We start from the raw sequence: 72,089 nt of genomic DNA, 5'->3' as shown, positions 1-72,089 counted from the left end.
TGCCGCAAATGTAAGAAAGAGGGTCCCTGGCTGGTACACATGAATAAATTCGTTCAAAATATAACATGTACTTTGTTCTTTGCAGTGCGCCGTTGACAGACATCATGAAGGTGCATGCATACATAGTGCGCGCAGGAACACGCCGGTGGCCCGTTGCATGCGGCGAGTACACCCTGGCTGTGTAGCAACTGTTGGCTACAACTACATGAAGGTACGTTGATAAGTAGGCCTACACAGTGATGTCAGTAACGCGTTACTTAGTAACGCGTTACTCTAATCTTACCACTTTTTTCGGTAACGAGTAATATAACGCGCTACTATTTCCAGTCCAGTAATCAGATTAAAGTTACTTATCCAAATAACTGTGCGTTACTATTTATATTTTCCCTAGTAAAAATATATATTTTTGCTTTCTTCTTGGCTCAGTTCTACTTTTGCGTCTGACCGTAGCGCTCGACTCCGCATGCTGCGCGCGACCCTGTGAGAGCGCGAGCGCGTTTTACAAGTCATTCTTTGAGTCCTCCCGAAACGATATGTGGTAGTATAAAGAAACACCCCTCAAAAACAGGGGAAGGAACATTTACCTGATGAATTTTAATGTTGCTTTGTGTTCCACGTTTGAAAAGTGCTGGAATTTTGACTAACGTCGCCTACTTTAAAATGCTTGAAATTGTAATGGTATTTCGTTTCACAAGCTGTCTGACTGAACTGGGGTGGGTTTCCCGAAACGTTCGTAGCTTCATACGAGGTTACGAAGTACTTGGCGCTTCGGGAAACCCACCCCAGTTCGCTTGTATTACGTTTACAAATAAATTTACAAATAATACCGCGCAGCTACACAAACGTAATGTCAGGAGATACTGTAGCGACTCCTACTCCTCACGGCGAGTCTTGCCCTTTAAGTGACACTGGGGGGCGGAGCCTGCTCGCACCAGGGTTGCGTTATCAATAAAGTTTCCCTCCTCGGGATTTTTGGATTAAGCAGTTTCTGCCTTGGTTACCGAACCTGCTTCAATACATTGTTACTGTTAAAAATGCACTTCCAATAAAGTGAGTATTGGAAAAATTTATGTTGCTGCTGAATGTAACTACTAAAGTAACTTGTAATCTAACGTAGTTACTTTTAAAATCAAGTAATATGTAACGTAACTAAGTTACTTTTAAAAGGAGTAATCAGTAATCAGTAATCGGATTACTTTCTCAAGGTAACTTAGCCATCACTGGGCCTACATACGTAACACCACATATGTTACGTATTTTTGTCTTCTGAAAGATTTTATTCAAAATGTAAGGTGTACCTTGAATTGTTCTCCACAGCATCAACGCGTGTGTTGCATGCGGCAAGTGCATCTGGCGAGTACACCCTCAACTTCAAGACACCCTCAACTTTCTTGACATTCCACTTCAAGAAACCCGGAATAGACATCCATGTTTGATCAAAATAAAGTTGTTTTACAGCACATGAATTTGTTCTTCCTGTCTTTTCCACTCCTTTTCCAGTCTGCTGTTTAGATCACAACATTTATCAGCCATATATATAATTGCGCCATATAATTTCTTAGCTTTTCAAACGCGAATTCAAACGCGGAAACAGAAAGTGTAACAAATATTATATAGTGTAGTAAATATACAAAGAGCTTCAAACAATATACAAAGAGGTTCAAACAATTTTATTTATTTTTATTGTTTGACGGGACTCATTTGAGAAACTGTCGTCTCTAAGTGCGCTTGAATTGTACCTTTTGAAACACGAGTCTACAAAATTTCCGCTGTTTGTTGTAGGATCGGTAACATATACAGTCTGCTTGTTTGTAACCAAGTTTTTCGTGAAGTATCACGTTTGGTGCTTTGTATGAGCTTGGAGGTGAGCCGCTTGTGCTTTGGCAGGCGTATGAGCTGGGGGTGAGACGCTTCCACCGCATTACCAAGACAATGGGCGTTAATCTCTTCACAGCAGGGGAGTGGGCTACATGGACCTTACTAAGCCTTGCGAAAATTTTCGCGGCCGTCGGGTTCCTAGTGTTAACTTGTCACTGATCACCTAGTGTTTCTCGCACAGCTCACACACACACACACGCAGGTACGTCCACGGAATTAACACAAACATAGCGCTTTCAAAATAAAAGCGTCAGTTGTATTGCATGCACAACATAGATATTTGTTTCATTTATGATTGGCCTCTCGCGGGCCGGACAGGGACACACAACGGGCCAGATGTGGCCCGCGGGCCGTTGTTTGCCCAGGTCTGCCCTAAAGTTTAAACACAAATGTGCACACATTTGGGGACGCTGAGGGGCCAAAATTTGACATAGAGGCCCCAAAATCGGTGGAGGTCGTCTCTGTCATGGCCCGATACAGGATCCCGAGTGGGAAGTCCATAGCTCAAAGCATTGGCGAATGGCAGCCGTCAACGTGTTGCTGTGTAGGCCCTTTTTTAATAGGAGCAACACAGACAAACTTGTGGCCCCTGAGAGTCTAAACCTGAGAGTCCCCTGACAATGAACTGATGAACATATTGCATGCACAGACCTCTAGGTCATACGGTTTGGGCGTGGCTATCTTTTGAATTTGCACTTTTAGGCAGAAACTCTTCTAACACTTAAAGCACAAGACCATGTGTGCGGGGCCCCTGACAGACCAAACCTGCACGTATCCACACGTGCTTCCAGAGTGTTATTATACCCAACGAACTGATGAACATACTGCATGCACAGACCCATAGGTCATACGGTTTGGGCGTGGCTAACTTTTGAAAGTGTTTTTTTTCTAAAACAGAGAGGTCACAAGCATACATTTGGGGACACTGAGGGGCCAAAATTTGACATAGGGGTCCCAAAATCGGTCGAGGTCATTTCTGTGATGGCCCGATGGAGTATACCGAGTTACAGGTCTGTAGCTCGAAGCGTTGGCGTATGGCAGCCATTGAGCTATTGCACTGTAGTCGTAGGCCTAAAGGTCAAACACAAATGTGCATACATTTGGGGAAGCTGAGGGCCCAAATTTTGACATAGAGGTCCCAAAATCGGTAGAGGTCATCTCTGTGATGGCCCGATACAGGATCCTGAGTTACAGGTCCGTAGCTCAAAGCGTTGGCGTTTGGTAGCAGTCAACGTGTTGCTGTGTAGGCTTAGGCCTAAAGTTTAAACACAAATGTGCATACATTTGGGGATGCTGAGGGCCTAAATTTTGACATAGAGGTCCCAAAATTGGTAGAGGTCGTCTCTGTGATGGCCCGATACAGGATCCTGAGTTACAGGTCCGTAGCTCAAAGCGTTGGCGTTTGGCAGCAGTCAATGTTTTGCTGTGTAGGCTTAGGCCTAAAGTTTAAACACAAATGTTCATACATTTGGGGACCACTTGTCCTTCCTTATTCCTTTCTTTAACATCTACCCAACACCTCCTCATCCCCACTATTCCCTCCACCAACATGGGATACATTAGTAATAAAAATAAATATATTGCTGTAGCCCATAGTGTGGTGCAAATGAAAGAGTTTGAGAGTCTGATGGCAGTGGGAAAAAGAGTTCTTTAACACTAGAAGTCCCAGAGAAGGGTCTTTCAACACTTCTACCATCGGAACCCGGAGAAGGGTCGAGAGAACTGAAGGATTTTAGCTAACACCCTATTATCAGCTGTAAGCAGGCACTTTTGTCCTGTAAATAAGGCCATTACTGGCGCACCACAGGAGGGGGCATGCTTCAGCTCACAACTAATTGTTGTTTTCCATTGAGTTTAGCCATTTAGTTTCTAGTTAGTTCTATTTAGTTTATTGTATTTTATAATATAAAGGTTATATATTGTATTTAGTTTAGTTTTATTTGAGCAACAAAGCACAAACAATAAATTATTTTTTTATATTTTAAATAGAAAATTAGAAATTTTATAGCCAGGTACATGTGAGCAATGACCAGAAGCATTTGTGTCTAAGTCAGGAGGACTGAAATTTCAGCATGAGAAACATACAAAAGAACAACTGTTATGTTTCCATGCTTTTTTATGTTCCATGCTTTTTATTATTGCCATAAAATTATACAAAAAATACAAGGAATAAAACAATTCCACACATGTTTACAATAGGCTGCAGTGCAGGGCTGTGTGTGTGTGTGTGTGTGTGTGTGTGTGTGTGTGTGTGTGTGTGTGTGTGTGTGTGTGTGTGGCATGTCCTTCTTGTGTGACTAGCACTTCAGCAGTCACTCAGCAGTCTGTCAGAACATGCCTGGCACTGCCAGGGTATCTCCCTGGTACATTTGCCACACGTGTATCTGTAGCAGTCGACACATCTCACATTTGCACAATTGTTCATGAGTGTTCTCATCAGAGCATTCACATACAACTATCTACCCAGTTTGCCAGTCCCTCATTTGGGGAGAAAGCTACAGTACTGTGGCTATTCCCACTTTAGTGACCCCATTTTGTTTCTCTTTCACTCAGACAATAAAATACTCCAATACAGTGAGGACATGCACCTAAGACGAAAATTTCAGACCCCTCCATGATTAAAAATTGTCTAAATTGTCTAAAGTGGGGAATAGCCACAATAGTGTAGCTTTCTCCCCAAATGAGGGAGTGGCAGACTGAGTGGATAATTGTATGTGAGTGCTCTGTTGAGAACATTTCAACTTTATTGTATATATTTCTAAACTTACATCATGTCCTCTGTAGCTGCTGCTCTCAGCCAGGCCCTCTGACTGCCTCTCTCACCTTATGCATGTCCCCTGCACAACAATGCAGCTGGGGGATGGGCAGACACACTCAGGACCAGCTTACAGACTTTTGCATGACCTTTTTTGAGGTGGATCATCACAATTAATTTGGTCATTTTTTTCAAAAATTGTTATTTTGAACCCACTTATCTTTTTTAGAAGAAAAACATTACTAACATTACTACATTTCTACCTGAGCCTGCCAAAGCCAGTGCTGAGGTATTTTGCATCCCATGAGGCCATCCTTTGTCATGCAGCCATTTCTAGGTAGACGGGGGGATGGGTGATAGTGTGAGCTATGTTGATCCATTGACTCAGATGGAGAAGAAAATACCCTTTCAGAGAAATCTGAACTTTAGCTATTTTGACCAATAATCATGTCACCTTTTGCAGTGAGAAAAAAATACAAAATTAGTACAAAGGAGGTAGACTTGATATGTTTTGGAATTATAGTTCAAATAATGTCTGTCAGTTTTATAATAAAGAGAAAGATGACTGTAGCCACCTACATGTGGATGAAAATCCATGTCACCACACATTTCACTTACTCTGTTGACTGAGAAGCAAGGATAGCAAAGGTTTCCAGTACACAGCAGGCTTTGGACATGATCCTGGAGGGGCCGTGGGCGGGTGGGGTTCCCTGGTCTTTCTCTGCCTGCCTCTGGCCTCTGGGGCCTTGCTAATAAGTACATTATGTACATTTATCCTATGTTGCACTTACATAAACACACACACTCACACACACATACATCAGTCATTTGTGCTGTATGTCTTATTTTCTGCTCTTCATTTAGTAGCAGCAGTTGGTGAATCATTGCAGTGGTCATTTGAGCTGTTTTTTCTGCTCTTCTGTCTTTTCCCTTTTTACTTTCTCTCCCCTTGTTTTCTCTCCTCCTGTTTTCTCTCCTGTCCTGTATGGTTCACCTAACCCCAATTGTTTTTATCACTATTGTACTGTATTATACAGAATTGTTTTCTTTTAATCCTTACATGAAAACAAAGTTGTCCTCCAAAGGTGAAAGGTTGGAGGTGGGCCAAAAAAAAAGTTTGAAAAGCCCATATGAAGCAATTTTCAAGCCTAGGGTCACAAACGTCACACACAACACATTGTTAGTTTTCAGAGAGTAGTGAAAATCTGTAGTAGTGAAATCTCTTTTGGTAAGATTTTTTGGTAAGATTTCCTAAAGATTTCCAAAACACACTGCAAAATCTTGATCTTGATAAGTTAAAATTGCTCAATAATATTATTCTATTTTAAGTAGCTGAGGGTTTTTTGTATACATTTATGTAAAAACATTTATACCTATTAGCAGTTTTTCAAAAGACAAAACTACTTAAAATAAGGTTAAAAATATCAGAGCCATTTTGACTAATCAATATGCCACTTATATGCCATTATAATTAAAATATTATGTTTGTGCCAATTTCACATTATTTCAACCTTTCACAAATCAAATCTCAAACATATGGTTCTGTAGATGAGGAGACTTCTTGCAAGAGATCTTGCACAGTCTCATATGGCAGCCAAGGAGGTGCAAGCTTTCAGCAGCAACCACCCATACCTGACACACGCCTCATTTACATAACACTGGAGGCAAGTTCAGCTCTTCTCCCCCCTGCTGATTCCTCAGGCAGTGGACACTTTTGCAAATGAATGGATGTTAATTGGAGCCACCAGAGGTGTCAGTTTGGACTAAGGTTCTTTGGACCCTCTTTAGGGACTTCAGGGGGGTGGTTGAAATTTCAGGGACTTCTAGTGTTAATCTGCTGGTTCTGCACTTCACCACTTCTGTAACAATTAGTTGATGCTTATATGGGAGATCCCTTTGGATTTAGATAACTGCTTATGTTACATGAGAAATCGCCTATGAGTTAGCTTTTTTTTTTTTTTTTTACAGCAATGGCGGATCGTGGAGCCTGTCAATAGTTCCCGGAAGTTAGCAGCAAATACGAGCAGTGCAGTCAAACTGGAGCAGTGGACCATCTGTGATACACTTTTACAGGTTAGTACGCTTAAAAAATCAAATTGTGTATTATAAGGACATCAGAATCAAATTAACATGTGCATTAAAATGTGAATTAAAGCATATCCACCTCTTAATAAGCAGATTTAGGGAGCTAAATCTATGCTAAGACGACGTGAATACGATTAGCGAGATTTCACATTAACGACCGACAGCCTATTAATTGTAAATTCCACTCTTAATCCCATTTCACCTAAACGTGATGTTTTTGCGGGGTAGCTAAGTATTGGTTAAATATAACATTTGAGTGTGATTGTAGAGTGTGTTGGGTCGAGGAGGTGAAATGAGGATATCCATTTTGGAGTACCAGCTAACGTTTTATTTCCTTTTATTTTATTTATTCATCCTTTTATTTATTTTATTTTCCTTTTTATTTCATTTTATTTATTTTATTTTATTAACGTATTTCCTCAGTTTTTGAAACTGCTGGATATAAAAGACGTATACTATTTAGTGTGATTAAGTTTTAAATATTCTATCACTTAAAGCAGTGGTTCTCAAACTGTGGTACGCGTACCACTGGTGGTACGCAGAGCACCCCGCGGTGGTACGCCAGATGAACTCGGAAAATAAAAGATGCTTTGAGGTTTTTTTTTTTTTTTTTTTACACAACACATTTTTTTTTAATTAAAACAGAATTATGACAAGTCCTGAAATTCAGAAACTAAAAGGGATTACTCGTATTATGTGTGGAGAAAATGTCGCTAAACAGCTCGACCTGGTGCATCTTTCAAATGACACGGTCACTCGTAGAATTGATGAAATGGCGGACAACATCAGACAAACATTGAGAGAATTAAAATGAGTAAATGCTTCTCACTGCAGTTAGATGATCCATAGATGTCGCAGATTTAGCCAACTTGCTCGTTTACGTGCGATATGAGTATGAGGGCATGTAGCACGAAGACTTTTTGTGCTGTAAACCAACCACTACCAACACGAACTATAGGAGAACTACATTATAACATGTGTGTGTAATAAGAAGGGTTGCCAAATGCGTGAGACACACGCATTTGACCGTCTTCACACGCCACACATCTGATTTCTCACGTCGACAAAAAAAATCTAGTTTATTTACCTCTGATCCACATCTATGATTCAATGAGTTACTAGTTCGCTCTGGCGCCAACCATCGTGATATAATACTTAATTCGTGTCCATCTTACATCCTCCCGGTAACAATTTACGTTCGCTAACCCCCCCCGTCAACAGCTTAAACTTGCCAAACAGCTTTCTTTTTTTTTGGGGGGGGGGGGGTGGTACGTGGAGGTTTTTCGTTTGACAGTTGGTGATACTTTGTCTAAAAAGTTTGAGAACCACTGACTTAAAGAAATAATATAATTGTTAGGAGTTCATACTTATTATACCTGTGTCAACACTATAGCTGTGATCAGCAGCTATGGACCCAGTCTTTACAGGTCCAGTGATGCATCGTAGTGCAGGGGGCTTCCTCTTTCTGAGTGCGGGGCGATGCACAAAAATGGTGGGAACAGCATCTGCTCTCAGCCTAGTCTTGCCCTGTTTGGTTCTGATGAACTTGTCTGCCTCAAAATGTGCCCGCAGAGTGATGCATGTTTACTCCTCACACATGACAACTCAGTTTTGTCTACCCATATACATATCCCATAGTGGGTGAACACAGTATTAGAGAACACTTACTGGATACGTATGGAAATATGTCTTATTTCCAAGAAGTTGACATGGTAACACTACTTGATGTGATTTCATCACTAAAATCCTCTACTTGTGAACTGGACCCTTTACCAACAAGCTTTTTCAAGCAGGTTCTGAGCTCATTAGCTAATGAAGTTCTAATGATTGTTAATCAGTCTCTGCAATTGGGTGAATTCCCTAAAATTTTTAAAACTGCAATGGTTAAACCACTATTAAAGAACAGAAATCTTGATCCCACAATTCTTAATAATTATCGACCTATATCTAACCTTTCCTTTCTTAGCAAAATCATTGAAAAAGTAGTGTCAATCCAGTTGAATGACTATGTCAAAGTAAATCAAATAAATGACACTTTTCAATCTGGTTTCAGAGCTCTCCACAGCACTGAAACAGCCCTAGTTAAGGTAGTAAATGACTTGAGATTGAATAAGGATGCAGGCAAACTCTCAGTCCTTTTTCTGCTAGATTTAAGCGCCGCTTTTGACACCGTTGATCATGAAATACTTCTTGATCGACTACAGAGCTGGGTAGGCCTTAGTGGCTTAGTCTTAGACTGGTTTAGATCGTACCTAACTGGGCGTGATTACTATGTAGCATTAGGTACCTCTTCCTCCACACGTCAAAAAATAACTTGTGGCGTCCCCCAAGGATCAATTCTTGGGCCGTTACTATTCAACCTATATATGCTTCCGTTACCACACATCATTAATAAACATGGTATTAGTTATCATCAATATGCAGATGACACTCAACTTTATATTTCGCTAGAACCTAAAGCCCTAAAATCAATTTGCTCACTGTTTGACTGCATAGATGATATACAGACATGGATGTCTGACAATTTTCTGCAGTTAAATAAACAGAAGACAGAGGTTCTTGTTCTTGGCAGTGATTCACAAAGGAATGATGTCCAGACTTATTTAAATCAAATGAATCTGAAAGCCAGACAATGTGTTAAGAACCTGGGCGTCACCTTTGATAATGAGCTCAGCTTCAAATCACACATCATGACTACATGCAAGACAGCTTACTTTCATCTTCGAAACATCGCTAAGGTCCGAGATATGCTCTCTCCTGCTGACAGTGAAAAACTTGTCCATGCATTTATCACATCAAGGCTAGATTATTGTAACGCTGTTCTATCTGCTCTTCCAAAGAGCTCTATTTCGCACCTACAGCGAGTTCAGAACGCGGCTGCAAGGGTTCTGACCCGCAGGAGAAAGAGAGATCATATTACACCTGCACTCCACTCACTGCACTGGTTACCTGTCAGCTTTAGAATAGATTTTAAGGTTCTAGTCATGGTTTTTAAATGTCTTCATGGTCTTGCCCCTCTTTACCTAAGTGAAATGATGGTTAGATATGTTCCAGTCAGGTCTCTCAGGTCTTCAAACAGTAATCTACTGGTGATTCCTAAAAGCAGATTAAAGATTGGCGAGGGTGCTTTTAGCCACTATGGCCCAAAGCTCTGGAATTCTCTTCCTGAAGAGCTCAGAGGCATTTCATCCCTGCATAGTTTTAAGAGCAGTCTCAAAACATTCCTGTTTAGATCCGCTTTTAGTTAAAACTATTAAGATAGAGTTTCTTATCTTATTTACTTTACTTTTTATTATCTTACTTACTTCACTTTTTACTTTTTGTTATTTTAATATTTTTATCTTTAATTTCTTTTAACATTTTCTTTTTGTCTTTGTCTTATCTCCTTTTAATGTTTCTTTTATTTATACTGTAAAGCACTTTGAGTTACATGTATGTATGAAAGGTGCTATACAAATAAAGATTATTATTATTATTATTATTATACACTCATTACACGTATAAAAAACAACCAAGGATGTGCAACAAGTTCAAATTCATATCACATCAATACTCATAATAATTTTCTCCTGTCTTTTTCTCCTCTCTCTCTTTAAGCCAAAGAACCATAGGGGATTCAATGGAGCCTGCAACTAGATAGCACCCTCACCCTGCACCCGAGTCTGTCTGGAGTCTTTGATTTTTTTTGTTCACTATTCTGTATTTTAATAAATGATGCATTAAGCTTTCCAATAGTGTGTTTGATGATTACCTCACATATATATTTGCTGTTGTAATCTTTAGTGAGGGTAAGATTGCTACTGCTAAGTTGAAACAACCATTTTTTTTCTCCTCTCAGTATCAGTGGGAAAACCATACATTTTTGCTCGATTGGAGCATCCCCATGCAACACAGCAAACCATGGTGGACACTACACAAACAACACGGAGGAAAAGACACAGAAAAACTGCTTGACATGATGTTCATATTTGAGATTATTAGAGATTTATTTAATGAATTAATTGCTGTAAATAAGTGTGTATTAAAAAGACAAGATATATATATAATTTATCAATGTATTTTAATGTCATATACTGTCTGGATGTAAATGTAATGTGTTTTAATGTACCCTTTTAAAGCATATTTCTGCACAATGAAGTCAAAGAAAATTTTCCTTCTGTCAGAAAATGTACATTAGTCATTTAGATTACTTAGGTCCCCAATACCATGGGATTACAGAAATCACCATGATTTAAAGATATGTTAATGTTAGAAAATTATTCTAATCTGAATTTCTCACCCCTTCCTGTCCCTCTAAATATATAAATGAACGTAATATATAACAATTATAAAACAATCAAAGCGGTAAACAGCAATATGCTCTAAAATTAGCCTAAAGTTGGTCGCCATATGTTCACAATAATCCTCAAATCGTAGTTCTGTCTGTGTGTTTATACGCTCAAATTGAACTTCCTGGAACTATCTGAAGCCTCAGTGAATCACGTGACCATCAAGCGTTTTGAACTTCCGTTGTCGCGACTCTCTCTCTATACGGCTCTGGCTTGCATAAACCAGACATGGGGAACATGAATAAATGGTTTTTGAAGTGTTTCAGTCATTTATTTTAAATAAAATACTTAGAAGTCAATCTATGTGAATGTAACCCGTTGTGTCCTGCGCTTAACCACCACGCACTCAGTCCGCCTTGAGTTTCCCGCTGGCTCTGCGTTGTGTATTTTTTTTGGTTGTCGTAGGGGAAAAGAAGGGAGACTGGACACCAGAAGTATTCTTTTCAATCGCCGTGCAGTCGCAGCGGTTTTATTACCCGACGATCTCTCTCTTCATACAGCAATAATACAGCATCACTTCTCTCTGGCACCTTCACACAGTACAACACAAGATTCCTTTTACTACAGAATTCTCACTAGATGCATATCGTCACCGACTGCTCACTAACCACAAGAATACTGCACAGAACTACAAATTTTCAATATAAAACCATACAGCAATGTTTTAACCCTGGAACATGAATAACGAATGCGAATTAGCACCGTGGCTGTACGTGACGACTCTTGGCGCTACACTTTATATGTAATGCACTAAAACATACCATACAAAACGTCTTCAAATCAACAATATGATCTTTTATATCGAACCAAAACAGCTTTAGAACATAATAATAAAGATGTCTGAAGACGGATGGTTTATTTAAACCATTACATTTAGTTGGATGTTTCTCTTCACATCTTACCTTCACACAGTACAACACAAGACTGAGGCTCTACATTCCGGTTAGCCATTTACTACTGGCTGCTTCCTGCCGACGCTGCTTCCTGCCGACGCTGTTGCGGAGCAAATTTTGATTGTTTCTCTAAAGTGTGATAATCTGTTTACGTACTAATCTTTACTTTTTGCCAGAGGTGGGACCAAGTCAGTGTTTTGCAAGTCTCAAGTAAGTCCAAGTCTTTATACCTCAAGTCCCGAGTCAAGTCTCAAGCAAAGACACTCAAGTCAAGTCAAGTCTCGAGTCAAGACAGGCAACAGTCAAGTCAAGTCCCAAGTCTGAAAGTTGGAATTTCAAGTCCTTTCGAGTCTTTTTTTTTTACCAATGTTGCAGGTATATTTTAAATGTAAATAAATTTAAATTGTAAATTCTTTTTTAAATCCGTATTCTCCTCAAATCTTGATAAAACATGTGCAACTGAAAACACGAAGTATAAAAAAAAATTAAAATTACACCTCTTTATTGCACAGTTCAATTTGTTAAACTTAGCTGCAAAAATATTCATACTTTAAACTACAATTTTCCAGAAATAAATATTCTGTGAAAAAGTCATAAGTAGAACTCCATGTTCAAATAAAAAGTGCTGATATTTTCACAGTACAATACAAAGAACCATAACAGCATTTTCCCTCTTTTCTCTTATCTGGTTTCTTGGAGAACATGTGTGAGTGACACAAGACAAACAAATATAAGAACTGAACAATTAACAGGAATCTGCAACTTTAGACATTTCAGTAAACTATTCTGCATTGCATTTGCTGGCCAAAAGTCTGTATGTCATTTGTGCACGATGAATGATGTCCCCATAGCTGAAAACTCGCTCCACTTTTGTCAATATATTTTTTTCTCGACGTAGATGTCTTCAAATACACAATCCATGCTGAGATAGAACTGGATATTATGATGGTGACAGAGAGAGGCTCTCTTCCCTGAGTTCAGATACAGAACCCAGGGTTGCCAACCCTCACGCATTGAGCGTGAGACACACACGCTTCACACGCTCTCACGCCACACATCCGATTTCTCACGCCGGAAAAAAATCTAGTTTATTTACCTCTGATCCACATCTATGATTCAATGAGTTACTAGTTCGCTCTGGCACCAACCACTGGCGATCGATCGATCGCGATATAATACTTAATTTGTGTCCATTATACACCCCGCCCGGTAAAAATTTACGTTCGCCAACCCCCCATTTGATTGGTTGTGCTGCAGCTCATGCACACACACACGTACCGAGTGTGGAAAAGCAGAGGACCGGTCTGCGTCAGAAGGACGGAAATGAAATTAATGGGGCGCACTTTATAAATATTAATATGCGTTTTAAAATTTAGATTTGGGGTAAAAAAAATCAAGTCTTTGCAAGTAAACAGGTTCAAGTCCAATTCAAGTCCTGTTGGAAAAAAGAAAATTAAAGGCTAATAACTTGATGTGTCAATTTAGTGTTTTTCAGGAAGACTGTGGGAAAGCAGGAGTAAGGAGGCCTCAGTGGCCTTGAGGAGAACAGAAGGGGCCTATTCAGTGCAGGATGTGTAGCAAGCAGTTTTTAGATAACCAGGCACACAGGCTGGGAGAAGAGGAGTAGGTGATTTTCCATGGAGAGCAGCCAGGATTGGGGAGTTATCGAAACTTAACAATTCGAAACTTATGGACAGAGAGTATGAAAGAAAGGACATCGCCCAGCACGACAGGCTTTTCGCTTGGACACTGCTGAGATCCACTTGGGTTAGGTAGATTCCTAGGCAACTAGCACCAGTGCACTGAAGAGTTTGTACCACGAATACTTCTATTATATTGCATTCATTAATATTCTATATAAATCATTTTAAAAGAACTTTTGTTGTCAAGACTTTGCTTGGACCACTCAGTCAAAAACCAGTCGGTTCATCGGGGCGGTGTTGGGGCCCGTCTGGGTCGGAGAAGAAAATTCCCAACAAATTGGTAGCAGAGGATGGTTTTTGGCTGGAGTCGAATTCTGCAATTAGGACAAGAGAGGAGGTCAATCCGTCCGTGAGGTGACTGAACTAAACCGCGCGGTCTGAAAAAAGGTAAGGAGCCATTCTCTCCTATTGGCTGATGTTACTACGTCATAGGCTAAATTAAAGTTCAGTCACTAAATGGTCGAGGCGAAATACTCTCTGTAAATTTAGTATTGAAATTGTATACGTGTTACAAACTCGATATATAGACAGGAGGATTGCCCTACGACTCATAAAGTCGGGAGGAGGACGCCCTGTAAACTGCAGTAAACGGTTGAAGAGTAGGCAGCCCACGTTCTTAAAAAGAACTTTGGTTCTAAAAAAAAGAACGGTGGAGGACGCGCTCAGGTGACGAGTAGGTAGCCCACGTTCAAAAAAAAGGGGGAACTATTGTTCTAAAAAAAAAAAAAAAAGAGAACGGTGGAGGACGCGCTCGGTCACGGTTAAATGAATGAGTAGAATGAGTAGGTAGCCTGGGATTCCAAGAATAATATATATTCAAAGAAATTCCGGAGGACGCGCTCAGCCGGTTTTGGGGGGCCCCCGTGTGTTTTGTTGAAATTGCGTGCGTGATTGGTGAAATTACAGCTGTATCTGTGTATGCGTGTTTGCAAAATTGCAGTGTTGGGTTGGTTTTCATGTACCGTGTGGTTTTATGTTGAATAAAGACCTGTATAAATTGTTTGAGCATACGTGCTATAATAAAACTTGAGAGCCTTTCATTGGGGGACTTACAAACCCACGCCCATAAATCCATGAGCCTCTTATGAGAGGACATTTGAACCCCTGAGTAAATTGCATGAGCCCCCAAGAAAGACGTTCATCATTGTGTACACAAGCACAAGAGAAACATTTCATAAGAGGTTAAAGTGTAAAACAAAAATTATTATATATTTTTTTCATGCATGAAATTATAATTTGGTTTATGACGCTCCGTAAACGTACGATTTAAGTGCTGGAAGTGAAACTCGCGCGAGCTGTGTTGAGCTGGAGTTGTTTGGAGTGTGGAGATAATAACTTGTGTCTGTCTGCCCTTGGGGTGCGCGCTGGCGAGTTAAAGCGCTTGCGAACACGACGATAAAGTGATAAAGTTTACTGAATTAATTTGGGGGTATTAAAGTGCTAGTGAGTACAACGAAAAAGTTTTAAAATTTACTGAATCGAAGCAAAAGTAATTTGGAAGTAGTTTAAAAATCAGAGTTATATCATGGATAATATTAAGGGTTTGGAGGATTATTTGGTTGATACTATGGAGAAACGTGCTGTGCCGAAAATGAGGTCGGACACAGTGATGTATGTGAAAAAATGTTTTGAAAAGATGCGATCCGAAGGGTTGTGGCCAGACCCGGACGACCGTGGTGTGTATCAGGTTGATTGGGAGCACATCGAGAAGCATTGGGTCACACAGGTTAATAAAGAGAAAAAAAGATTAGAGGCTAGCGGAGCCCTAACTAAGCAAAAGCGTAAAATCCAGCTGGAAGAAGCTGAAACTTATTTGTCGTATGTGAGAACATTTCGGAAAATTTGTCAGAAGATTAATGATAAAGAACGAGTTGAAACCAAAAAGACAGAACTCCCTGTGCCCCCTCCCTATGCAGAAAAAGCGTGTGAACCCAGTGTTCCTCAATGTCCGCGTGCAGCGCTGATGGCGCCTGTGTCTGTGAGTGAAATGAGTGACGTTGATGTGGACGGGGCTTCTGCACGTCCAAAATCAGTGAGAGAGCGTGAATGTGATGAGGGGAGACAAGTGGTAATGGAGGTTGTCAGTGATGTGGCTATGGACAAAATAGAGAGTAGACTAGCGAGGCTCGAAGACTGTGCGCGCGAGAAAGCTGGAGAAACAGAGATAAATAATGCATTGCAAAGAATTGAACAGCGAATGGATGAGAGTTTGAGTCTGAGTGCCCCCACCCGGTTCGAACAGACGTTGAACAGAGCAGAGAAAGTGGTCTGTGACGTGGAGAAAGCCATCAGGCAGGAAGAGGCTAAGTTGGAAAAAGAGCGTGCGAGACAGCAAAAGAAATGCGCTGCGGATGATAAAAGGAGAAATAGAGGCGCACCTGACTGTAGAGATACATTGATTGTGACTGGTGAAAATTTAGAATGGGAAGCGGAGAATGACGAGGGTGGGGCGAACAGACGAGTGAAAACTCCCTCTTCAGAGGAGAGCGAGGTGGGAGATGAATGTATTATTAACCTGACTGAATCCGAGCAATGGGTGAGAGTGCCCGCCTACTATGACAGGCACGGTGTAGTCACGCGATCAAAAACCAAGAACACGTCGACCCCTGGTGGTCATTATCCGATAATGGCAGTACCAGGGAGCAGTTACGCACACACATACGCTCCGTGGACACACAGAGATTTGCACACTATGATAGATAAATTACCCAATCCTAAAAAGGGCATTCAGTATTTCTTGTCTAACAGTGCCCAATTAATTTGTTAGGTAGAGATTTGTTGTGTCAATTTTCAGCTATTATTGAATGCTATTATTGAATTTTAGTGAAGGTAAATTAGCTGTCTCTGTCACCAACCACGATGAGCGCCTCAGAATACTTAATCAACAAGCAGCAGACGGCCCAGCTCACATTTACTGGGCCACATTACAACATCCTGAGGAACAAGCAACTGCAAAAAATTTGCTTTACACGTTTAATTTATGGAAACCATGGTTCCTGTCACTTCAGAGTATGACCCCACCAATAGACAGCACACACTGCACTTTTAATTACATCAGAGGGGAGGATGGGGTTTACGGACAGCTGTGGAATAACATTGAAGGTCAATTACAAAATATAATTTGTGAATCAATGATTGTTGGACCTGAAGGTGTGGCTGCACTAGTTGTGTTAACAGGAGAACAGATGACGTACTGGAGAAACCCGGACCAGCAGGATTCACTACCACATGTCTCGCTGTTGGTCTCGGCTGGACACGAACCTCGTGAGCTGGGCCCCATGCTGGCCACTGCCATGAAGGAACAGTTTCGCCCAACCTGTCTGCCAGGGGTAGAGGGTACGTCGGATGGTAAGTACTGGAGAGTCGCATGTGACACCAGTGACTTGGCGTACTTCTGTAACCAGCCCCTGACAGCCACACACGGCAGAGCACTGTTGGATCACCCCCAGGCCAAAGAACAACTAGAGACGGTCCCAGCCAACTTGTGGACCACGACAAAGGTAGATGTAGGATGTGCATCACACCACATGGCTCCTATTAGGTTAAAGCCAGGAGAAACAGTCGTTCATCAGCCACAGTACCGAATCAAGCCAGAAGCCATGGCAGGTATTACAGACACCATTGCAGATTTAATCAAAGTTGGAGTTCTGAAACCCACGACGTCACCGTGGAACACGCCCATACTACCTGTTAAAAAACCTGGAAAAGATGAGTATCGTATGGTGCATGATTTGAGGCGCATTAATGATGTCACTGTAACTGAGAACATACCAGTACCTGACCCCTATCGATCTTTGCAGAACCTAACGACTGAACACTGCAGCTTTTCATGCATAGATTTAGCTAATGCTTTCTTTTCTATACCAATTGATGAGAATGTGAAAGACATTTTTGCGTTTACCTTTAAAGGTCAACAGTACACATACAACAGGCTACCTCAAGGCTACAAAGACTCACCAGGCATCTTCAATCAATGTCTGTTGAAAGATCTGTCTAGATTAACTGACAATGATTTGATTGACTCTAACACCGTACTAATACAGTTCGTGGACGATTTGTTAATAGCTAGTACTTCACCCGATAAGTGCCTTAGAGACACCATAACCATTCTAACCTTGTTAGCTGAATTAGGTTACAAAGTGAACAAGTCAAAACTCCAGGTGGCCAGGCCGATGGTCACCTTTCTGGGGAGAAACATCTCACACAAAGGTCACACCCTGACTCCAAATCAGAGACAGTCAATACTGTCATTTCCAAAGCCCACTACAGTGTCCCAAATGATGTCATTTTTAGGCCTGACAGGCTACTGCCGCAACTACATACCTAACTACAGTGATTTAGCTCACAGCCTCAGAAAACTCGCAGTGTCAAAAGGTCTGAGTAACGGGAAGGTGGAGCTTGACTGGACGGTTGAGGCAGAGAGGGATTTTATAACTCTGAAACAAGCACTTGCTAGCGCTACTGAATTAGCAGCACCAGACTACACACAACCTTTTCATTTAAATGTTTCTGTAAGAGACAATCATGTTCATGCTTGTCTTTCAGAAGGGGGAGAGTGAAGGAAGGAACATTTTATTTTTTCACAGTTCCAAATTAGATCAACCAGTGATAGGAACAGGACCATGCACAACATACATGGCAGGACTCACCACAGCGATAGAGAAGACAGCACACTTGGTAATGTGTCACCCACTAATAGTCAGCACCAATCACGGAGTAATGGCGTTCATAAACTCACAAGCCTTTTCTTTGTCAAGAGCACGACAGAACAAGATAAAAGCCATACTCACACAGCCACACATCACGTACAACACTGCGTCAAAACTTGTGAATCTGACTGATAACATTGAAGTAGCCGAAGATGCGACACCACATGACTGCGCTGACGCCACAGAAAGATACATTCAGCTCAGACCAGAACTGCACAAGGTCAGAATTACTAAACCAGGAGCATGGGAACTCTGTTCAGATGGGAGTTGTTGGAGACAAGGTAACGAACTGAAGGCCTCTTACGCTGTGGTACAAGCATGTGGGGAAGAGTGGGAGGAGGTGGAATCAGGAGTGGTTCCACAACCAGCTTCAGCTCAGCTGGCAGAAATGGTCGCACTCACTAGAGCACTGGAACACGCGTCAGGTCAGATTGTGAACATTTACACAGATTCAGCATACGTGCACGGGGTCATCCACCATGAACTAGTCAGGTGGATGGATAATGGGTATACTAACGCCACGGGACAGCCAATCAAACATTTGAGAGCAGTACATGAGTTGAGTGAAGCTATCATGTTACCCAAAGAAGTGGCAGTGATAAAGGTAAGAGGACATCAGGGTAATGACAGTTTTGTTTCTAGAGGTAATGAAGCTGCTGACAGAGCAGCCAAAGCTGCTGGAGGGTACAACCCACAGAGCTTGTTGTTGCTGGAAACTCATAACATGCCTGAGTTGACGGAGAGCCACCTGGCACAGATCCAAGAACAAGCCACGGTCTATGAGAAGCAATTGTGGATAGACCGGGGAGCCACAGTCACTAAAGGACTCTGGAGGAGTCCAGAAGGGAGAGTAGTTTTGCCCTTAGAGAAGATGAAATTGATACTATGCGAAGCACATGGGCCAACTCACTCCGGAGTGTCGGCCATGGTGACCAAATTAGAATGTTTATGGTGGCATCCATACCTCAGAGACCATGTGAAGCAATACGTGAGCGAATGTGATATCTGTCAGTCATACAATGTGAAGAAACCATACCGGGTGAGAATTGGAGGATACCCAGTGCCCGCGGGGCCATTTGAGGAGATTGTGATCGATTACACAGACATGGGGCCAGACAACAGGGTAAGGGGGTACAGGTACCTGCTGGTCATGGTAGACAGATTCACCAAGTGGGTAGAAGCTATACCCACCAAAAAGGAAGATTCAAAATCAGTCATAAAATGGTTGCAAAATGAGTTGATTCCCAGGTACGGCCTACCAAAAGTGATTAGGAGTGACAATGGGTCCCACTTTGATAACAAACACTTGGCAGAAGTAGAACAAAAGCTGGGCCTAACCCACAAGTTTGGCACTGTCTACCACCCACAGTCACAGGGGTTGGTGGAAAGAGCCAACCAGACCATTAAGACTAAACTGGCCAAGGTGTGCGCAGCAGGAGACATGGACTGGGTTCAGGCGCTGCCACTAGTGTTGATGTCCATGAGAGCGACCCCCACGGGAGAATACAATCTCTCACCACACCAGCTCATGACAGGACGACCCATGCCAGGGTGCCCTCGACCAAGGATTGAGGGACCAGCTTTGGAAATCCAGGAACAGGAGATGTCAGAGTACATGAGAGAATTAACCAAGTTGCTTTGTGAAATCAATAAGTCTGTTCAACAGGAAAAAGGAAAAGAAGACCTGGAATCACCCAAGGTGAAGGTGAAGCCAGGGGATTGGGTAAGGATCAAGGTGCACAAAAGGAAGTGGAACGAGCCACGGTGGACAGGCCCGTGGGAGGTCGAAGGTGCCAACGAGCACTCAGTGAAAGTGAGGAAAGACAAAGGTAAGACTTGGTACCACATTTCACACTGTGTTGCAGCAAAAGAACCAACAAGAACCACAGGAGAGATCAAGACACACCTGGAGGAGACAGGAGAAGCCCCAGGGAAGGAGTTGGTGGTGAGTACCGACCCCAGTGTAGCTTTTTACAGAGAATACATCACAGCCGAGGACTGGTGGGAGGAAGGTGAAGGAGACCTGTTGGAGACTGACTGTGAGGCTATAGCACACTGTGTGAGCGCGGACCTGAACCTGGGAGCTGGAGTGGCTCTGCAGATCAGACAAGCGTTTGGCACTACAGGTATAGCCAAGGTGCCCATAGGCAAGTGTGCCACACAAACCACACAGACACACATCATATTCCATTTAGTGACCAAAAGATATTACAGGGAGAAGCCAGAATTAGGAGATCTGATTTCAAGCATACAACACCTGGCCACATTGTTAATATCATTGAACATTAACACTCTAGCCATACCGAAGCTGGGTTGTGGACTAGACGGATTAGACTGGAGGACTGTGAAACCGATCATTAAAACTTTACTTAAACCAACCGGTACCAAGGTGGTGGTGCATCATCTTCCATCCTAGGATGGAACTGTGGGAAATAAGAGACATGTTGTCGGGACGTGTGGGACGTCCAGATGAGGCTCAGTACCAACAATATGTTAGAGTAGGGAGATTAACTTTGAGAACATGGACTTGGCTATGGGGGGGAACATTTCTAGCCGCGGTGATAATAGGAGCGGTGGTGATATTTAGTGTAGGAAATCAGAAACAACCCAATAACGTGAACGTAACTTTGTGTCGGTGGGACGACAATCACACTGCCTGCAAAGAGGTGAGGCCCGGTGAGATCCACAGCCCTAACCCGCTAGTAAACGCGACCAAACCAGAGAAAATAGACTTTAAAGTAAGAAAACCAAGAGGAGCTGGAACCAGGCCAGTAGGACAGTCCAAGGACCGGTGTGTACGGACATACGGAGGTGTGGAATTGAGTTATAGAGATGGTACAGCCTCGAGCTGGACTTTTGACTTATGTGAGGTAGTGGACTGCGGGGGAGCCAATGCCTCATACAGAGGATGTGATTTGTACATATGTTGGACCAATCAAGTTAATGCGGGCTGTCAAGGAAGGGGGAGTTTCTATAGTGCAGACTGGTGTCCTGGTTGGGGGTCAGTGATAAAGTACTCGGGGAGATGGAAACCGACATTAGGAGATAAGAAAGGTAACCCTTCCACGACCTCTTTGAGCAAATGGTGGGTCGATGTGTTGTTTCAGCGAGATTATCACGTGTCCCAAAATCCAGTGACTTTTTCTGTCAAATGGAATGGGCAGATATGGGGTAATAACAGACCGTTGTACTTCACCCTGGGGGTGGAACAATCAGGACGTGACATATGGGGAATAATTAAACTCAGCTATTTAGCCAAACCCAAGCCACTCAGCCCAGCAAAATCTGAGGCAAAAATAAAAGAGGTGGAGGATTCAGCAGATAAGTTCACTCTAACCACAGATTTCACTAAATTATCGTCCCAGCAGTTAATAGAATTAGCAACCGGTTACAGCGGCTCGAATTTGTGGTTGTCATGGCTAGAACAAAACAGTAGAGAAAATGGGTTAGAAGGTTGTGTGGCCTGTGCAGCGGCCCGACCCGCGTTAATGACCTCACCAGCCCCACTGAATCCTGAAACAGATCCAGTAGGATATCAGTGTATGTTGAATTTAACTAAGGTGAAAAGTATTACGACCCCAAATTGTTCCAGCCTGGACAGTATTTTTCCGTATGTAAAAAATTTGGAAGGAGGTAACGCTCCTTTCGTGCCAGTAAAACTTAAAGGACAGTACCAATGTTTTAACTTGACCGAGAAAGACGCAATCATGAGTGTGGGAGAAATTGAACCAGATTGGTGCAACGCCACAACGAAGGTCCCGGGGATAGGGAGAGTAGCCCGGGCAGGGATCTGGTGGTACTGCGGAGGACACACTCTGTTGGCATTAATACCAGGAAGAGCTAAAGCAATCTGTGCTATGGTTAGACTAATCACACCAATAACAATGATAGGGCTGAGGGAAATCACACCGCGGCCTGCTATAGCCCAAGGGAGAAAGAAGCGTGATGCCTTTGATTTGTCCATAGGGTCACCAACATACATTGACTCCATAGGAGTGCCTCGGGGGGTTCCCAATGAATACAAGCTAGTTGATCAAATAGCTACGGGCTTTGAGAACATTCCAATTATATCAGCCTTGTTTCCAGTAACACCGAACAAGAATGTAGATAGGATCAACTTTGTCCATTACAATGTGCTGAGATTAACCAACCTAACGAGAGACGCAATAGAGGGGCTGAGCGAACAACTGAGAGCTACCTCACTGATGGCCGTACAAAACAGAATGGCTCTAGATATGCTCCTGGCGGAAAAAGGGGGTGTATGTTTCATGTTTGGCGACAACTGTTGTACCTTCATTCCCAATAACACCGCACCGGACGGGTCGGTGACCAGAGCTCTGGACGGACTGAAGGCTTTATCTAAGGAGATGCAGGAGGCCTCAGGTATCAGTAACCCCATGGAGGAGTGGTTCACGAAGGTGTTTGGGAAATGGAAGGCACTAATTATGTCCTTGTTTATGTCAGTAGCAGTGTTCATTGCAATTGTTGTTATTTGTGGATGTTGTTGTATACCATGTATCAGATCTCTCACCCAAAGGTTGATCACAGCCGCGATTGAGAAGGGGGATGCAAAGAACCCACCACCATACACCATGCCACTGATGGTGGAGGATGATGATGACATATCATCTGAAGAAGACGATTCTGTGTGAAAAACTTGTTGTTTTTGATTAATTATGCTTGCTTTGTAGGTATTGGCAGCGACAGCGACTGATGAAGAATGAAGACGCACCACACATTAGAGCACAACCAACAGCACATGAAAGCTGATTCACTAGCTTAAAAGTAATATGCATGACACATGGGCACATTAATAGAACGGGTCGAGGTGATCTCCCACCAGGCGGGACCTGGGTCTCGGGGACAACGTCAAGTCACGAGACCGTGGGAGATGAAGGGGGGCATCTCCGAATAGTCTGAAAGGTCTCGGCCCACGACTGGGGAGTGATCCAGAACCCACCAATCACATAAAAGAACACATAGACGTTGTACTAACTGACATAGTCACACTATGAATGTATACACATTTAGGGATTTTTATGATTGTCTTTCTTTTAATAAGTGCACTGGGCTAGATAGATTTTAGTATTAGACTAGAGTTAGACCAATGTTTTGGTCTAAAAGGGGGAATGTTGGAAAAAAGAAAATTAAAGGCTAATAACTTGATGTGTCAATTTAGTGTTTTTCAGGAAGACTGTGGGAAAGCAGGAGTAAGGAGGCCTCAGTGGCCTTGAGGAGAACAGAAGGGGCCTATTCAGTGCAGGATGTGTAGCAAGCAGTTTTTAGATAACCAGGCACACAGGCTGGGAGAAGAGGAGTAGGTGATTTTCCATGGAGAGCAGCCAGGATTGGGGAGTTATCGAAACTTAACAATTCGAAACTTATGGACAGAGAGTATGAAAGAAAGGACATCGCCCAGCACGACAGGCTTTTCGCTTGGACACTGCTGAGATCCACTTGGGTTAGGTAGATTCCTAGGCAACTAGCACCAGTGCACTGAAGAGTTTGTACCACGAATACTTCTATTATATTGCATTCATTAATATTCTATATAAATCATTTTAAAAGAACTTTTGTTGTCAAGACTTTGCTTGGACCACTCAGTCAAAAACCAGTCGGTTCATCGGGGCGGTGTTGGGGCCCGTCTGGGTCGGAGAAGAAAATTCCCAACAGTCCCAAGTTATTGGTGTAAAAGTCCAAGTCAAGTCTAAGTCTCTGAATATTTTTTCAAGTCAAGTCAAAAGTCTTAATATTAATGACTCGAGTCTGACTCGAGTCCAAGTCATGTGACTCGAGTCCCCACCTCTGCTTTTTGCCTCCCTAGACAACTATTACAGGTAGTGCTTCCACTATCAAGACAGTTGACTACTCTCTTCGACTGGAAACATCTTCGACATTTCGACATCTTAACCGAAGCTAAGTATTTCATCATGTCTGAGTCCCTTGTTGCTTGTGTTGAGTGTGGCATGTATAGCTACTCTTCTTCCGTCAGTAGTGATAATAATAATTATATTTGTGTGAAGTGTAGGTTAGTTATTAGTATGACAGAGAAGATTTCGCTTTTAGAGGAACGCATCCGGGCTTTAGAAAGTCCTAGAAAGTTTGTAGCAGCTAGCGCAGCTAGCGTAGCGGCTAGCGCAGCTAGCGTAGCAGGCCCGGGTTGCACAGCTGTAGCTAGCGAGCTCTCAGCTCCGGCATTAGAGCCCTCGCAGCGGGGCGAATGGGTGACGTCTCTGCGGCATAACCGTAGGGCTGAGCACCGTCCTTCTCAGGTTCCCGTGTCAAACAGGTTTGCCCCACTCAGTAATACACCGACTGAGCGACCTGTTAAAAGAGCTCTGGTGATAGGAGATTCACAGCTCAGACACGTGAACGTAGCGACTAGTTTAGAGACACCAGCGGCCATAGTCAAGTGTATCCCGGGGGCTAGAGCGCCTGACATCAGGGCTAATTTAAAGGTGCTGGCTAAACGTAAATATTCTAAGATAGTTATACACGTCGGCACCAATGATGTGGGATTGAGACAGTCTGAGATCACCAAGGATAATGTTAAAGAGGTGTGTGAGTTAGCGGGGACGATGTCAGATGCCGTAATATGCTCTGGTCCCATTCCAGTTCGGCGTGGCGCTGAAACCTACAGCAGGTTATGGGCGTTACACCGCTGGATGTCTAATTGGTGCTCAGATAACAAAGTGGGCTATATAGATAATTGGACACGTTTTGAGGGCAGGCCTGGCCTTTTGAAGCGAGACGGCATTCACCCCTCTTGGGAGGGTGCTGCTCTCATTTCTCATAGCATATCTGCTAGGCTTAATAGTGGTAGTGTAGGTGTAGTTAATGGGGATTGACAAACCAGAGCCGAGGCCAGGCAGCAGACAAACAGGCTAATCCGACTGTCTGCGAGCTGCAGAGACGTCACCTAGGTCACACCAGATTGAAACTGTGTCTGTTCCTCGAGTACCAAAAAATAATTCTCGTAAAGTTAGTAGACAAAATTTAATCAATGTTAAATTCAACTATGCTCCCTCAGAGAGCAGTTTAAATCTGAAACTAGGACTACTAAATATTAGATCCCTGTCATCTAAAGCAGTGGTTCTCAAACTGTGGTACGCAGAGCACCCCGCGGTGGTACGCCAGATGAACTCGGAAAATAAAAGATGCTTTTTTTTTTTTTTTTTACACAACACATTTTTTTTTATTAAAACAGAATTATGACAAGTCCTGAAATTCAGAAACTAAAAGGGATTACTCGTATTATGTGCGGAGAAAATGTCGCTAAACAGTTCGACCTGGTGCATCTTTCAAACGACACGGTCACTCGCAGAATTGATGAAATGGTGGACAACGTCAGACAAACATTGACCGAGAGAATTAAAATGAGTAAATGCTTCTCACTGCAGTTAGATGAATCCATAGATGTCGCAGATTTAGCCAACTTGCTCGTTTACGTGCGATATGAGTATGAGGGTATGTCGCACGAAGACTTTTTGTGCTGTAAACCAACCACTACCAACACGAACTACAGGAGAACTACATTATAACATATGTGTGTAATGAGCAGGGTTGCCAAATGCGTGAGACACACGCATGAGACACACGCATTTGACCGTCTTCACACGCCACACATCCGATTTCTCACGTCGACAAAAAAAAATCTAGTTTATTTACCTCTGATCCACATCTATGATTCAATGAGTTACTAGTTCGCTCTGGCGCCAACCATCGTGATATAATACTTAATTCGTGTCCATTTTACATCCTCCCGGTAACAATTTACATCCCCCCCCCCCCCCCGTCAACAACTTAAACTTGCCAAACAGCTTTTTCTTTTTTTTGGGGGGGGGGGTAGTAGGTGGTACGTGGAGGTTTTTCGTTTGACAGTTGGTGGTACTTTGTCTAAAAAGTTTGAGAACCACTGATCTAAAGCATTGCTTGTTAATGAAATGATTACCGATCATGATCTATGCATGCTTTGCTTGACGGAAACCTGGACCCGACCAGACGACTATATGGCCCTAAATGAAGCTTCTCCCTCTGGCTATAGATATGTCCATAACCCCCGTCCAAATGGTCGAGGAGGTGGGGTCGCCACAATATATGACTCTGATATAGGCATTTCTCAAAAATTTGGCTTCAAGTTTAATTCTTTTGAACACCTCATCCTCACTGTATCAAATGTTTCAAATTTAACAAGCAACAAAGTGTCACAGTCGTTTATGTTAATTACTATTTACCGCCCCCCTGGTTCATACTCTGAGTTCTTGCAGGAGTTTTCAGACTTCCTGTCTCATGTAGTGCTATCAGCCGATAAGGTGATTATAGTGGGTGATTTTAATATCCATTTTGAAAATCGGTGTGACTCTTTTAGCATTCATTTTCAAGCAATTCTTGATTCAATGGGTATCACTCAGAATGTGGTGGGTCCTACGCATAACTGTAGTCATACTTTAGACTTGGTCTTGTCATTTGGTATTGACATATCCAGTTTAGCAATTCTTCCTCAGAGTGAGGCTGTTTCTGACCACAGCCTCATAACATACGAGTTGTGTTTAACTGACTGTGTTCATCGGCCACCTCGCTATCAAATTAAACGAGCTATAACACCCAGCACCATAGCCGCGCTCACTGATATTTTACCGGGTCTGACAAACACTGATCCACTTGTAGCTCCGGAAGGACTAGAGCGTTTCACCGAGCACGTCGAGACTTCCCTTCGTACAGCTTTAGACAAAGTTGCACCACTACGATATAAGAGAGCCACGGAGAGAAGAATAGCGCCATGGTACAATGAGCACACGCGTAGCCTCAAACGAGCCGCGCGGATCCTGGAACGTAAATGGCGAAATATGAAGTTAGAAGTGTATAGACTATCATGGAAAAGCAGCCTTATTGAATATAAGCATGCCCTCCATATGGCAAAGTCCTTATACTTATCGGCCTTAATAGAAAAACATAAAAACAATTCAGGACTCCTTTTTAAAACTGTTTCCAGCCTTACGAGGAGTCATGAACAAAACAATTCTCTTATTCCACTAGAGTGTAGCAGTAACAATTTTATGAAATTCTTTAATGATAAGATTGATAAAATTAGGGAAAACATTAGTAGTGCTATCTCAGAGCCTGTCAACATGCCAATGCACCTTGACAGCTGTCTGGTCAGCTCTGATGCCCTGTTCGAGTCCTTCTCCCCAATTGGTCGTGAGGAGCTTATTTCACTGGTGAAATCTGCTAAACCCTCCACATGCATACTAGATGCTGTACCAACCCATCTACTTAAAGAATTACTGCACAGCAATGTAGAACCGTTGCTTACTATAATAAATTATTCTCTGAGCCTGGGCTACGTTCCCAGTTCATTTAAACTTGCAGTCATCAAGCCGCTATTTAAAAAACCTGGTCTTAACCCCCAAGAACTGTCCAACTATAGGCCAATTTCTAATCTGTCATTCATATCCAAAATTTTAGAGAAAGTAGTTTCTTCACAACTCTCTTCCTTCTTACAGACAGAACATGTCTTAGAGTTATTTCAGTCTGGATTTAGAGCTCATCACAGCACTGAAACAGCACTAACTAAAGTACTGAATGATCTCTTAATATCCTCTGATAAAGGACACATTCAGTGCTGCTTTTGACACCATTGATCATAATATTCTACTTAATAGACTGGAGACACTCATTGGCATAAGAGGTCAAGCACTCTCCTGGTTCAGGTCCTACCTGACAGATCGTTACCAATTTGTGCTAGTAAATAACGAATGCTCTGAGCATTCTAAAGTAAAGTATGGTGTCCCACAAGGATCTGTACTGGGCCCCATATTATTCTCATTATATATGCTACCACTGGGCACTATCATTCGTAGGCATGGTATTAGCTTCCATTGCTACGCAGATGATACTCAGTTGTATATATCTTCTAATCCAGATGATACCACCACAACTCTCAAGATTGAGAACTGCGTCCAGGATATTAAAAACTGGATGGCGTCTAATTTTCTTAAACTAAATTCTGACAAGACTGAGGTACTGATTCTTGGGCCTAAAGCTGTTAGAAGCAATTGGGCTGATATTCCCCTTACCCTAGATGGTTTTTCAGTAACACCAAAATCTACTGCAAAAAGTTTAGGTGTCACTATTGATTCTGATCTTTCATTTGACACACATGTATGCAATGTCACTAAGGCTGCCTTTTTCCATTTACGTAATATTGCCAAGCTGAGACACTTACTTTCATTAGCTGATGCAGAGAAGCTAGTTCATGCTTTTGTCTCGTCGAGATTGGACTACTGTAATCAGTCCCACCAGGATTTCGCGGGCCTTTTTTGTGATTGTTGCGGGCTAAAATGTTTGATGTTGTGGGTGTTTTTCAAAAAAATTGCGATGGAAGTTGCGGTGAGTTTTTGCTTTTTTGTGAGTACATTACAATAGGGAGTAAATGTTGTAAGGTTTCCTCTATTTAGTAGTCCATTTTAATTATCTATTTACCTATTTAATCAGGGTTGCCAACTTTTCAAGATCGCTTGAAGTGAGATTTGAACCTGGAGGGGGTGGCGAACGTAAGTTGTTACCGGGCGGCCTGTAAAATGGACACAAATTAAGTATTATATCGAGATCGATCGCCAGTGGTTGGCGCCAGAGCGAATTAGTAACCCATAGATATGGATCAGAGATAAATAAACTTTATCTCCGTTTAAACTTATAAACTTTATCTCAGACCCTCGCCACTTGCGTGCGCTGCAGTGACTTCGCAGGCTACCGTGGCATTGTGGGGAATGTAGTGTTTGTGCGTGCAAAACACCATCGGGCGGCTGTGGCCTGCGGGCCGGTTCTAATAGTAGTTAAATATCATCCAGGGGGCCATAGATAATCAATTCGCGGGTCGGATCTGGACAGTTTACCCCCGCTTTCATGTAGTGTACCGGGAAACTGCTTTTCCCGATCTTTTTGCCGTTATTTTCGTCGCTCATGCTGCTTTCAGTCTGCTCCTCTTGAACGTATATACGGAAGTAAGGCGGGAGTTTGTCGACGTCACATCAATACGACATCAGTGATTGGTCAAATTTGCGGGAAAGTTGCGGTGATTGGCTGAAGTTGCAACACCGCCCTGAATTCGCGGGGTTTGCTTGAAGTTGCGTTGAAGTTGCAAATCGCAACATCGCGACTTTCTGGAGGGTCTGTGTAATAGTCTTCTAATTGGATGCTCTAAACAGTCCATAAAGAAGCTACAACTTGTACAAAATGCCGCAGCTAGAGTCCTAACCAAGGCTAGGAAATTCGATCATATTAGTCCCACTCTCGCCGCACTACACTGGCTGCCAATTAAATATCGCATTGAATTTAAAGTTCTCCTGTTAACCTATAAGGCGTTAAATGGTCTTGCCCCACAATATCTGAGTGAACTCATTGATTATTACAACCCATCTCGCCCTTTGCGCACCCAAAATGCTGGATTTCTCGTAGTTCCAAAAATTAGTAAAACTACAGCCGGAGGCAGAGCTTTCTCTTTTAAAGCCCCTCAATTATGGAATAGCCTTCCAGCTCCAATCCGAGACTCTGACACAGTTCCAATCTTTAAATCTAGACTTAAGACTCACCTGTTTAGTCAAGCCTTCAGCTAAAATTCCCCTTGTAAGGTGTAGGGGCTTGGGGGCCCCCAGACGTTGAGATTTCTGGTGATCTGAGATGTTGATGCTGTCATCCAGCTGTGTCTTGGCATCACTCTATTTTGTGACTATGACTTGACTGGAAAGCAATGTCTCAGTGAGCCCTCATGCCTGTGGTCACCTCTGAACCTCTCCCTTTAGTTATGCTGCTATAGATTAGTCTGCCGGAGCCACATGCTGATCACTGGCACGTGAGCTACGTACATTTAAATCAACGGTGGTTTAAATTCATGTCCACTCAGTCTGTATTATCTATCTTCTTGCATGGCTCTACCCAAGACGATTGGATACAGGCACCTGGGGGATGGTCTGGCTGCCGGTGGATGTGCTGATACCGGGGTTCACCTGGGGAGTAACACTGCAGTCGGAGCCTACAATACCAGCATCACTGCTCCGACACGGAATGAAAGCCTGGCATTCATCAACAGACATTTACAGTGACAATATCAAAACCCAGAACTTTCAATTCTACCTTTTACCTAGTCTGATTGTGTGAATTATGTGTGACTTGTGTATTTGTGTGTTAACGGGCCGCCCAATGGAGGATGGGTTTCCTTTTGAGTCTTGGTTCTCCCGAGGTTTCTTCCTATTCCCCACCATCATAGGGAGTTTTTCCTCGCCACTGTCGCCTTTGGCTTGCTCATTAGGGTTCTGGACCCATAGTATTGTTAACCTTGTAAACCCTGTAAAGCTGCTTTGCGACAACTTGAGTTGTTAAAAGCGCTATACAAATAAACTTTGATTGATTGATTGATGGCTGGGCAAAGTGCACCCTAGCGGCCAGGAGGGGGACTGCCGGCTACATGAATGACATCCCAATTTATTTGACACAGGAAAATAAATTGGAAGTGGGACTGGTAAGTACAAAACATCCCAATCCCAATTTATTTGAATGGCATCCCAATTCCAATTTATTTCCACCTGTCAAATAAATTGGAATTGGGATGCAGTTTATTTCAGCCAAATTATGACTTTGTGCAAACTTAATCAAACTCACACAGTGAGTCAGGGGGACTCAGACATGTGTGTGTGTGTGTGTGTGTGTGTGTATGAGTGTGTGTTTGTCTGTGTGAGTGAGTGTGTATGTGTGTGTGCATGAGTGTGTGTTTGTCTGTGTGAGTGAGTGTGTATGTGTATGTGCATGAGTGTGTGTATGTATGTGTGTGTGTGTGTGTGTGTGTGTGCGTTGGTTTATGTGGTTTACAGAGACTTTTCACCTGATTACATACCGACATTACCAGGACATTTGGGTTTATCAGGACAGGGCTGGTGTCCTCATAATTCCGGCACTGTAGATGCTCTTATCTAAGTGAGAGAAGCTCCCTCTCAAATTTTGGGGCCATGTCCTTATACACCATAAAACCATGAAAATCGCTTTACACAGTGTTGTCCCAGAATTTAGTATAGCGCCCCCCGTAGCCTGGTGTCGGAAATGCTCCTGTGTGCCCTCAGTGTTACGATTTGCGATTTCTGATTGGTTGGGCTTTAAACTGACTACTCAAGCTGTAATTGGCTAAAAGTTCTGTCAATCATGCCAGTGTTATTCGATCAGTGGGCGGAGTTTCACTACGCAGATGCCACGTCATACTAATCGTCCCATAATTTCTAAAGACTGGAAAATCAGGTAAGGTAATGACCTTTATAAATACAAACACTGTTGTTGTATAATTGCTAAACATTTATTAATACTTTAGATTTGTCTGAATGATAAATTAAGCTTTATGTTGGGTCTTAGAAAGCTATTTGTCCCGACTACAAAAACGCTGATTTCCTCTAACATTTCCATGGGTTTGTAGTATAACGTTAGCATCAAATTACTTAGCTAGTCTAGTCTTTAATACAACATAGAATGAGTAGCTCTAGCCTGCTGGGTTAGATCACAAACATTTATCACAAATATTTATCAGTGCTTTGATGCTTCTACATGAGAAAGTATGCTGTACTTGATGTTTTAGAAAGCAAATTAACGCCGCGATTATAATGCTAATTTCCGCTAGCATGTCTATGGGATTTCCAATATAACGTTAGCATCAAGCTAATTGTGTTATATAATTTCTTAGCTAATCACACCAGCACAGTCTATATACAATATAGAATGAGTAGCGCTAGCTTCAATGCCGTAATCTAAAATGTTTAACACTAGAACTACCAAGCCGCCTGCTTTCGACAGTACCCCACTAGAACTACCAAGCCGCCTGCTTTCGACAGTGTCCCAACTAGACTCTTGGTCTCTTGCCAGGTGTGATAAGCCCTTCTCACCTCCAGTGTTATGTAAATGAGGTGTGTGTCAGCTGTGGGTGGTTGCTGTTGACACACCTTTCAGTACACACCTTTGGCTGCCTCATGAGACTGCAACCTCTCTTGGCAGAAGTCTGCTCAACTCAGGACCATGTTTGAGATTTGATTTGTGGAAGGTTGAAATAATGTGAAATTGACACAAACATAATATTTGAATTATAGTGGCATATTGATTATTCAAAATGGCTGATTTTTTAACCTTATTTTAAGTAGTTAAAACTGTCAATAGGTATAGGTAAAGATATTTTTACATAAATTTATACAAAAAACCCTCAGCTACTTGAAATAGAATAATATTCTTGAGCAATTTTAACTTATCAAGATGGTACTTTTTGCAGTGTGTCTCTTTCAAAAACACAACAGCCATAACTAGCAAACAAAAACAGAAAATTTACTTTTCTCTCCCTACTCTCTTTTTTTGTGTACTTTTTGTGCACTGTGTACTTTCGTACCATCTGGTCCATTATATCCACACCACATTTTAGGTAGTTGTAGTCAGTGATTGTGTTTGGCTTTTTTTTTGTGTGTTCCCAGTCTCCACCGTACTGTGCATGGTACTGAGGATGCAGACAGTCTAGACGGGTCTTGGATGGGAAAAGTTGCTCATCTATGGTGATATGCCTTCCTGGGTGGTACAAAGTGATGCAGTTGCCAACGAAAGATTTCCAAATATTAGAAATTGCAGCAAACCGGTCAGTTGCAGCTCGTTCATGGCGTGTGTCCTTGTGATGTCCTGAAAGCGGTTTCGCGACATTATCTTCATGATGGAGGGCACTCCCAATTTTGCAGACCATGCGTCATGCACCGCTGGAAGGCGGACAATCCCTCGCAGGATGAGGATTGCGATGAACGCCATTAGTTCAGGGATGGCCATGAACCAGTTTTCTTGCTCTTGCTGTGTCTGGCGTGCATGCTGGACAGTCCACTCCTGTATGGTCTGAAGTATCTCCAAAGAGATGAAACAGAGGAAACTTTGCAAGCGACTAGTCACTTTTCACTATAAAGGTGCTATAGAAATAAAGATTATTATTATTATTTTTATTATAAAAAGGGAAGGGCAGAAAAAAACACAGCTCAAATGACCACTGCAATGGTTCACCAACTGCTGCTACATTGGACATCTATATTCACCCAAACACATATACACCCACACACACCCTCACACACATACACCCACAAACCTTATTTTCAGTAGTTTTTAGCACTTTGAATTGCATGAATGTATGAAAGGTGCTATAGAAATAAATATTTATTATTTTTTATTATAAAAAGGGAAGGGCAGAAAAAACACAGCTCAAATGTCCACTGCAATGGTTCACCAACTGCTGCTACATTGGACATCCATATTCATCCAAACACAAAGACAATCTCCCTCAATCTCCCCAAGGGGAGGCCAGAGTTTTTTCTTCTCTATCTGAGTCAGTGAACACATCCAGCAGAACAATGAACTGGTGGCTCACACCATCACCCCCCCCCTCCACCCACTCCCCGTCTACCTATAATGGCTGCATGTGCATAACAAAGGGTGGCCTAATGGGATGCAAATGTCCCCAGAACTGCCCCCTGGTGGAGGCCAGGTAGAAAAGTTTGGAATTAAAATGGTGGTAGTCCTAGTGTTAAATGATTATTTTGATTTAGAATTCATTTGTTACTAAACATTTCACCCCATCTGAGTAGTAGTAGCCAGCTTGTCAGCTAGCTAGTCAGTGTTAGGGAGTTTTCTGTGACTGGGTGAGTGCTAGGTTAGTTCAGTTATTTTCTCACTTTTGTTGGGTTTAATCTGCATGAATATGTGGTCTAGTCTACTCTTTAACACTAGAGCTCCTAGAGAAGCGAAAAATTTCACAGGGCTTGGTAGGGTCCATGTAGCCCACTCCCCTGCTGTGAAGGGATTAACGCCCATTGTCTTGGTAATGCGGTGGAAGCGGCTCACCCCCAGCTCATACGCCTGCCAAAGCACAAGCTGGCTCACCCCCAAACTCATATGACCAAAACACCAAACGTGATACTTCACGAAAAAGTTGAAGTTACAAGCAGACTGTATGTTACCGATACTACAACAAACGGCAGAAAATTTGTAGACTCGTGTTTCAAAAGTTACAATTCAATCGCACGTAGAGACGACAGTTTCTCTAATGAGTCCCGTCAAACAATAAAAATAAATAAAAATGTTTGAATCTTGCTCTTTGTATATTTCATATACTATACTATATAATATTTGTTGTAATCAAACACTTTCTGTTTCCGCGTTTGAATTCGCGTTTGAAAAGCTAAGAAATTATATGGCGCAATTAGCTTGATGCTAATGTTATATAGGAAATCCCATATCATTGCTAGCGAAAATTAGCATGGTCGCGTTGCATCACTGCATCACTGATAAATGTTGTGATCTAAACAGCAGGCTGGAAAAGGAGAGGAAAAGACAGGAAAACAAATTCATGTGCTCTCTATCTATCTATCTATCTATCTATCTATCTATCTATCTATCTATATATATTTGTGTTAGAAGCATTTGATAGAAGCATTTGTGTTTCTGCTTGTTTGTGATCTAAACAGCAGGCTTGAATCTTGCTCTTTGTACATTTCTTATACTATCTATCTATCTATCTATCTATCTATCTATCTATCTATCTATCTATCTATATTTGTGTTAGAAGCATTTGATAGAAGCATTTGTGTTTCTGCTTGTTTGTGATCTAAACAGCAGGCTTGAATCTTGCTCTTTGTACATTTCTTATACTATCTATCTATCTATCTATCTATCTATCTATCTATCTATATTTGTGTTAGAAGCATTTGGTAGAAGCATTTGTGTTTCTGCTTGTTTGTGATCTGTGATCTCTGTGATCAGAGACTTTCTGGGTGAGGCTGCTGCCTCAGTCTTGCTCTGTGAATTAACATAATAAAGGGTGATGTTTGGCTTTGCTAATTGCTGGCAAGAAGGAGAAGAAGGAGGGGTGATGTCCTCAGAATCCTGAATTCTCAGGAGCTCTAGTGTTAATACAACATAGAATGAGTAGCTCTAGCCTGCTGGGTTAGATCACAAACATTTATCTTAAACATTTCAGTGCTTTGATGCTTCTACATGAGAAAGTATGCTGTACTTGATGTTTTAGAAAGCCAATTAGCGCCGCGATTATAATGCTAATTTCCGCTAGCATGTCTATGGGATTTCCTATATAACGTTAGCATCAAGCTAATTGTGTTATATAATTTCTTAGCTAATCACACCAGCACAGTCTATATACAATATAGAATGAGTAGCGCTAGCTTCAATGCCGTAATTTAAAATGTTTAAATGATTATTTTGATTTAGAGTAGTAGTAGCTGATTTAGAGTAGTTCTGAGTAGTAGTAGCCTATAAGCTTGTCAGCTAGCTAGTCAGTGTTAGGGAGTTTTCTGTGACTGGGTGAGTGCTAGGTTAGTTCAGTTATTTTCTCACTTTTGTTGGGTTTAATCTGCATGAATATGTGCTCTGATGTTTATGATGTTTACTGTATTTGAATATATCATCATACAATTTAAAACGCCATTCATATTTGTAGATAACTATCTCAGGTAGTTCAGCTCCCCCAAATCACATTGTGAGAATGAATAAAATCCCCTGTAGTGGTTATTAATGGTTGGTTAGTTTGTACTTGTCATTAAGTCAGTCTACATTGTTTTTTCTTTGCAAACTATACAACACTAATTAGATAAACCCAAAAAGACAATCACAAAAATCACAGTTGTGTATTTTCAGTAACCTTATTACCAGCATGTTCTTATGACAGTTGGGCCTGCATTGTTTATATGCTGTGAATTAAGTGAACTCGCTCATCACAGCACTCTCCAGCCATTCAGAAACTCATATCTTGTTCAAAAATGCAGAAATGTGGGCTAATATGTTAGCTATAAGCCCTGAACAATCAAATAAACAGACTAAGATGTATTTAATGATATTAATGAGCAAAGTAAAACTTAAGTTTTTTTTTGCTAGGAAGAGTAGCACTTGAGTTGCCATGGAGCTGAGAAAGAGAAAGCTTAATCCAAAAGAGGAGGCTGCATATTTTACATCTGCTTGTAAAGACAAAGACGGGTTTGATGTGAAGTATATAAATGCTATAATAAATGCTATATAAATAAAGGTAATTTAATATTCATGCGTAATAGCATGTATTTGTTTTGCATTGTTGTGGTTTAATGTGATGTTTTCCAATAGCAACAAGAAGTCCACACTGGGAAGACCCAGCTTGACATGTTCTCTGTTTTCTCATGTAGGCCGTGGAGTTTTCAGCTGTGTCCATTTTGATAAGGGAGATTTTCTTTTGGAATACAGAGGGGACCTAATAAACAAACATGAATGTGAGAGAAGACAGAGAATATATAAAGAAGCACTGAAAATATTCATGTTTGAATTTCGTTACAATGGAAAGCTTTTTTGGTATGTATATTATACTCATTTGTAGCTACACACTGACCAGTCACTTCATTAAGTCCACCTGTTTGTATCCACACTCATGCATTTGATCAGTACAACTTACCATATGTATGGTTTTTGTAGTTCTACAATAAAATAATATAATCCAGCGGTTTCTTTGCATACTTTGCCTCCTTTCACCCTCTTTAGTGGTCAGGACCCCCAGTGTGACTGCATTGATGAGAATGATCTACCACTGTGGTGGTCCTGACCATTGAAGAACAGGGTGAAGGGGACTAGTAAAGTATGCAGACAAACAGAAGTAATTAATAGAATGTAACTGTAGAACAATAAAGAGCACCTTGAAGTGGTGCTGAATAAATTGATAGTGAGTGTAAATACAAGGAGGTGTACATAAAGTGGTTGTGTGGTGATTATTTTTGAGGTTATGCTGTGATAAAAAAAAGATATTCTTTTATTCATTGTTGTACTAAAAGTTGTCTGTTATGCTTTATTTAAATGTTTCAGTGTTGATGCTTCATTGGAAGATAAGTCTCTTGGGAGACTTGTGAATGATGACCATGTTAGCCCAAACAGCAAAATGAAAACAATCAGAGTAGCGGGAAAACCCCATTTGTGTTTATTTGCAACAAGGAGCATTAGTCCTGGAGAAGAGATCACATACAACTACGGTGACTCTGAATGGCCATGGAGATGCAAGGTATTAAGATATGAGCATTCACTATAATTAAAGCAACATTCTATATGCAGATATATTTTAATAAATTCGGTGAGTGTATTTGAGCTGTGCATGGCTCAGACGTGTCCTGTGAGTGCAGTGTGTTTAAGGACATTAAGAATTTGCTGGTCAAGCTTAATCCATGAGTCAATGTGTGTCACAGGAACCTTCTATATAAGCACACTGCTACATATTGTAACTGCAGTGTTTGCTGGGATATTGTGTGCACCCGGTTGAGTTAAGCATAGACCTGTTGTGTAAGCTGCAGAGTCTCTTGCTCTGTAAGGTGCAGAGTCTCAGACTAGAGAGTCACTTGCTGTCTTCAAACATAGATTGAAACGTAGACCTGTTTCTTGAGTACTTAAAATGAGCACTAACTCAATGAATAACACTTGTAGTCTGTTCTTAAATTGTATGTCTCCTGTTTAAGTGAGCCTGTTTTAATCAAAATACTAAGTGATGGCATTGATTCATGTGCATGTTAATGTCAACCAGTTAATGTTGATATGTATAGTGTAGGACAAAATTGTGGTCTCGAGGGACTTCTTTTTCTGAAGCTGTAGTTTGTCACAGATTATCTTGCATATTGTTTACACAACATTTCCATATACTGACAACACATGAAAATAGTTCACTGGTAACTAGCAATGATGCAGGTGGTATCTTGTCTCTGAAACGTCTTTAGGCTGTTCCTGGGAAAGAACCTGTTGCCAGTGCTAGAATGGCTACCTTATCACCTGACAAAGAGCCACGACAGGTAATTTGTATTAATATAACATTCTTAATTAACTTTTGATCCCACAAATCTATTTTTGAAGGATTGTTACACAAAAATCAGCTGTCCACAACAGCAGATGTAGATAAATGTATTTCAGGTATCATTTACAGTCAAATTTTGTTACATAAGGAATAGCAGTAAGTTAGTCAGGGCTTTTAAAAGATAACACTTTTTACTTTCCTTCAGGAATGATTGGTGTCACATTTCTGAATCTTATTTGTGTTTCTAGAATTCAGCTGAGATAGATGCTGAGGAAACAACTTCTGCACCACTGACCATGAAGGACCAGTTGTGGACTGAGGAGCACCATTTACAGATTTCATGTGAAGTAGCACAAGAGGTAATTTTGAGACACAATGCTGTGATTTTCAGAAAAATGTTGCACATTTTTTTGGAGTTGCAGTAAACATTCACTATGTAATTGCCTCAATTCTTTTATGGTCCCTGAGGAAGAAAGAACTATAAAAATTATGTCAGATTATGAACCCCTGCATTCACTAGCAGAACTTGATGAGTTCAGTAAATGGAAATTGCCTGAATGTTGTGTTGTATTGGCTAAATCCTTAATATGTGTATTTAAGATTGTGTTTGACCATGACCTGTTATGAGAGAACATTGTGTTTATTGAGGACAGTGACAGAATATCTCAAAGTGCTTTGTCTTTACTTAAGGAATATTCATGTGTCAATGTGTGTGACAGAAACCTTTAATATCAGGACACTACAACTTATTGTAACTGCAGTGTCTGCTAGGATATTGTGTGTACCAGGCTGTGTTAAGTTTGGACCTGTTTTGTAAGCACACTGTGGTTTACAGGGAGGCTATAGTAGTTTATCAGTGCATGTTAATGGCAGCCAGTTAATGTTGATGTGTATAGTGTATGACGTGATTGTGGTCTCGAGGGACTTCTTTTTCTGAAAATATATTTCAAATCACAGACTATCTTGCACATTGTTTTCACACCGCTTCCATATACTGACATCACAGGAACATGGTGCACTGGTGCCTACCAATGATACAATGATAGTGGTATCTTGTTTCTGTAACATCTTTAGGCCATTCCTGCAAAAGGACCAGTTGCCAGTGCTGCAATGGCTACCTTATCACCTGACAAAGAGCCACGACAGGTAATTTGTATTTCCATACCATTCTTAATTACCTTTTGATCCCACAAATCTATTTTTGAGGACCTGTTGCACAAATATTTGCTGTCCACAACAGCAGATTTGGATAAATGCATTTCAGTTATCATTTACGGTCAAATTGTTTTACCCAAGGAAGTAAGCAATAGGTTAGTGATGGGTTTTTAAAAAGATAACACTTTTTACTTTCCTTCAGGAATGTTTGGTGTCACATTTCTGAATCTTATTTGTGTTTCTAGAATTTAGCTGAGATGGATGCTGAGGAAACAACTTCTGCACCACTGACCATGAAGGACCAGTTGTGGACTGAGGAGCACCATTCACAGATTACATGTGAAGTAGCACAAGAGGTAATTTTGAGACACAATGCTGTGATTTTCAGAAAAATGTTGCACATTTTTTGGAGTTACAGTAAACATTCACTATGTGATTACCTCAATTCTTTTATGGTCCCTGAGGAAGAAAGAACTATAAAAATTATGTCAGACTATGAACCCCTGCATTCACTAGCAGAACTTGATGAGTTCAGTAAATGGAAGTTGTCTGAATGTTGTGTTGTATTGGCTAAATCCTTAATAAGTGTATTTAAGATTGTGTTTGACCATGACATGTTATGAGAGAACATTGTGTTTATTGAGGACAGTGACAGAATATCTCAAAGTGCTTTGTCTTTACTTAAGGAATATTCATGTGTCAATGTGTGTGACAGAAACCTTTAATATCAGGACACTACAACTTATTGTAACTGCAGTGTCTGCTAGGATATTGTGTGTACCAGGTTGTGTTAAGTTTGGACCTGTTTTGTAAGCACACTGTGGTTTACAGGGAGGCTATAGTAGTTTATCAGTGCATGTTAATGGCAGCCAGTTAATGTTGATGTGTATAGTGTATGACGTGATTGTGGTCTCGAGGGACTTCTTTTTCTGAAGCTGTATTTCAAATCACAGACTCTCTTGCACATTGTTTTCACACCATTTCCATATACTGACATCACAGGAACATAGTGCACTGGTGCTTAACAATGATACAATGATAGTGGTATCTTGTCTCTGTAAAGTTTTTAGGCCATTTCTGCAAAAGGACCTGTTGCCAGTGCTACAATGGCTACCTTATCACCTGACAAAGAGCCACAACAGGTCATTTGTATTGACATACTAATTACCTTTTGATCCCACAAATTTATTTTTGAGGACCTGTTGCACAAATATTTGGTGTCCACAACAGCAGATTTGGAAAATTGCATTTCAGTTATCATTTACAATTGTCAAATTGTATTACCCCAGGAACAGCAATAGGTTAGTGAGGGTTTTTAAAACCTAGCCACTAGGGTGCACACACCAGTGTATTTTAGTGCTGGTCCCATGCCCGGATAAATAGGGAGGGTTGCGTCAGGAAGGGCATCCGGTGTAAAAACGGCGCCAAATCAAATGATGCGGATCAAAAATAGAAATTCCATACCGGATCGGTCGAGGCCCGGGTTAACAACGACCGCCACTGGTGCTGTTTTCCAACAGGGCATTAGTGGATATTGGACTACTGTTGGGACAAGGAGGAGGAGGAGGAGAGGGGGGAAGAGGGTTCTGAAGCTGAAGGAGAGGAGGCAGAGCAGGAAGTTGTTAGAGTTGGTATGTTGAATGTGGGCTCTATGACAGGTAAAGGGAGAGAGCTAGCTGATGCGATGGAGAGGAGGAAGATAGATATACTGTGTGTACATGGGACCAAGTGGAAGGGGAGCAAGGCCAGGAGAATTGGTGGTGGCTTCAAACTCTTCTACCATGGTGTAGACAGGAAGAGAAATGGAGTAGGGGTAATCCTGAAAGATGAGTTTAGTAAGAGTGTAGTGGAGGTAAAGCAAGTAAGTGGCAGGGTGATCTGTGTAAAGTTAGAGATTGATGGGGTGATGATGAATGTCATCAGTGATTAAGCTCCTCAGGTAGGTTGTGATGTGGAGGAGAAAGAAGAATTCTGGAGAGAGTTAGATGAAGTTGTTTTGCAGGTTCCTAAAGAAGAGAGAGTGGTTATTGGAGCAGATTTAAATGGACATGTTGGTGGAGGGAACAGTGGTGATGAGGAGGTGTAGGGTAGATGTGGTGTTAAAGAAAGGAATACGGAAGGACATATGGTGGTAGATTTATGCTAAAAGGATAAAGATGGCTGTAGTTAACACTTACTTTAAGAAAAAGGAAGAGCACAGGGTAACATATAAGAGTGGGGTATGATGCACACAGGTCGACTATATCCTCTGTAGGAGATGAAACCTGAGAGAGGTTAGTGATTGCAAGGTGTTACCAGGGGAGAGTGTAGCTAAACAGCAGTGGACAGCAGGAAGTGAAGAAGAGGACGAGAGTGAGAGCGGAACCTAAGATCAGGTGGTGGAAGTTAAAGGATGAGGACTGTGGTGTAAAATTCAGGGATGAGGTGATGCAGGTACTGAGTAATGGTGGTGGTGTTCTGGATACCTGGGATGAGACTTCAAATGCAGTGAGGGATGTGACTAGGAAAGTACTTGGTGTGACCTCAGGACAGAGGAAGACAGACAAGGAGTTGTGGTGGTGGAATGAGGAAGTTCAGGAAAGTTTGAGAGGAAAGCGGTTGGCTAAAAAACATTGGGATTTTCAGCGAGATGAAGAAAGTAGACAGAGGTACAAGGAGATGTGTCATAAGGCAAAGAGAGCAGTGGCAGAAGCTAAAGAGAAGGCGTATAGCAAGCTGTATGAGAAGTTGAACACTAAGGAAGGGGAAAAGGATCTGTACAGATTGGCCAGACAGAGAAACCGTGATGGGCAGGATGTCCAGCAGATTAGGATGATAAAGAATAAAGATGGAAATGTGTTGTCTGGTGAGGAGAGTGTCTTGGGAAGGTGGAAGGAGTATTTTGAGGAACTGATGAATCAAGAGAATGAAAGGGAAAGAAGGTTAGAAGAGGTAGAGGTTGTGAATCAGGAAGTGCCTCAGGTGAGCAAGGAGGAAGTAAGGGCTGCAATTTGGAGAATGAAGTGTGGTAAGGCAGTTGGACCAGATGATATTCCAGTGGAGGTATGGAAATGTTTGGGAGAGACAGCAGTGGAGTTTTTGACTGGGTTATTTAACAGAATCTTGGAAGGTCAGAAGATGCCTGAGGAGTGGAGACAAAGCATAATGGTGCCGATTTTCAAGAATAAGGGCGACATTCAGAGCTGTAGTAATTACAGGTGAATAAAGTTGATCAGTCACAGCCTGAATATCTGGGAAAGAGTAGTGGAAGCTAGGCTTAGAGGAGAGGTAGAGATCTGTGAGCAACAGTATGGTTTCATGCCAGCTAAGTGCACCACAGATGCTATGTTTGCTTTGAGAATGTTAATGGAGAAGTATAGGGAAGGACAGAAGGAGTTACATTGTGTGTTTGTTGACTTAGAGAAAACTTATGATAGAGTACCGAGACAGGAGCTGTGGTATTGTATGAGGAAGTCAGGAGTAGCAGACGTTGTGGTTCATAATAGGTATTCAGGAGCAAACCCGTGCAATGCTTTATAAGTTAATAAAAGAATTTAAAAATCAATACGGAATTTAACTGGGAACCATTTTGTAGTTCTGATTACTGTTATTAATTGAATGTTTAATAGTCATATGGTTCTTAAAGTTACACTTTTAGTTAAGTATTTATCGTATTTGGTGGATTTAGACATAGCGATTGCTTAATTCGTCAACATATATTAAATGTGGATTGGAACAGAATTCATATTCTGACATCATGAAACTATACAGTCTACAGCTCTGGCTCGTCCTTTTTTGGATATTATGTTCAAGAATTTACCAACCTGTGATGGGTATTATCCACTATTCTGCTGCGGAACTGGTTCGGCTACGATACTCTCAGTTTGTTCCATTGCTCTCACTACCGGTGCCTCTGCTTTCCAACGCGGATTTGATTTATATCCCCCGTCGAAAATATATTCATCGAGGGTCCCGCCGGTCTCTATATGAGGACATAACTGCTCCACTGCAATCCATCGGATCTACTGCTCGTCGAACCCGCCGTGGACCGAGTCGGGTAGTTGACCACAGTGTGCTAGTGTGCCCAGACCGGTTGGCTAGCACCTCTACTGGAGCTGACAGTACCATAAATTCGGTCTGCTTAACATCCGCTCGTTAACGAGCAAAGGACTTCTTATCCAGGATCTCCTTGTTGACCGCAAGTATGACATCCTCTGTCTAACTGAGACGTGGCAACAACAAAATGACTTTACGCAACTTAATGAATCCGCTCCTGCTGGATATGTTTACATCTGTAAACCACGTGACTCTGGTCGAGGAGGAGGTCTTGCGATATTCCATCGGGAGGACCGAAAAGTCTCTCCGGTGTCTGCGCCTGTCTTCGCCTCCTTTGAGTCACTGGTCTGTCAACTTGCTGGTTCCACACCTACCATCATTGTGAACATCTACCGTCCTCCTAAAGGTAACAAAGACTTTCTTCAGGGTTTCGCTGCGCTGCTAACTCATCTGATCACTCTCTCACCTGCTATTATAGTTATGGGCGATTTTAATATTCATATGGACAGCACTAACAATCCCCTCACCAAAGACTTTATATCATGTCTGGGGAGCTTCGGACTGGAACAGTTTATTGACGTTCCCACACACTGTAAAGGTCACATTCTTGACCTCGTTTGCTGCTCTGGTGTCACTCCTTTTAACCATTCGGTTGAAGAGCTAGCTATATCTGACCACTCTCTCATCTCCTTTAATGTCAGTTTGCCTCTCTTCATCACGAAGCTTCCCCGTCTCATCACCTTCCGTAATATTAAGGATATTGATTCTGTCTCTCTGTCCTCCAGTATAATCTCCCACTTGGATTTCCAACAACAAATGTTCCCTGATGAACTAATGTCATCATATAACACTGGTCTTCAGGCCATTCTGGATTCTCTTGCCTCGTTGAAAACACGTATGGTTCACTTCTCACGCTCAGCCCCATGGTTTACACCTGAGCTTCGTCTCTTGAAAACCAAGGGACGACAATATGAGCGATTGTTTCGCAAAACTGGTTCATCTGTTCATAAGGACATGTATAAGGACCATATGCTGCACTATAAGGACTCACTATCACAGGCTAAATCGGACTTCTATACTGGATTAATTATTTCTATGAATGGAGACACTAGATCATTGTATGCATTTTATAAAAAAACTGTGCAAGCTCCGGACTCTCTTCCATCGTATCTCTGTTCTACTACCTTCTGCAATTCTCTTATGTCATTTTTCAATGAGAAAATTAAGAAGATTTACAAGTCTCTTGAATCTCCATCTTCTACATTGACTATCCCTAATTATTATAATTTTTCCTTTCTTTCCTCTACATCTTTTTCATCTTTCTCTCTTCCTCCTACCTCAGAACTCTATGATCTTATTAGTAAGGCTAAGCCACCTACCTGCTCATTGGACCCTCTTCCCACTAAACTGGTCAAATCCTGTCTTCCTTCTCTGCTTCCTTTTATTACTGCAATCATTCACTCTTCTCTCACAACTGGGACTGTACCAGCTGCCTTGAAAACTGCAGCTATCAACCCAATTAAAAAAAAGCCTGGTGCTGATCCTACCGATTTTAATAACCTACGCCCTATCTCCAATCTTCCATTCATTTCAAAAATACTTGAGAAAGTTGTTACAGCTCAGCTTCACTCATATCTGTCACACAATGATCTTTATGAAAAATTTCAGTCTGGTTTCCGTTCCTCTCACAGCACAGAAACAGCACTTGTTAAAGTCACCAATGATCTCCTCTGCACAGCTGATTCCGGTCAAATTTCTATTCTTATTCTTTTAGATCTGAGCGCTGCCTTCGATACTGTCTGTCACTCCACTCTTCTTCATAGACTGTCTTTCATCGGCATAACTGACACACCGTTACAATGGTTTAAATCATATCTGTCAAACCGCACAGTTTATTCAGCTCAAAACCTTCACTTCTCAACCTTCTCCTGTAATTTCTGGTGTGCCTCAGGGTTCTGTCCTTGGCCCCCTTCTTTTCATAATCTATCTTCTCCCCCTTGGTAACATCTTCCGTAAATATCATATCAACTTTCACTGTTACGCGGATGACACACAGCTCTATCTCTCAAGTAAGCCTACTTCCAATCTTCTTCTGCCTTTCCTTACAGACTGTTTACCCGAAATAAAAACATGGCTCTCTCTCAACTTTCTCAAATTAAATGGTGATAAAACTGAGGTTTTACTTGTTGGCACTAAATCCAATCTATCCAAAGTGACCAGTTTTTCTCTCACCATTGATAATTGTTCTGTCTCTCCCTCATCTCAGGTAAAGAGTTTGGGTGTCATCCTGGATAGTACCTTATCACTTCAGTCACACATCAACAATATTACCAGATCTGCTTACTTTCACCTTAGAAATATCAATTGTCTACGGCCTTCTCTTTCCTCCCACACTACTGCTATTCTGGTCCACAGCCTTGTTACATCCCACATAGATTATTGTAATTCCCTTCTTTTTGGTCTTCCACGTAAATCACTTCACAAACTTCAAATGGTTCAGAATTCAGCTGCACGTATCATTACAAGAACTCCCTCTTCTCACCACATCACTCCTGTTTTACAACAGCTGCACTGGCTGCCAGTTAGGCAACGCATCATCTACAAAATTTTACTACTTACTTTCAAGGCTATTCATAACCTTGCACCTCCGTATATAACAGATCTCATCAACATTACCACTCACTCACGATCTCTGAGATCATCTGCCTCCACTCACCTGTCTGTCCCCACTGTCCGCTTAAGCACCATGGGGGGCAGGGCTTTTAGTAACTCTGCTCCTAGGCTATGGAATGTCTTACCACCCGATTTAAGAAACTCTGACTCTATTACGTATTTTAAGTCAGGTCTCAAAACATACTTGTTTAGAGGTGCCTTTAATGTATGATTCCGATCTTCTGTCTATTTTATCCATTATTTTAATTTATTTGTACCTTTTCTCTGTCTTAATGTTATTTATTATTATTATTATTATTATTATTATTATGTAAGGTGACCTTGAGTGTCAGAAAGGCGCCATCAAATAAAATTTATTATTATTATTATTATTATTATTATTCTGGTCAGAACCCTGGCTGCGGCATTTTGAACTATTTGAAGTTTATTTAAATTCCGATTTGAACATCCTGACAGTAGTGAGTTACAGTAGTCTAGTCTGGAGCTAACAAAGGCGTGCACCAATTTTTCTGCATCATCTTGTGATAATGTATTTCTTAAATTAGCAATGTTGCGGAGATGTAGAAAAGCTATCCTAGTAGTATTATCTATGTATTTATCAAATGATAGGTCAGAGTTGAGTATGACGCCTAGGTTTTTGGCTACTGTGCCAGGTGTAATGGGGTAGTCTGCGAGATTAAGCATTAGATCTGGAATTTTCTGTTTTGAGGCCTTTGGGCCCAGGAGGAGGACTTCAGTTTTGTCCTCATTAAGTTGGAGGAAGTTTAGAGACATCCAGCATTTAATATCTCTTACACTTGATCTCTTACAGTGGAAAGTAAGTTGAACAGGCTAGGTAAAGTTATCTATGATTATGGTGTGGCAAGATTTGGTGTTGTGCAGAAGAAAGGAATGAGTAAGGCTGTTTGTAAATCAAGGAGGCAGGTAGAAATAGGAAAACTTGTCAAGGAGTCAAGGTTGTTGAGGAAGCGGTGGAAGCGGGGTAATGAGCAGGAAAGAGAGGGCATTGAGTTACTGCAAGACGAGTTGAAAAGTAAGTTAGGGAAATTACGGAGAGCAGAAGCTATGAGGAAAAGAAGGAAGAAGAAAAAGCGCGCTAGAGAGGCATTCTTTAAGGCAGCGTTTCTCAACCAGGGTCCCGCGGCACCAGATCTCTCAAGTTTGGTGGGCGTGAGCTTTTTTTCAGGCGGGGGAGGGATTGGAATCTGTCGCGATTACGTTCGCCACCCCCCAACCCCCCCGTCAACAACTTACGTTCGCAACTGGGGTGCCTTAAAATTTTGCATGCATATAAAGGGTGCCACAACTGAAAAAAGGTTGAGAAACACTGCTTTAAGGATCTGTTTAGATTTGTTAAAACGTTGTTTAGTCAGGAGAAGTCAGGGATCCTAAAGGTAGGAAAGAAGGAGCTTGAGGGGCATTTTCAGAAGGTGTACTCAAGGGAGGAAAAGACTAGTGAGGTGAAATTGCCAGCAGATATTCCGCCAGTAGGTGACCTACAGTGGAAGATGGATGTTAATCCCCTTAAGTGGAGTGAGGTACAGGAAGTAGTGCGGTGCGCAAAAGCAGGTTCAGCACCAGGGCCTAATGGAGTTCCATATAGATTATATAAAAGTGCACCAGATGTTTTGAAGTTGTTATGGAGGTTGATGTTTATAGTGTGGAAGAAGGGGATTATCCCAAAGGACTGGCGAAGGGCAGGTGGTGTTCTTATTCCGAAAGAGAAGGATTCTGTAGCCATAGAGCAGTTTCGTCCCATAAGCTTGCTTAATGTGGAGGGTAAAATATTCTTTAGTGTAGTTGCACGTAGGTTGGCAGCATTTCTGAAAAAGAATAAGTTAATTGATACATCGGTGCAAAAAGCAGGGATTACAGGTTTTTCAGGGTGTATAGAGCATAGTAGCATGATTTGGCACCAGATTCAAACAGCAAGAGCAGAGAGAAGTGATCTACATGTGGTATTCTTAGATCTGGCTAATGCTTTTGGTTCGGTACCGCATGCTCTGTTGTGGAAGGCATTTGAATTTTTTCAGGTTCCAGATGAGATTGCGAGGTTAGTTAAAGCTTATTTTGGAGACATTCAGTTTTGTTTCAGCACAGAGGAGTTTGTTACATCTTGGCAACGTCTGGAAGTAGGTATAATGGCAGGGTGCACAATCTCATCATTGGCATTTACAATAGCAATGGAGGTGATTATCAGGGCTTCTAAGTGGGTTGTAGGTGGGGAGAGGCTGCATGATGGCACCCGGCTCCCACCGATTAGGGCATACATGGATGACATGACTACATTAACGACTACTGTTCCATGTACTCGGCGGCTGTTGGAGAAGCTAGGGGATAATCTTAGGCTGGCTAGGATGAAGGTTAAACCCAGTAAGTCTAGGAGTGTTTCAATTGTGAAAGGGAAGTTGACACAAGAAAAGTATGTGATGGAGGGAGAAGTAATACCGTCTATTCTGGAGAAATCAGTTAAGAGTCTAGGTAGGTGGTACACCGCAGCACTGAACGACAAAGAGCAGGTTGTAGAGTTAAGGAAGGAATTGGGTGAGGCGATTAATAGTATCGATAAGTCCTTTTTGCCAGGTAAATTAAAGTTGTGGTGTTTGCAGTTTGGATTGTTGCCTCGTCTAAGGTGGCCACTGACAGTGTATGATATTCCAATGACTGAAGTTGAGAGGCTAGAAAGGATTGTTAATAAGGCTGTAAGAAAATGGCTTGGGGTTCCACATTGTCTTAGTAGTGTGGCATGGTTTGGGAGAGGAGTGCTAGAACTGCCACTAACAAGCTTAGTTGAGGAGTTTAAATGTGCCAAGGTAGGCCGAGAAATGTTGTTGATAGGGTCGAAAGATGCACTGATCAAAGCAGCGGCACCAGTGACACGTACAGGAAGAAAGTGGAATTCCCAAGAGGCAACTCAGGCAGCAAAGAGGGCATTGGAGCATAGAGATGTTGTAGGGCACGTGCAAAATGGGAGGGCAGGACTAGGGTCAGGTGATACATGGAGGGCATTCAGCAAGGGCACATCTCCTGAGAGAAGGCGAATGGTGACTGGTTTTATTCAAGAGCAGGAGGAAGTAAGGTGGGCAAAAGCTGCAGGACAGAGTAAGCAGGGTCAGTGGATGAAATGGGAAAGTGTGGAGAAGAGGAGAATCACCTGACGAGAGTTGTGGGCATTGGATGCAAGTCGTATAAAGTTTCTTGTGGGAGCTACTTATGATGTGCTTCCAATTCCACAAAACCTTGGGCAGTGGTTTGGTGAGGATCCAACTTGTAAACTATGTGCAGGAAGTGGTACATTGAAGCACATCCTGTCGGCATGCAAGGTGAGTTTGTCACAGGGACGTTATACATGGAGGCATAATCAGGTACTTAAATCATTGGCAGGTGCACTTGATAAGAAGCGGTTGGAAGTTAATGGCATGCCAGTTGCTAGTTCCAATAGAGTAATTAGGTTTGTGTGTGAGGGGCAGCATAGCAAGGAGCCAGCACAGTTTTCAAAAGTTGGTGGTAAGTGGGCTGATGCAAGAGATTGGAAACTGTTGGTTGATGTAGGCTGTAAATTGCAGGTTCCAGAGTGTATTGTTGTCACAAACTTGAGGCCAGATGTTGTGTTGTACTCTGAAAGTAATTGGATAGTGTATTTCATAGAGCTAACTGTTCCATTTGAGGACGAAGTTGATGCAGCACATGAAAGGAAAAGGTTGAAGTATGCAGATTTGGTGGCTGAGGTAAGAGAGCGGGGCTGGCAAGCATATATTAGACCTGTAGAGGTAGGGGCTAGGGGTTTCGTGGCGAAGTCTGCCACAAGACTACTGGCTGAGTTTGGATTTAGAGGCTGTGTGATGAGAGCAGTGGTAAAAGAGTTGTCAGCGGTAGCTGAGAGATCTAGTCAGTGGGTGTGGCTAAGAAGGGCTGAGGTTAGGTGGGGTAAGGATAGTACTTGAAGAGATCAATTGTTTGGTGTGTGTGATGTTGAGATATGGGTAGGATTGTCACTTGGCTTTTCCGATAGCCGTCGGGTAGCAGGGTTGTTGGTAAATTCTGTGATGGGCTACATTGTGAGCTTGGAGGGGGGTGGGTCTGGGACGCCAGACTCCACTGATGAGCCTTCTGGAGGTGTTGGGGGCTCAATTCATCGAAACACCAACAAAGGGAGGTGCCTTCCTGATGACCCCAAGGAAAAGCTTGCAAGGTATTGTGTGTGTCCATGTCACTTTGTTTTGAAGGTCAGTCCAGGTTTGTTTGGTGGTCTGAGTACTTGGCAGTTGAGGCAATGGACCATGAACATAGTGCACTGTGCTTCTGGATCCTTGTCGAGCCAGTATCAGATTGTAGCTGCTGCTGTGTTCTGTTCAAGCAACTAGTGTGTGCATAGGAATCACATATTTGAAAAGTTCCAATCTGGTTTTAGGCCCCATCACAGTACTGAAACAGCATTAGTTAAAGTAACAAATGATCTCCTCCTTGCTTCAGATCAAGGCTATGTATCACTGTTAGTGCTTCTTGATCTTAGTGCAGCTTTCGACACAATTGATCATAGGATCTTGCTAGAAAGGTTAGAACGCTGGGTTGGAGTCTCAGGCACAGCCCTTTCATGGTTTTATTCTTACTTAACAAATCGCTATCAGTTTGTAGAGCTCAATAATATTCCATCCAAACGTACAAAAGTTAAATATGGGGTCCCGCAAGGCTCCATTATTATTTACATTATATATGCTACCATTGGGCACAGTTATAAACAAACATAGTGTCAATTTTCACTGCTATGCAGATGACACTCAACTTTACATATCAGCCAAACCTGATGACAAACTCAGTTTAAGAAAAATTGAGGCCTGTGTAAGTAACATAATACAGGAAGATGATAAATCCTGCACCTAACATCCGGAGTCATGCAACAGGCTTGGCTAGGATGTATTAACCAACTAACAACTATGATCTAATAATACCTACACAATACTACTAAGAAGACAAGATATATTTCACACACCCTATGCAGATATAGGCATAATTGTTGGGCAACTTTTTCTATGATCTTAGATATAAATGACGTGTTTGAAATGGGTCTATAATTAGCACAGTCGGATCAAGATTTGGTTTCTTGATCAGAGGTTTAATAACTGCTAATTTACATGATTTGGGCATGTGACCTATTGTAATGGATGAGATAACTACAGTTAGAGGAGGTTCAGTTACCGCTGGTAATACCTCTTTTAATAACTTTAGACTCGGTTCCCTCAGAGTGCAGGTAGCACAATTTAAGGAAGAAATTATTTTCTCTAATTCTGATTGTGGGAGTGGATGAAAAGCATCAAGTTTTTCTCCCAGTATGTAATTTAAATCAATATCAACCAAACCAGATGACATACCAGTTGTTTTGCTAATAAAAGGTTTTTTTTTATTATCAAAGAAATCTATAAATACATTACTAGTGAGGTTTACTAGAATCTGAGGTTCTTCGCCTGCTTGATTTTTTGTAAGTTTGGAAATAGTATTAAAAAGAAATCTAGGATTGTTTTTATTTTTCTCTATCAGTGAGGCTAGGTATGCTGAGCGTGCTTTAGTGAGAGCCCGTTTGTAGTCAATAATGCTATCCTTCCAGGCACAGTGAAATACTTGTGAGATCGCCATTTACGCTATAATTTACGTGCTATTTGTTTGAAGTTTCTAGTTTGGTCAGTGTACCACGGAGTGAGCTTTTTATATTTGAGTGGAGCTACTATATCTAGAGCTGATCTGCAGGTATTCTCTATACAGTTGGTTAGACTGTCTAACTCTCCTGGATCGGATGGCGATCCTTTCTAGACACTTTATTAGGAGTATCTCCATATACACTCCATCTATTCAACTCCACTTACATGTAGGACCACTTTGTAGTTCTGCAATTACAGACTGTAGAGCATTTGTTCCCATACATACTTTGTTAGCCCTCCATTAACCCATTCATCAGTGGTCTGGACCCCTGTATTTGAGCTGATGGACCACTTGGGCACAGATGGATAAGACACAGCAGTGTTGCACACACTGTCCACATACTGTACACTCTATTACACACTGCTACTTTGTTGGTCTGCCTTGTAGATGTAAAGTCAATCTTTTTGCTGCACAATTCTTTTATGTCATCCTCTAGTTTTTCATCAGTGGTCACAAGATCCCACTGGATTTTTTTAGTTAGTCCACTGTTCTGTGGGAGTCATGAAAATTGAAGGATAGGATGAAAAGGCGATAGCAAAGTATGCAGAAAAACAAATGTTTACATATATTTTCAAATACACATGCTGATTCATTGTAATTCCCTTTTTTATAGAGATACAGAAGACCCAGACAGATAGGAGCATTACTGTGGGATGCTCTCCTGGTATTTAATTTAATCACATAGATGGACATTAGGTGTCACACAGAATTTTAATTGTGAATCACAATTTACATGGCAGCTAATCATTAGGATATTACATGATCACAGTAATCTCACACTTTTTAAATTCTGTGACAGTAAATCATTTTACATTTGCTTAATGCAAAATTTGTAACTTGTTTTTTGTTTGTTTTTAATAGTGTGCAATGACAATTCTGCAGCAGAAATCAAAGGTCCTGGGAAAAGGACAAAAACACTGTGGTCTAAACAAGAAGTGATGGCTGTGATGAAAACACTTCAAGCCTCATATAACAAAAGGAAAACTGGCCACGTTGGGAGAATGTCAGCAGTGCAAAGATGCTGAGGACCCTGTACTGGCAGGCCGAACAGTACAAAATATAAGAGATTTTGTTAGAAACAGAGGGAAAACATTTCAAAGGAAAGCCCAGTCTAATTGAAGATTTTACAATAATACATAGTTTTGTTTCAGGCTTTGTGGATTTGTTTTTTTTTCCTTAAAAATGTAGGAAGAGAGATTATTCTCTTGTTTTTTAATATAATTTACATTAAAATACAAATTATAAATAACAGCTATAAACTCATTATGTCCAATGTTTATTCAATGCAAGGACTTGTTCTTCTTAAGCATGCCTGTCTTGGTAATGCATTAAGCAGTCATGTTTGTGTTTGTGTATAATCAAGTTCTAGTAAACCATCCTTGTCCTTCTAAAACAGTGAAATGGCCATGTTTGTGTATTGTTAAGTGAGTGTACTGGTAAAGCAGGTAAGACCTTATAGACCACATTCTAGCTATAGGCGGGACATTTTCAACATGTCCCCATATGCAAGCACAATGTCAGGTTGACATGTAAAGAGTTTGATTTTGTCTAGAAGAAATCTGAAGTGATATTCATGTTCTGCAAAAAAATCCAGATTTTTTAATGTAGCCAGCAACTCTTTAGAGCAATGGGAAAGGTAGGTCCCTGTAAACCACATTCTAACTGGTTTGGCAAGGAGTGTCCTCGTAAGACATAAAAACCAGTATGTGTGAGTGTGAGTGTGTGTGTGTGTGTATTGGAAGAGGGATGGTAATCATGAATCATCCCAATTCCAATCTATTTGACATATGAAAATAGATTGGAAGTGGGACATCATTCAAATAAATTGGATATGGTATTGGTAAGTACACAACATCCCAATTCCAATCTATTTGAATGGCATCCCAATTCCAATTTATTTCCACCTGTCAAATAGATTGGAATTGGGATGCAGTTTTTTTCAGCCAAATTATGACTGTGCAAATTTCAACACATTCACACAGTGAGTCAGGGGGACGTGTATGAGTCTGTGTGTGAGTGTGTGTGTGTTTGTGTGAGTGTGTATGAGTGTGTGATTGAGTGTGTATGTGTGTGTGTGTATTGGAAGAGAGATGGTAATCATGAATCATCCCAATTCCAATCTATTTGACATATGAAAATAGATTGGAAGTGGGACATCATTCAAATAAATTGGAAGTGGGACTGGTAAGTACAAAACATCCCAATTCCAATTTATTTGAAAGTACTGCACGCAGCTGCATGTGCTTCTAATGTTATTTCTGTGCACTCACACAACCCAAATATGAAATTTCTTGACTCTACATGCTTCAGAAGCTTCAAACCCAACCCTAACCCGAGGCCTATTCAAACGCATTGGAAGCACATGGCAGACTATGGAGGCTGCCATTTTGGAAATTCCAGACATGTGGTGCCAGTGGGGCCAAACAGCTGGATGTAGCCGCACGCCGTTAAACATGCTTTATGTGGACACCCCACTGATGAAGCAAACTGAAGTACAGACCCCTAGGTCACACGGTTTGGGCGTGGCATCCATCAACGTATTGCTGTGTAGGCCTAAAGGTCAAACACCCATGTGCCTGGCCTGAACACCACCCGAATGACGTAGGGGTACCAAAATCAGTCGAGGTCGTCTCTGTGATGGCCCGATACAGGATCCCGAGCGTGAAGTCCGTAGCTCGAAGCGTTGGCGTTTGACACAAATTAGGATTCATTAAACAGGGAAACAGCAAATGCTAACCTAACAAACATGAACTAGCGAAAGGGAGAAACACCAATGGACAAGGAACCTGAACAGTAAATGCAACACAAGACAACTAACTATGAACACCTGAACAGGAAATTAACAAAATTCCAAAAAAATTAATGTTTTACATTTCAAACAAATAAAATGAACAGTAAGAACTAGCATGGAAAACTTAAATAAGGGAACTCAACAGAACTGCTAATTTAACAAACATTTACACTTTTCCAGGGGCAATATATCTGAAGTAGAGACATGACGTTGACCCAGGGCCCTTCTGGTGCATGCCGTGCTCGCCAAAGGTGCACAAGCTAGCTAGTGTTTGACCCTGTTTGGCACTTTCTTTGAACGGCTAGCTAGCTAGCTATCATTTGACCCTCTCTTTGAATGGCTAGCTAGCTAGATGTTGTTTTAATTAGTAATAGGTGTAAATCTTAGTGACACTTGAATGTTTGAACATGGTTGAACCTCTCATTGAATGGCTACCTAATACCTTATTTTCATATTTTTATGTAATCAGATTTTCAAATTTAAAACCATGATAATTTGCAATATATCAATTACTTAAACCATTACATAATTTTTCATGCTAATGAGGCCCTTGTGATTGTATTTTTTCATGGGATAAAAAATTTAAAAAGAATGTCTTTTTTTATTTAAGAATTTGTTATTGTAAACCTGCGACTGCCTATAAAAGGCCTCACTACATCATTTACATTTGCATTTAGTGCACTGAGGAGACAGGTAAGGAGGTATGTTTTAATTGTCTCATTTTTAATAGCATGTAACTGAAAATATTCAGTGTATAATTCTGAATGTTTAAACCTTATGCAGGATGTTTCATATGCCATCCGAGTAAGAGGAAGATGGTTGTTCGATATCCTGCAAGGCATAAACAACCTGTTAGATGCCCTAGAGGCAGCAGAGGAAACAATAAGGGAGACGGAGGAGCTCATCAGAGTGAGTTTTATATAGCTATCCTTTATATTTAAAAGTAATGAATTAATAAGTAATTCAACACCACAACCATAACTTTTTTAAAATTAATTTTAGGCTGATATGGCGGAGCGGGACAGTCAAATGTCGACGGATGATGAAGACACAGCGGAAGAGTAGATGCAGGGTTCATACACTTTTTTGACAATTAATTTCCATGACTTTTCCATGACTTTTCCATGACTTTCAGGCAAATTTCAATGACTATACATTCTCTAAACATATGTGTAGACATGAAAAATAAGAAAAAATCCAGGCCAAAATTCCACAGTATATCATAAATTAATGAAAAGCCACGTGGTTTAATTGAAAAAATAAACATTTACCGTATTTTCAATATCAATATACGTCGCACCTAAAAAGTTTTTTAAATGGAAAATGTTGTAGCTATAAGCCGTATCCGGGCTAAAAGTGAGTCCCCGCTTACCGACGGGTCTGGTTAACGACGGACTGGAGTTACGACCGACTTTTCGTAATTTTGCGCGGTGCGCGAAGGTGCAGTGGCAGCACAGTGGAGTGTAGTGGAGTGGTGTATAGTGTATGATAAGCTGAAGCAGCGCAGCCTCCACCGTAGCCCATCTCGACAACGCGATCGCTCTTTCTCGCGTTGTACGCACGCAGTTTTTTTTCTATACTGTATTTATGATTAAAGCGTATCTAAATCTAGGGTCACGCTTAACGACGAAAACTGCTTTACGACAGACTTTTCAGTCTCTAACCCCATCGTTAACCGATTGGTTAACCGCACATTTTGCACGTGTCCTTGTCTTTCTCAAACCACAGCTTGTATTTGTCCAACTGAAGCAGCCATTGTTGAATCGGCATTTACCAGCATTACGCTGATTTACATGTCAAAGTACAATCTACAGCTCCGTTTGGAGTCCGTCGCTAACGCAGCGAACTAACGTGTGAAGTTACGTTAGCGGTCCGTACAATGAAAAAAAGGCTATATATATATATTTCTTCCGGTTATCAGAACGACAAACATTTATTGTGTCAAGCAAATTTCCATGACTTTTCCAAAACATTTGAGTATTTTTATTTTTTCCAAAACTTATCCAGGCCTGGAAATTGCTATTTTCAAATTCCATAACTTTTCCAGGTTTTTCATGACCGTACGAACCCTGTAGATGTCAAAATTATTAAATTAGTGTACATTTTAAAATAAAATTTGTGACCAAAGAACTTGTGTTTTTCATTTCTTTCACCCTCATGATCATGCTTTGAACAAAAGCTGTTTATTCTGTCCTTATACATGAATAAATGGTTTTTGAAGTGTTTCAGTGAGATATATAAAAAAAACTTAAGTCAATGTATTTGAATGGCATCCCAGTTCCAATCTATTTGACACATGAAAATAGATTGGAAGTGGGATCCCATTCAAATAGATTGGAAGTGGGACTGGTAATTACACAACATCCCAATTCCAATCTATTTGAATGGCATCCCAATTCCAATTTATTTCCACCTGTCAAATAGATTGGAATTGGGATGCTGTTTTTTCAGCCAAATTATGACTTTGTGCAAACTTCACCACATTCACACAGTGAGTCAGTGGGACTCAGACATGTGTGTGTGTGTGTGTGTGTGTGTGTGTGTATGAGTGTGTGTGTGTGAGTGAGTGAGTGTGTATGAGTCTGTGTGTGTGAGTGAGTGTGTATATGAGTGTGTGTGAGAGTGAGTGTGTATGAGTATGTGTGTGTGTTAGTGAGTGTGTATGTGTGTATGAGTGAGTGTATTGGAAAAGGGATGGTAATCATGACTCATCCCAATTCCAATCTATTTGACACATGAAAATAGATTGGAAGTGGGACCCCATTCAAATAGATTGGAAGTGGGACGTTGTGTACTTACCGATCCCAATTCCAATTTATTTCCACCTGTCAAATAGATTGGAATTGGGATGCTGTTTTTTCAGCCAAATTATGACTTTGTGCAAACTTCAACACATTCACACAGTGAGTCAGGCTCCGCTGAAAACTAGATCCTCCAGATCTCGATCTGAGCCTTGGATAAACGAGCATACACGCGCTGCCAGGCGCGATTGCAGGAGAGCTGAGCGTAAGTGGAAGAAGGACAAGTTACAGGTGTCCTTCCAGTTGTTACGTGACAGTTGGCATTTTTATCAGAAATCTGTAAAAGTTGCTAGATCCAAGTACTTTTCTGATATTATTTCTTCTAACTGTAACAATCCTCGCGTTCTTTTTAAAACTGTAAATTCTGCCCTAAATGCACCTCAATCGGGTTGCCTGGAGAGCTCCACTGAATTGTGTGAGAATTTCTTGAGCTTTTTTATTAATAAGGTTTCTAGCATTAGGGCCCTCATTAGTTCTCCCGTTTATGACCCTCTGATCTCTGTGACATGCCCAGCTGTTTTTGACCAGTTTGAGCCTGTCACTTTGCCATCACTGAGAGATATCATTGGTCATATGCAGCCTGCTGGGTCTCCAAATGACCTCATTCCACCCCGACTTTTTAAAGAGGTCCTTCCCACCTTGGCACCTTATTTACTTAATATTATTAATGGAAGCTTAGCAAATGGTATAGTGCCTGTCAGTTTTAAGCATGCAGTGGTAACCCCACTTCTGAAAAAACCTGATCTAGACTCCTCTAAACTGTCCAATTTTAGACCAATTTCCAAACTTCCATTTCTTTCAAAAATTTTAGAGAAAGTTGTCTACTGCCAGCTGAGTGCATTTTTACATAATTATGACACCCTGGAAGTGTTCCAGTCCGGTTTTAAATCCTGTCACAGTACTGAGTCAGCACTGCTGCGGGTTTTTAATGACATTCTTTTATCCACTGACTCTGGTCACTGTGTTGCTTTGGTCCTGTTGGATCTAACAGCGGCCTTCGATACAGTGGACCATCAGATCCTCCTGTCTCATTTGGAAAATTGGGTGGGCATTAAGGGTGTTGTTTTAGATTGGTTCAGATCCTATTTATCAGAGAGAAGTTTTTGTGTCCATATTGGAGCTTCTGAATCCTGTACATCACCCCTTACATGTGGGGTACCTCAAGGCTCTATACTTGGCCCTCTTCTGTTCTCTCTGTATCTACTGCCAATGGGATCGATTTTTAGGAGACATGACATCGCTTTCCACTTTTATGCTGATGACTGTCAAATTTTTGTGCCATTAAAGCAGCAAAATGCATATTCTGCAGACCATCTTTTAAAGTGCATTGGAGACATCAAGGCATGGCTGTCCACAAATTTTTTGCACCTGAATGACGAGAAGACTGAGGTCATGCTTTTTGGACCTAGTGTCACTGCCAAAATTAATGTTGATCTTGGTCCTTTGAATCAATATCGGACACAGACAGCAACAAATCTGGGTGTAAAACTGGACAGTAATCTAAAATTTGATGCTCAGATTAAGTCAGTAGTCAAGTCCAGCTTTTTCAATTGAGACAACTGACAAAGGTGAAGCAATTTCTTTCACGGCACCAGTTTGAGATTTTAATCCATGCTTTTATCACAACTCGTTTGGATTATTGCAATGCACTTTATGTTGGGCTGAACCAGACACTACTTACCTGACTACAGATGATACAAAATGCTGCTGCTCGACTTTTAGTTGGTGTCAAAAAATGTGAGCACATTACACCGATTTTAGCCTCACTTCACTGGCTCCCAGTTCGTTTTAGAATTGATTTTAAAATTCTTGTATTGGTTTTTAAGGGTCTTCATGGCCTTGCCCCATCGTATCTATCTGACCTCCTCCACTCATACGCCCCTTCACGCTCACTCAGGTCAGCTGATCAGTCACTTTTAGTCATCCCAAAGACTAAGAGGAAGATGAGAGGTGACCGGGCCTTTTCAGTCACTGCCCCAAAACTTTGGAACAATCTCCCTTTGCATATCAGGCAGGCTGACTCACTCTCTGCTTTTAAATGTGCCCTTAAAACACATTTTTTCTCTTTGGCTTTTAACCCAGGCTGAGATGTTGTGTGTGTTGAGAGGTTGTTTTTGTTGTAACTGTGGTTGTCTTTTATATGTATTTTATGCTCCTACTTGTGTACAGCACCTTGGCCAATGACATTGATTTTAAGGTGCTTTATAAATAAACTTGATTTGATGATGAGTCTGTGTGAGTGTGTATGTGTGTGTGTGAGTGAGTGTGTGTGTGTGTGTGTGTGTGTGTCTGTGTATTGGAAGAGGAATGGTAATCATGAATCATCCCAATTCCAATCTATTTGACATGTGAAAATAGATTGGAAGTGGGACATCATTCAAATAAATTGGAAGTGGGATTGGTAAGTACACAACATCCCAATTCCAATTTATTTGAATGGCATCCTAATTTCAATTTATTTCCACCTGTCAAATAAATTGGAATTGGGATGCTGTTTTTTTAGCCAAATTATGACTTTCTGCAAACTTCAACACATTCACACAGTGAGTCAGGGGGACTCAGACATGTGTTTGTGTGTGTATGAGTGTGTGTGTGTGAGTGTGTATGAGTGTGTATATGTGTGTGTGTATGAGTGTGTGTGTTTGTGTGTGTGTGAGTGTGTATGAGTGTGAGAGTGTGAGTGAGTGTGAGTGAGTGTGAGTGAGTGTGAGTGAGTGTGAGTGAGAGTGTGAGTGAGTGTGTGTGTGTGTGTGTATTAGAAGAGGGACGGTAATCACAAATCATCCCACTTCCAATCTATTTGACACATGAAAATAGATTGGAAGTGGGATCCCATTCAAATAGATTGGAAGTGGGATTGGTAAGTACACAACATACCACTTGCAATCTATTTGAATGGGTTCCCACTTCCAATCTATTTCCATCAGTCAAATAGATTGGAATTGGGATGCAGTTTTTTCCAGCCAAAATTGTGAGTTTCTGCAAACTTCACCACATTCACACAGTGAGTCAGTGGGACTCAGACATGTGTGTATGAGTGTGTGTGTGTGTGCATGAGTGTGTGTGTGTTAGTGAGTGTGTGTGTGTTAGTGAGTGTGTGTGTGTTAGTGAGTGTGTGTGTATGTGTGTGTGTGTCTGTATTTGAAGAGGGATGGTAATCACGAAGCATCCCAATTCCAATCTATCTGACATATGAAAATAGATTGGAAGTGGGATCCCATTCAATTAAACCCTAACCGTGTGAGTTTTTTTGAGCCAAAATTTTGACTTTCTGCAAACTTCACCAAACTCACACAGGGAGTCAGGGGGACTCAAACTTAGAGAGGAGTGGCAAAAGAATCGTGCTATCATGTTCCAAAGCTGAGATCTGGAGATCCCACTTCCAATTTATTCAAGTCATCAAAATAGCAGGGTTTTGGACACCACAGTCTGACAACTTTGAACACTCAGCTTGCATAAACCAGACATGGGGAACATGAATAAATGGTTTTTGAAGTGTTTTAGTGATAAGAAAAACCTCGACCTCGGAAAAGTCACTTCCTGTTCCACTTTCTGGTTCGTTTTTCGACTTCCCGACCACTTACGGACACAAGCTTTTAGTATGTTGTTTCTGGTCCATAATAGAACTCCCCTGCAAAGTTTCGAGCCGATTGGCCCATGGGAACACCTACTTCCGGCCACGCCCACTTTTGGGGGCGGGGCTTAAATATGTTGTTTTAGGGGCCCCACATTACTCCCCTATCGAGTCTCAAGCCGATCGGCCAATGGGAACACCTACTTCCGGCCACGCCCACTTTTGGGGGGCGGGGCTTCAATATGTTGTTCCAGGGGCCCCCCACTACCCCCCTATCAAGTTTCGGGCCCCTACGACATTCGGTTCTCTTCCTGTGCCCTTAACTCTAATTCTGAACTTTGTACACGCCCACCTGGGGTGGGTAGTGGCCAACATCCCAATTGCAATCTATTTCAATACCAAGCAAACACATGAAATAAACTGGAAATGGGATGTGGGTGGGGTGTGTCCAAACGTCCCACTTGCAATCTCTGAATAGGCATCCCATAATAGTGGAAATAGATTGGAAGTGGGATCGGTAATCACAAAACATCCCAATTGCAATCTATTTGAATAGGCATCCTATAATAGAGGAAATAGATTGGAAGTGGGATCGGTAATCACAAAACATCCCATTTGCAATCTATTTGATCAGGCATCCCATAATAATCGGAATCACATAATGAAAATAAATTGGAAGTGGGATGTTTTTCACTTACCTATCCCGCTTCCAATTTATTTGGATGTGCTTCTCACTGTGGCCAAACTGCGTATCGCGCGAAAAACGCCCGTTTTTCAATGATTTATTGCCCGCCTCATGGGGGCGCTGGAGGCGGGGGGACACTTCCCCTGATCTTTGGGGGTCCCCCCCTCGTGGCCTGACCCATCCACCGACCCGGCAAAAATCTGGGGGCTTCGGCGCGCAGCCCCCAATTGGGAGCGTCCATTGGCCACTTACTAGAGTGGAATTAGGACGTTGCTGCGCTAACTAGAGGTAAGTACACAAATAAGAAAATAAGATCTACCAGCAAAACGCGGAATGGATATGACGAAGCGAATAACCAGAAAGGAAAAAATAAATAAACGACCCTCAACTGAGGAACACGGACAGAGATTAACGCGAATAAGGAAATAAACTGAAACAGAGAGGAGGTAATAACAAAAACGCGGAATGAGATTAATGTGAATACGAGAAACAGAAAGGGAAGGGAAACAGAAACTGCCAGGGAAGGACTGACCATAAAGCCAAACGTGGCAAAAAACGAAACCCTTTCTAACTGAAACAAAAAACTGGATAGGAAGAATATAGCGGGGGGAAAACTTGAGAATGGTCCAAAGGACGCAGGAGAGCAAACTCGAAAAATGACGGGGGATAGCGAAGAGAAAACACTGTAGAGAAGGACGAGAGTAACGCAATGAAAAACCACAATACCGGCTGACCGCTTGAAAAGACCAAACAACTCAGCGAAGATGAGTTGCAGTCGACTTCCTTAAGAAGGATGAAATCCGGCTGCAGATCATTTTTGCTGATTGCGTGATGTAGACTGTGAACGCCCACTGGTAGTCATAGCATGAGTAGTGGAGGGACCTGCCCTCTAGTGGTCATGGACAGGGCAGCGCTGGGGCCTGCCCTGACAATTACATTATAAAAACATTTTGTCTGACATATATGACATAAAAATTCAATAATGTGACATTATTTATCAACATATACACACACCTTCATGGTGTTGTAGTCTGTGATCGTGTTTGGTTTCCTTTTGCGGCCGTTGGAGATTGTCACTTGTTTGTGCATCATGCTGAGAATACAGACTGCCATGTGTATGGCACTTCCTGATGTGTACACGTGTGTGGAGAATTCCTCACGTCCCTTGGTGTTTTTTGCTGGAGGAGGAATTTCTCGTCTGATCTTGTTGATTGTCCCAAGCAGAGCTGTGTTGCATGCTAGCAGTCTGTTGGCCAGAGACAGGGATGTGAAGTAGTTGTCAGTGGTGATGGTTCTGCCCTTGTCCAGATATGGCTCCATGAGTCTCATGACGACATTCTCTGACAGTCTTTCTCCCTTGGGATGACTGGGGTCCTTTCCCATATATGGAAGAGCAGCCCAGATCAGTTGAACATTACTTAGTATATGTTGAAAAAGCCATTTTTAATTTACCATACCTAAATTTGTTTTGTAATTAACACTTTAACACAGTATTTTGTACTCAACCAACTTTGGTATAATAGACTAGTAATAGTGCAGCATCACCCTGTATTATTCAAATATGTAATATAATAAACGTATATATACACAAGTTTGCGTTTTACTGCCATATTCACAGTGAGGTTTGCTGTGTCAGAAATCATAGTGATCTAAATGTCTTATCCTTTTAGGATTAATGACTAACACATCATGGTCCCCATCATTTGATATTCAGTCATGCACAAGTCGACCTTCAAGGACAATGCCAATGTCTTCATAGTCACCATCCTCTGATGCTCCATCTTTCTTGACAATAAAGATGTTCATCATTTGTTGTGACAAGTCAGATGCTCTCTCAGCTCTGGTCGCATCCTATTCAAATACATAACACAATTAATAACATTAGAATTTTGTTGGACATGCTTACAACTTACTTGGTGAAGTATGTGCCTACGGACATACAACTCAATAACAGGTGGGAAAAACACATTAAGACACTATAAGAAATAGGTCTATTCCACCATTGTGAGGGTATTTTTGATAATATTTTGCAGATAGGAGTCTCTACCATCATAGACCTAGTAAGTCTCTTCAGTTTAGTCCATACCAAAAAAAAGGTGTGAAAGGTGCTGCAAACCACAGTACAGACCAATGGAACAAAATTTTGTAAAACAAATGTGGTGGACCATGGTTTAGTTTGCTTGCCGCATAAACAGACAAATAACAGTAGGTTGAATTAAACCATCATCACACATTAAATAATAGAAAAACACATGCACATGTGTCACACAGCAGTTTACACAAATATTACACAAAAATTTGTAGGAATCTGTTATTCATTCTGCTGCAAGACCTTTATGCATGCAAATATAGTCAGAGTATGGCAGGGATTTAAAATTCAGCCCAAAACCTGGAAAGGCAATTAACCAAATTTAAAATGTGCCAATATTAAATGCTGTTCACTGTTCCATCAAACATACCAAGGCACAACTCGAAGAACAGTGTTGTAAGTAATGTGTAATGCATATAAAATTATGTCAGTGCATTGATAAAAATATATTGTAGAGTTTACTTACAAAACATTCTGTGAAAAGCCCATGTTTATATATGAAATTTAATAAATGTAATAAATATTTTGTGTTTGTTTATTAGGACATACATTTTGTGCTTTTGTTCATGTATTACACCTTACGCCGTAAGGCGGCCAGGATGAACCAGATCGTCTGACCACCTGTACCGGCTCAAAAAAAAAACACACTTATATTTCTGATAAAATTTTAACTTAATCATAATAAAGATAAAATACTGAATTTATCTTGTATTTACCTCTGAAGCTCTTCCGATGTCTGAAATACAGGCGGTCCCCGGGTTACGATAATGATCCGTCGTAAAACGAATTTCGGTGTAAATCGGAACATACGTACATACTGTACGTAAATAACATACTATACACAGTTATCCAATCCTAAACCTAGCCTTTTGGCAAATACCTTTATCCATAACTGCGTTTAACTAATCCTGACGCCGCGCACACCAAACTCCAAGTTCCGTTTACGACGCAGAACCACTTGGGTCCAAACGAGGCTTTATACAGTAAATGGGAGATGTGTAGTAACCACAAAAAATCGTAACTTGGGAACCTCGTAAGGATCATAAGGATCATATTTTGGCCTCAAAACAGATAGCATGCGCGCGCATGTGGTTTATCATTATGATTTGACAGATCCCCCCCCCCCCCCCTCATTTTTTTTTCTCGTGGACATGTCGGTACGCCGGCGTGGCGCCTGAAAACTATCAGGCCTGGGGGTGACATTAACTAGATTTTCGTCACACACAGTTTTTAAAAGTTTATTTTAGTTAACTTTTTAAAAATGTTTACAATGCATGTTGTGTTCCTCATTGAACTGATACCCAAATTTTTCATTGTGAGTGTTTACAATAGCTTCATTTCATAGTATGCTTCTAATATGTTCTGTATGAAGAGACTACTAAGGCTGCTGACTTATTATAATGATAATGTTAGAAATATATTTACTTTTACACATTTTACAGATGCTATTAGTATGCCTTTAAGTGCAGCAGAAAAACAAAGGTGTTATCGCGCTCGCCGAGATGGAGATCCAGAGCGAGGGGCAAAGTACCTTGAATGGGAGAAGAAGAAATGGAGAAGAGACAAAGAACAGGGGAAGAAAAAGTCCATATGTGAGTGCAGTGAAGGACAGTAGAGATATCAGCAGAGAAAATGGAGACTAGCCCAGGCAAAGAGTAGAGCAGAAAAAAAGGCAGTTGCAGTCAGCAGCTTATTTACACCAAATCAGGAAGAAACTGGTCCTTCAAGGTTAGAATGATAATATAAGTCACTGAAAAGTATACTCAGGTTAAACATAAGGTAGACAATAATCAACAGGAAGAAAGTGTACTACATAATAGACTGAGTATTAGGAGCAGTGCAACTCTGGAAAAATACATTTAAGAATGGATCCATGCCAAGTACAGATGCATTCCAGAGGAGTGTGAGACCATGTAGCATTATCAAGCCATTACTAATGTTTGTTTATTCTTATTTATCAGGCAAGCTACTGCAGGAAGAAAGTGGTCTGCGAAGAGAGAATTTATGTTTTTTCTACATTTTAAAAGTCAGTGATTCTGTTACTATTCTGTTACTATTAAAATATGATAAAATAACAATAATTTCAGTATTTTATTTAAAGAAATAAACATGTGAAGTGTTCAGCAGAATGTGTCCCATCATCCCTGTTACTTTTGTCCACCCTGTTACTTGCATGTCAGTCCTGTTACCACTATGAATTTCATAAAAATATAAAGAATTACAAAAACAATTATAACCCAAGTATAACCATTGCGATTAACATTAGATAACAGTTTGGAAAATGGCTTTTATCCAATACCATTGTCATAAAAACACTAATATATCCATAATAATATGTGGTCTACTTGCACAATCTAGCTGTAGATGGTCATATGATAGCAAAAATTTAATGTTTAAGAACATATTAATGATCTGAAGACAATACAGTAAAAAGGGACAGATTCACTACCCACTCATGTGTAAATTGTTATGCATAAGTACTCCTAAATATATGGAACATTAACCACTTTGTCCGTAACAGGGTTGACGAAAGAGTCATATAATGAAGTAGAGAATGTGTCATAATGTAAATAAAATAGATAGCCGGAGTTTGGCCCATGTCATTTCTTGACACTTTAAGATGTCTTCTTTCAGCTGATATAAAAAAAAGTGATAAAATGTGATAAAAATTATTATATATGATAAAAATTAAAAAAAATTATCTACACCAAACCTGCCCATAGCTTGCCTCCTCTTGCCTTATTGAGCTGCTTAATGGATGTTAAGGCATGGATGATGGAGAACTTCCTGAGTTTGAACAATAGAAAGTCTGAGCCCATCATAATTGCTTCTCCTGCTAGTTAGGAGACTTGGTGACACTACTGTTAGTATTCCGGGTTTGGTTGTTTCCACCTCTGCTGAGGTAAGAAATCTCGGAGTCACGTTTGACTCTACGTTATCTTTTGAGTCACACATTAAAAATACATGTAGGGCGGGGAACCACGTGACCTTGAATGGCGACGGCTGCATAGACTCTGACTCCGTCCCTACACTTCTCTTAATAAGATTTTTACCTCTGTTTAATTTTCCAAATTCACTATTACACTTGATACAATTATGGAGGACCCTACCGGCGACAAGGATTTTCCCATTTTTTGTCTACACGGTCCCACAAACTCAGGGACAAGAAAAAACAAATTCCGGAATCCACTGACGAGGACGAAGCTAGCAATCAGGCTAATACACTACCGCACATGGCCATTTTGACTGAACTTAAATCTATCAGTGGCCGTCTGGATAATATAGAGCAGGCGTACTCAACTAAATTTGTCCGCGGTCCAATTTTGGCAGATACCTGTGACCTGAGGTCCGGTGTGCGGCGGGGGTGGCGAACATAAGTTGTTGAGCGGGGGGGGGGGGGGGGGGGGGTGCGAACGGTGGAGGCGTTTATACTTTCGCGAGCGTCACTGCAGTGTTCTCCGAAACGATAGGCGTTTTGTCCGAAACGATATGTGGTAGAAACACCCCTCAAAACAGGGGAATGAACATTTACCTGACCAATTTTAATGTTGCTATATGTTTCAGGTTTGAAAAGTGCTGGAATTTAAGTTAAAGTACTTTAAAATGCTTGAAATTGTAACTACTTGGTTTCACAACAAATAGCTGTCTGACTGAATAGTTCTCTTGTATTAGGTTAACAAATACGAGCCTCTTGTAATTCCAGGACGAAACATGAGAGAACGTGAAGACGTGAAGATTGGGCGTTTTTTAAATAAACAACCATTAAATAATGTGATAAAAAGCGAATTATTTCGAGTATATGTATAAATATTTAACGTAATTATGTTTAACATGCTGGGAAATATTGAAATGGACCTTGAAAGTGACGTACAAGTGCTTTAATTCCACCTTATAAAGGTGTATGAACCCTGAAAACGTGACTTTGTTCATTGCGCTGAAGCGCGGCGCGAAGTTACAAAATTCGAGAGGTGCACGACCTCTCGAACCGACAGCGCGCGAGGCACTCGCGCACACGCGGAGCCACAGCGATTACGTCATTTTTGCCGCGCGGACCCTCGCGCCGCTCGCGAAGCGTCAACCAGGCAGGCTTGTTGTTGAGCGGGGGGTGGCGAACGTAAGTTGTTGAGCGGGGGGGCGGCGAACGTAAGTTGTTGAGCGGGGGGGTGGCGAACGTAAGTTGTTGAGCGGGGGTGGCGAACGTAACACTCGTGACGGAGTGTTTTTTCAATAGCCCTGAAATAAATGCTACGGTTTTGTTTTGGTCCGTATCCAGTTAATCAGGAATAAGATTGGGTCCGGACAGGACTGCGTTCGGGTCCGGATCCAGACCGCGGTCCGCCAGTTGAGTACCCCTGATATAGAGGGTCGCCTTCAAGTTATTTCTGATTCTGTCTCTTCGGTGGAAACTTCACTGGCTACTTTGGTGGCTCGTGTAACCGCTACAGAAAGCAGATTGGAAGAAACTGAAAACAGAATCTCGTCTGTGGAGGATTCGCTAACCACACACAAAGCCCAAACAGCTAAATTACTTAAAACAACGGAGATTTTACAAACAAAGGTCGATGATCTAGAAAACCGTGGAAGACGAAAGAATCTTAAAATTATTGGTTTACCGGAGGGTGCTGAAAGCGGTGTTCCCCTGGCTGAGTTTCTTCAGAACCATATTCCCTCCTGGGTCGATCTTCCTACGAGCGCTCAACCCATTGAAATCGAACGGGCCCATAGATCCCCAGCTTTAACATCCCGCTCCAGAAACACACCGCGGACCATCCTGGTCCGATTTCTACAGTTCACTACCAAAGAAGCCATTTTAAGAGCGGCACTCAAAAAACGTTCGATTTCTCACAACGGATCATCCCTGCGCTTCTACACGGATCTCTCAGCTGATGTGCTACGCAGACGACGCGAATTTGATGCTGAGGTGAAAGTCCTGGTTCAGCGAGGCATGTACCGAGGCTTTGCTTACCCAGCCAAACTTCGCTGTTTACGTGATGGGAAGATACAACTTTTCGAGAACCAGGAATCTGCACGTAATTTCGTGGCTTCCTTCGATCACAGTCCGAACTGAACAGTGAAACTCTTAAGTGTATTACTCTTACCGAGGTGATATGTTTACTCTACCGGGGAGGTTTCGTTTGGGGTTAAAAGCTGCTCAACGTGAGTATATAAATCATTATTAATAATAACCATGCAGCTTGGTTACAAACGGAACAGACGTATTTTAATGTCATTTTTTCTCACATTTTTATTCCTCGCGATGGTTACATAGGAGGAGGGTGGGGACGATTAGTTATAGGTAGCTACGTCCCGGAGGGTGTTGTTCTCTGGCACCACAAAGTTTCCACGTTACATCTATGGTGTCTTCTCGTTTCAGGGTGAGCCCTATCAGTTGGGGATAGGGCCGGGGAGGGTTGAGGGGGTGTTTGTTTACATTCTTCTTACTGTTTGTGGTTATTTGCTTACTTTTTTGTTTATTGGTCCGGGGATTTATGTCTCTTCATTTGTTGATGTAAAAATAATATTGCATATTTATATCTCATATTGTGCTGCTTTAAGGTCCAATAATGTGCAGTCCACTTAAATTTGTAACGTGGAATGTGAAGGGTATAGGGGATGTAGTGAAAAGGAAAAAAATTCTCACATTTCTTAAAAAACAATCCACCATTGCATTATTACAGGAAACACACTTATCTGCACAAGAACACTTGAAACTCAAAAGGGACTGGGTCGGTCAAATATACTCATCATCTTATAATTTGAAAAAAAGAGGTACAGCTATACTTATACATAAAAACATCCCATTTATTATGGAATCAGTGGAACAAGATACTGAGGGTAGATTTGTTTTGCTCACAGGCCTCATATTTGGACAACACATTACAATATTGAATGTTTACGCACCAAATGAGGATGATCCCAAATTTTGGTCACATGTAATTGTTCTGTTTAATGAATCTTGTAAGGGTCTTGGGTTTCTAGGCGGTGACTTTAATTGTGTCCTAGATACTGGTTTGGATAAATCTTCTTTACTTCCCACTGTTAATGCTAAATCTGTTAAAGTACTTAGACATCTGAGTGCCCAATCAGGCCTTGTAGATATCTGGAGGGAACTGCACCCCACAACCAAAGACTACACATTCTATTCCCATCCCCATGGGTCATATTCGCGATTGGACTATTTTTTTGTTACAACTAACTGCACACATTTGGTAAAAGATTGTCAAATAGGGTCTATTTTTTTGTCGGATCATAGTCCAGTATATCTAGATATAGTGTTAAACCCGACAATCTGGAAAACTCCCCAATGGCGATTTAACACACTTCTATTAAACAAGGAGGAGTTCTCTATTTTTGTCAAAGATAACATTATAGAGTACTGGCAAAATAATGCCAATTCCCCAGTTACAAGTGCAACCAAATGGGATGCTTTCAAAGCTACTTTACGAGGTCACTTAATCTCTTATGCATCTTTACAAAAAAAACGCAGGGCCGAAAACCAGAGAAAAATGGAAGCTGAAGTTATGCGTTTAGAGCAGCAACATAAACAAACACAATCAGACACGACTTGGTCTTCATTAGTGAATGCTAAATTAAAACTTAACATGGATTACACTCACCATATATCCAAGTTATTGCTCTTCTCTAAACAAAAATATTATGAATTCGGTAATAAACCTAGTCGATTATTGGCTCACCAACTTAAATTGCAACAAATTGAACGATCTATAAAAGCTATCAAAACCTCTGCCGGTAATATTACCTACGACCCTCACATAATTAATGATACTTTCCGCAGTTTTTTTTTATCATTATACACATCAGGAAGTAGCAGTTCACATTCAGATATATTCAATTATTTAGATAACATATCTCTTCCTAAAATTACAGAAGTAGATCAGGCATATTTGAATGCCCCCTTTTCACCAGAAGAGATCTGGGAAGCCATTAAGGCCATGCCCTCAGGAAAAGCACCTGGCCCAGATGGGTATTCAATTGAATTTTATAAAAAGTTTTGGCCAGACCTATGCCCTATCTTCATGCCTATGATTAATAATATTCTTCAGGATAAATCAATACCAGACTCCTGGAAAATGGCCCATGTTAGTTTATTATTAAAAAAAGACAAAAACCCAACAGATTGCACCTCCTATCGACCGATTAGTCTGCTTAACGTAGACTATAAAATATTAACCAAAGCGCTGTCTCGCAGATTGGATAAACATCTTCCATATATCATTAAACCAGATCAGACAGGATTTATTAAATCTAGATATGGATCTGATAATGTTCGCCGTGTTCTTAATATTATAAATTTTTTAGCAAAAAGAAATGACCCAGCTTTAATTGTCTCATTGGATGCAGAGAAGGCGTTCGATAGGGTAGAATGGGATTTTCTTTTTGCACTTATGGGGAAAATTGGACTAGGAAATAATTTTATAAATATAGTTAAATTATTATATTCTGACCCCTTGGCCTGTATTAAAACAAATGGTCTTGTCTCTGATAGTTTCCCAATCAAAAGAGGTTGTAGACAAGGATGCTCTCTTTCTCCCTTACTTTTTGCCCTGGTAATAGAACCCCTTGCGGAATATATTAGATCCAGTCCCACTCTTTCAGGCATCCTAATCGGAGAAACAGATCATCGTATCTCATTATTTGCTGATGACATACTCTTATATTTGAAGGACCCACTGACATCGGTTCCTGAAATTATAAACTTGATCGCTAAATATAGTGCTTTATCTGGGTATAAAATTAATTTTGATAAATCCATGGCTATTAAGTTGAACATTTCAGATAATATTAAATTAAATACACCATTTCAATTAACAAACTCGGGCTTTAGATATTTAGGGATATTAATTACCCCCGACTTGAACCAGTTATATAGATTTAATTATCTCCCTATTCTAGATATCAAAGAAAAATTTAGCAGATTGGTCATTTTTACCTATCACATTCTTTGGCAGAATTAACGTAATAAAAATGAATATCTTACCTAGATTGCTTTATTTGTTTCAAAACTTACCTTGTCATTTGTCCCCCAACTTTTTCAAGAAATTAAACAATTTGATAAGCAAATTTATTTGGGACAAGGGTAAACCCAGAGTAAAATTATCCACTCTATTAAAGCCCAAAGACAGGGGAGGTGTAGGTTTACCAAATTTGAGTTTGTATTTTTGGGCAGCACAAGCAAAACAGATGTGTAGTTGGTTTTCTAATAGGTCAGATTCACTGTGGGTTGGTATTGAAATGTTTATGTGTCACCCAAGATTGTTAACCTCCTTGCCATTTATCTATAACTTTGAGAAAATACCATCACTTTCAGAAAATTTTGTAATATATAACACTTTGTTATCTTGGAAAGATGCTAGAAAATACATGA

At 41.2% G+C, this 72,089-nt stretch overlaps 1 protein-coding gene across 2 annotated transcripts; it reads left to right on the top strand.

Annotated features, from left to right (window-relative positions):
• The first annotated feature begins 37,296 nt into the window (after window positions 1–37,296).
• Window positions 37,297–52,907, top strand: LOC143478104 (uncharacterized). 2 transcript variants are annotated; one of them, XM_076977044.1, is made up of 7 exons: window positions 37,297–37,429; window positions 38,133–38,204; window positions 38,455–38,565; window positions 39,281–39,352; window positions 39,607–39,717; window positions 52,377–52,427; window positions 52,625–52,907. In XM_076977044.1, exons 1-7 carry the CDS (start codon window positions 37,310–37,312, stop codon window positions 52,700–52,702), a joined length of 615 nt encoding a protein of 204 aa, XP_076833159.1. In that variant the 5' UTR covers window positions 37,297–37,309; the 3' UTR covers window positions 52,703–52,907. The 2 variants fall into 2 exon arrangements, with proteins under 2 accessions (XP_076833159.1, XP_076833160.1); XM_076977045.1 differs by lacking the exon at window positions 39,607–39,717.
• The last annotated feature ends 19,182 nt before the right edge of the window (window positions 52,908–72,089 follow it).

The sequence above is a fragment of the Brachyhypopomus gauderio genome, chromosome 16, assembly GCF_052324685.1.
Source record: "Brachyhypopomus gauderio isolate BG-103 chromosome 16, BGAUD_0.2, whole genome shotgun sequence".
Lineage (NCBI taxonomy): Eukaryota > Metazoa > Chordata > Actinopteri > Gymnotiformes > Hypopomidae > Brachyhypopomus > Brachyhypopomus gauderio.
Note: the sequence above shows the minus strand (reverse complement) of the source record. Positions and strands in the feature narration are given on the sequence as shown.

Coding starts and splice junctions, on each gene's coding strand:
- LOC143478104 (XM_076977044.1), top strand. CDS start 37,310: ATGAAAACAATCAGAGTAGCGGGAAAACCCCATTTGTGTTTATTTGCA. Junction 38,205..38,454: donor CTGACAAAGAGCCACGACAG/GTAATTTGTATT, acceptor TTGTGTTTCTAG/AATTCAGCTGAGATAGATGC. Junction 38,566..39,280: donor CATGTGAAGTAGCACAAGAG/GTAATTTTGAGA, acceptor TAACATCTTTAG/GCCATTCCTGCAAAAGGACC.